Source organism: Halictus rubicundus, unplaced genomic scaffold (assembly GCF_050948215.1).
Source record: "Halictus rubicundus isolate RS-2024b unplaced genomic scaffold, iyHalRubi1_principal scaffold0292, whole genome shotgun sequence".
Classification (NCBI taxonomy): domain Eukaryota; kingdom Metazoa; phylum Arthropoda; class Insecta; order Hymenoptera; family Halictidae; genus Halictus; species Halictus rubicundus.
In genome coordinates, this window is record NW_027488833.1 from 83847 (window position 1) to 155935 (window position 72089).

Genomic DNA, 72089 nt, shown 5'->3' on the forward strand with positions numbered 1-72089 from the left:
ATGCACTGCACATAGTTTAAATTTGATCGGTGTTAATGCTGCGAATATAATACCACAAATTCAAACTTTTTTTGGTATTGTCCAATAAACTTATAATTTTTTTGTTGGCTCAGCTGCTCGCTGGAAATTACTGCAAACCGAACTAAAAACCACGTTAAAGGGGTCTTGTGACACGCGATGGTCGTCAAAAGCAAATGCCGTGCATGCAATGAACTGCCAACTGCCAACAATCGTAAACATGCTTAAAAAAATGACAGAGTCTGATCAGAATACAGGGGACAAAATAGTACAAGCTAAGTCTATTTTAAAATCGATACAAACCTTTGAGTTTACAGGTCGACTAAAGTTTTGGGATTCGCTCCTGTCAAAAATCAACCGAATCAACCTAGCATTGCAAGACAAAAACTTCGATATTGCTCGAGCCACAGGAATGATTAAAGGTTTGCTGTCACAATTGACAATATACAGAGAAACTTTCTTCCCAACAATTTTACAATCATCTGCTGTGACAGCTGAAGAATTAGAAGTAACACCAGACTTTCAAGACACTCGAAAACGGAAAAAGAAGATGGTGGCAGGAGAAAAGGCGAAAGATGATTCTCAACATATAAGTGCCCAAACTCAATTTAAAGTAGAACTTACACAAGTTATTGACTCGATGATTACCAAAATTAATACCCGATTCGTCGCTCTGAATGAAGTTGCCGATGATTTCGCATTTCTGAGCGGCCAAGCGATTCTTGCCACCGATGTTACTCAGCTCACCAAAATGGCAGCCGATCTTGCTCTCAAATATCCAAATGACCTGGATCCGTATGAATTTTCATTAGAAATTGAGAGTTTCAAATTAAAAGCCACGACATTAATGAACGACCTCAAGGACAAGAGTATGAACCATTTCCAAGTATTGGAGAAAATATACGAATTATCGCTTGAAAATGTATATCCTAATATAATCACAGCTTTGAGAATATTCTTGTGCATGCCTGTGACGACGGCTACATGCGAACGTTCCTTCAGCAAGCTGAAGCTTATTAAATCGTATCTGCGCTCCTCTTTGGCTCAAGAACATTTGGCGAATATGTCTATTTTGTCAATTGAGAAAGAAATAGCAACCCGCCTCAATTACGATGAAATAATCAACCTATTAGCGGAAGGGAAACGGGGGAAGCTGGCGCGGCTATGTTTGGAAGAAATAAGAAGAAGGGATAGGGTAGGAGGGGTAAGAGATGGGTGGGAGAAGGAGAGGTGGGAGTTCTTTAAGGAGAGGGGATGGTCGGGGGAGGGAATAAATGAAATGATTGAGGAAAAAAGGGAGAGAATGAGTGAGGAAATAATTAAAAAGGAAAAGGAAAGACAAACAAAGGAAAGAAGGAGTAAGATAGAGGAGTCAAGGTCAAACAAGTGGTATGGGATGGTGAAAGTAGAGGGACTGCCGGGGTATCTTAAGAAAGGATGGGGGAAAAGTAGGTGGAAGAGAGTGGCGAGATTTAGGTTAGGATGCGCGATGAGGGGAGAGTGGTATTGGATGAATGAGGAGTAGAAAGCATGCAGAGTGTGCGGATGGGAGAATGAGACGTGGGAGCACGTGTGGGAAGTATGCATGAGAATGGATGAGGAAAAAGGGTGGCAGAAGAGAATGTGGGAGGTGTTGGAAGATGAGCGAGGAGGTGAGGAATGGATGAGAAGGGTGGAAGAGTGGAGAGAGGGGAGAAAGGAAAAGAGAGGAGTGGATGATGAGCGACCGGAAGAGAAGGTCCAAAGGGTAGGGGGGTAAATGTAAGACTATTATTATAAGGTCTTTTGTATTGTAGGAAATAGAGAGATAGATAGATAGATAGATAGATAGATAGATAGATAGATAGAGAGAGAGAGAGAGAGAGAGAGAGAGAGAGAGAGAGAGAGAGAAAGGAGGCACACAGATCTTCTACCTGAGGGCCATGGAAATTGCACATGGTCACCAGGAGGAGAAGACGGTGGATTTTCCCAAAAAGTCGAGTACCTGAGCGGCTATAAACAGACGGCTGGGTGGCAATTACGAGGGGCACAGTGGCCAACGGTTTTTAGCGGCTCAGGTCAAAAAAGGGCAACTGTCGTTTTGGGGAAAAGAAGCGACAGTGTCGAGCGCGAAGTGAAGAGTGTCACATCGAATGAACAGTGAGCTGAGATCATTGTATAGACTGGTTTTTTTCAAGTAAAGTTCCGAATCTCCTGACCACCCATCTTTTCCAAGTATATTTGTCCCCGCCCTACAGTATATAGAATTCTCTCTCTTTCTCTCTATATAGTTCATAAGCATAGTTAAGTTTTGTATAAGCTAGGTTAAATCATAAATATAAGGTCTATTGTATATATACTCTCTCTTTCTCGCTATATAGTATATAAGTCTAGTATAAGCTAAGTATAAGTTAGGTTAAGTTAGGTTAAGATAGGTAAGGATTAAGTTAGGTTAAGTGAAGATGGAAAGACGGAGATAGAAGCAGAAGGTGATGTAAGGAAAAAGAATTTGTAACCCTTAGGGGAGGCAAAAATAAAAGTATATATATACTTAACTGACCCGAAAATTTCAATGATATTAATAAAAAAAATCGATATTAAATTTGTACAAAGAAAATCATGTATCACAAGAAATTAAAAAATTCGTTGCTGAGAAGTAAATTAAATAGATTAAATACTTTCCTTACTTCCTGTGTAAATGAAAATATAATTATGGAAAATAGATACCTAATTTAAATAACATTACAGCCATACACGACTTACAGAGTGTGCCAGCGACAATGACAGTGTGGCCGACCATGGTGCGTGGGAACGTGGAATTTTCGGACGCGGAAATTCCATCCTTCTCAAGTGCGTACCATGGGAGGTCGGGTTGAGGGCCTGGTCATTTAAGTGACGATTGCCAGAACCTCGGCTCGACCGTTACAGTATCTTTAAGGGGGCCGGCAGGGTTTGAAATCCATATGCTTATGCATGGGTCAAAACCTTTTCAAACTATCGCTTCAATATTGCAATGAGCAGTTTAAAAGTGGTCACTTGTGTTTCCTAAAAGTCCAATTTATGTCTGTATAGAGCCCAAATTTCGAATTTCTACCTCATCGCGGAGTAATTAACAATATTCGGCAGAAAATTCGAATTCTGAAGCAAGTATGACGTCACAAGATGGCCGCCGCTGAGAGATTCTCTTAATTTCGCGAGATTTAGTGTTCGTATCGAAAAAAGGGCTCTATACAGACATAGCGAAGACATGTACAAACACGGTGGTATGCATTTTTAATTGATTACTTACTTATTTAAGACGTAAAATGACTAGAAAAAAAGGCACAATTTTGCGGTTCCGGTTACTAGCGCCACGGTCTCTCCGCGGCAAACACTGTACGTTGCGATAGAATACGGTCGATAATGCAGATCGATAGTACAGGTTTACGTATGTACGAAATGTATGCTGCCGAATATTGTTAATTACTCCGCGATGAGGTGGAAATTCGAAATTTGGGCTCTGTACAGACATGTATTGAACCTTTGGGAATGAAAATTGACCATTTATAAACTGCTCATTGCAATATTGAAGCGATAGTTTGAAAAGGTTTCTGACCCTTGCACTTGCCGCTACGCGGCTCGTAACGTCAGGCTTGTTTCGTACGCCTCGCGACCGGCGGCATGCTGCCGAATATTGTTAATTACTCCGCGATGAGGTGGAAATTCGAAATTTGGGCTCTGTACAGACATGTATTGAACCTTTGGGAATGAAAATTGACCATTTATAAACTGCTCATTGCAATATTGAAGCGATAGTTTGAAAAGGTTTCTGACCCTTGCACTTGCCGCTACGCGGCTCGTAACGTCAGGCTTGTTTCGTACGCCTCGCGACCGGCGGCATGCTGCCGAATATTGTTAATTACTCCGCGATGAGGTGGAAATTCGAAATTTGGGCTCTGTACAGACATGTATTGAACCCTTGGGAATGAAAATTGACCATTTATAAACTGCTCATTGCAATATTGAAGCGATAGTTTGAAAAGGTTTCTGACCCTTGCACTTGCCGCTACGCGGCTCGTAACGTCAGGCTTGTTTCGTACGCCTCGCGACCGGCGGCATGCTGCCGAATATTGTTAATTACTCCGCGATGAGGTGGAAATTCGAAATTTGGGCTCTGTACAGACATGTATTGAACCCTTGGGAATGAAAATTGACCATTTATAAACTGCTCATTGCAATATTGAAGCGATAGTTTGAAAAGGTTTCTGACCCTTGCACTTGCCGCTACGCGGCTCGTAACGTCAGGCTTGTTTCGTACGCCTCGCGACCGGCGGCATGCTGCCGAATATTGTTAATTACTCCGCGATGAGGTGGAAATTCGAAATTTGGGCTCTGTACAGACATGTATTGAACCCTTGGGAATGAAAATTGACCATTTATAAACTGCTCTTTGCAATATACCTGAGCCCCACGCTACCCCAGTCTGGGGTGTGCGTACGGTATTTTCCCCCTCTTCCTTACAAAAAGGTATACCTTCTTCGTGTAAATAAGAAGCTATAAACGTTACTTCTATATCATAAATTTTCAATCTTGTACATAAGCATATTCTTCTTCTTTCATTTTATACTTACATACAATGATTATTATTTAAATTAGTATTTTTTATGGAAAGGAATTATTTTTTATGAATTTGAATCTAAATTGATTTATATTGTGGGGAAGGATAAAACGCAAAGCGTTTTTGCCAAAGGACACCCGCGAGTCGCCAAAACAACGGTCGACAGGTGAATGTCCAAGAGAGCGAGTGTGAGAGAGTGAGAGCGTGAGTGAAAGAAAGAAAGAAAGAATCTTAGAAGGAAAATGACCGTGTAGTATGTATGTATGCATGTGTGTGTAACTAGTCCAATATAAATATGCGGTAGGTCGCGGGAGCGCAAGAGTTATTGTCCGAGTTTCGGCGAGTCGAGAGATTTGCGAGAGTGCGGAGTGATAGAGTGATAGAGCGAGAGAGAGAGAGAGAGAGAGAGAGAGAGAGAGAGAGAGCCGTTCGTACGAAACAGACGAGAGAGTGAGAGAACACGTGGGTGAGCGTCAAGAAGAATATTTATACAGGTCCAATAACCGTTACTGCAATACCTGACCGCTTGGCCTCCAACAATTCCTACAGTATTTATTATTTAAATTTCTTATTGATTATTTTTCGTGTAAATAATAATTTAGATTCAAATTCATAAAAAATAATTCCTTTCCATAAAAAAAATTTAAATAATCATTGTTATGTAACTGTAAAATGAAATAAGAAGAATATGCTTATGTACAAGATTGAAAATTTATGACATAGAAGTAACGTTTATTTACATTGTAATTAAACTTATAGGAAAGGAAGGGAAGGGATGCAGGAAAATAAACTCCCCCTGTTTTAAAAAATAATTTTTTTTTATTTCGGATTTGCATAGTAGAAATATTGGTGCACAATATTGAACGGCGACGATTCCTGTGAACCGTCGGCTCCTCCGCGGGCTCCTCCGCGGGCTCCTCCGTGGGCTTCTCCGTCGGCTCCTCTGCGGGCTCCTCCGCGGGCTCCTCCGCGGGCTCCTTCGCGGCCTCCTCCGCGGGCTCCTTCGCGGCCTCCTCCCACGTCGAGCCGCTTCTTTTTCCTTTGGCCACGATTTCTGTGGCGGTATTCTGCCCGCTTTATCAATTTTGCCAGCTTGTTCTGAAAAATAATTTTATTATGTATAATTGTTGACTGTTCATTATTGATTATTCTATAGTGACTTACGTATGAATATTCATCTAATCTCGGGAGCGCTCTCCCTTCCAGCGTTGCGGATTCTGTGGGCGGTGGGCCAGTATGCAGACAAGTTGCCGGCATCGCGATGTGGGAGGCGGTGGGCGGTGTTGTGTCACCGACCCTTATTGGTATCCTGGATACCCGAGGTTTTGGGGCTGTTTGATTCAGCTCCACATGTTCCACCGACAGCCTCTCAAATTTTTCTCTAGTTGGTTCCATTATTCTGGAAAAGAAGAAAAATTATGTTATAAGATTATCGAAGGAGTAAAATGTATATATGTAAAAAAACGTTTTATAGCGTCCAGAAGAAAACTAATATACAAATGAAATAATAGTTGATTTGATTCGTTGGACGCGTGTTATGATGTTGTGTAGAATTTGGAAGTGTGCGAGAACGGTTTTTTCGTGACCGTATCGGATTCGTGAACAAAGATTCTAAGTGACTGCAGGTGTGTAATAATTCGAAAGAATCGGGTACATAATCGTTGGGATGGGTCGGAAATCCACGGGGTGGAGACGTATCGGTGAAGAGCAAAATTGAATCAACACCGTTTTGAACAGCATTCACACCAAAATACTTGAGTGTTTTCGAGAAGCTACAAGGATTATTTTATTAGTCGAAGATGTAGGAAAAGTTACATTTTACAACGTTTTTTTATCTGGGCCTCTATTGAAACTTCAAAAAATGTGTTCCATTAACTCGAACAAATTATATCCATGCTGAAAATGTTATCGATATTTGTCAATTATAAGTCGAATTCGTTAAAAATTGCAATTTTTCCCAAACGTTTATAACTCGTAAACGAAGGAAAAAACCAATATCATAGGTTTCATTGACTAAATTTCCAGCATCGATACAGTTTATTCGAGTCAATGAAACATATTTTTTAAAGTTTCAATATAGGCACAGATAAAAGAATTGTAAAATTCAACTGTAACGATTTCAAATGAAATCACAGTTCAAAATTTTTTTGCACCGAATTATTGCACACCAGCAGTCACTCACAATCCGATACGATGCCGAACAAAACATTCTCGCACACTTCCAAATTCTACACAACACTATAACACTTCACCACGCGTTCAACGAATCAAGTTTATTCGCGTAGTAAATAAAGAAAAAAAAATCGACATTCAAATTGACTGACAAACGTTTCTTCACCTATATTCGCGATAGATAGACTTTCTAATACTTACGTTGTTTTCCCTTCTGAAGTCGAGCTCGGAATGAGCCTTCGGTCCCAGCGTCGAGCACGGGGGATCCACCGATTTTCATGAAAATGCACCGGTCGGTCACGAAAGATCGCACCCCCCCTTCGTCTTTCGAATTTCCCGCGACCGCTGGCCGCGGCACGAAGGTCGAAATTCAAATCATTGCCATATGTTTCAAAGCTTGGGCTTTCTGGTGGACCACCAGGAGGGGGTGCGAAAAAACTGAAAGATGCTGTTTACTGACGAAGAGAGACGCGTTCGGTCGTGAAAAAATCTCCGTCAGTAATTGTTCAAAACGCGATATTTATTTCTCATTTTTTCCTTCTTATTTTTATTCTACTGTATTCCATTCTATTCTATTCTATTTTATTCTATTCTATTCTATTCTATTCTATTCTATTCTATTCTATTCTATTCCACCTCATTATATTATAATAAAATGACAAAAATTGTGACAAAAAACGACGAATGTGCATCATCCGCGTCGCTACGACATGTGAGGGAGAATGCAACAGGAAGGCTTCGTCTTTCCAGCAGAAGATTGAGTGTAAAACGAAAATTGAGGGAAACGTGAGTATAAATTTGTATTATTATGTCTAGCTTGTATTTGGTAATTTTACCACCCACGCAAAAATCTGAAAAAATCGGAACCACTGTTTTTGGTGATTCCCTTCGATACAAGTAAAACGAAGAGTGCATAACTTTCCAACATGTGAAAACATTTTTTAAACATTACTAGAAAAATAGCCGTTTCATTTGTAGTGGACCTTTTACTATAAAGACTGTAGGCCATAAAACATCTGCGTGCCAAATGCGAGTAGGTACGTCCGAAAACATTCATCGCGGTCATTTCGCAGGCAAGAAGGGATTTTTCCTGTTACCTGGTCGTTCTCATATTTTTTTCGCGCGCAGCACAACGTCCAAAGGCCCAAAAGCCGGCCAAGAAAACATTGGAAACCTTTTCAAAAGAAAACCGTGCGCAAGGTTTTTTGAGGTCGCTGGACACGAATATGTTAATTTAACATTTTAATCAGTAATTTAATTTTCATTAATTGATTTTTTTATTTTGGTCGGATGACATGATTTTTCTTTTATGACAGTGTACATTCGAAACCATGTACATGCTGATGCATGGTCACGCAAGCAATTTTAATTAAGTAATAACTTTCAATCGCAAGATTGTCCTCCAAAGTGTACACATTTGACACAATAGGAAGAAACAAGCATTACAGTTCGCAGTATTTGACTGAAGAGAACATAATAAAAATATGATTTCACAATGTTAAAATTAATTTGTAAAGTTGTTCGTTGTGGTTTGAAGAAAATGACATCGCAACTCAAATGAACAATATTCGTAATTTCGAAAAATTGTCCTATGGCCGGCTTTCGGGCATTCTCGCATACTCTGCGCAGTGGCGTGCGATGATTTCCGTACATTATTCCTTTCGTTATTTCCTAACTCGTGGTGATCTGGACTTTGTCAGCCAGGTCTGTTCTGCTCAGGTACACGTGTTTCCATATTTTATGGAACCCAGCCTTATTTGCGCCAATTTGCTTTTCCCCGTCGAGGGACCCGAAATGAGAGAGCACTTGAGAGTGCCATAAACCTCACCCCCCGTACCAGGCCGAGAGGACCGGGCATGATAATTCGTTGGTTTCGTCTCTGGCAGAGTTGGGCAAAATATTTATCTACATAAAAATTTCGAATAACGAATAAAAGATAAAAATATTTGTATTCGTTATTCGAAGGTTCGAATTAAAAAAGTATCTTTATCCGACGAGTATCGAATAAATAATTCTATTCCACGAGAATGTATCCGACGAATAAAGTTACTTTTCTATTCGAAGCGGATTTATTCGAACTTCGAATAATTTTTCCATCTTTTATCTGTATCTTTTATTCGAAGGCTTCGAATAAATGTTCGAACAACTTTTGCCGAGCGCCGAGCATCAAAGACCCAGCGACGACAGACGACATACAATGTAAGCGGATGGAGAATCGCGGACGAATGAAAGTTTAAACTTTTAGATTTTTCAATATATCCTCATAAAATTGTGACGAGCGTATGGAGGGGATTTTCCTGATGAGAATGAGGTCAAATTCGAGTGTAATCGAACAAGTTTCACTGATTCGTAATGTTACGATAAAAATCACAAACAAATGATGCCGTGTTTGGACTCATTTTGATCGTGAAAAGCTCTACAACTCATTCGTATTAACAATATTGTTCTGATTAAAAATATAAAAGCATAAATTGCCAATAATGCACGATTCTCCATCCGCGTATCTTTTATTCGAATCGTTATTGAAATAATTTTTTATCGAAACAATGCCCAACTCTGGTCTCTGGTGCGTGTTGAGCGCCAGTGTCGGATGACAATATGATACCCTTATTTGAAGATCTGTTCGAATAAAGTCTGATTATTTACTACTTATTTATAGAATAGAAAAATATCCGTTATATTCTAGTAATTAACTAGAATGAAATATGTTGTAGTCCATGTAACAGTTGAAGAGGTTTAGCAATAATTTCTTTTTTGCAGCTTGAGAACTATTTTTAGAAATTACAGGCGAAGTTTACAATTTCTGCCTACATTGTCGATGAACGGGCCTCGCTTGCGAATTATTATCTCCGGGACTGTTTCCACTTCAGCTACACTACTTTTTGTTTAATTTAGAAAGGATACGGCTGTTATAAAATAATTTTTTCGACCATGACAAGTAACTTTACAATGTAGGAAACTGTAAACAAATTCCTCTTTTGCGTTTTTTTCCGATGATGAGCCAGTGATTCACATGTTGGAAAAAATATGGTCACATTCCCTGAAGTTTCCCCTTCAAAATGAACCCTTCAGAAGAATGGAGAATTCTGATTGATTACGTATACATGTTAGTTTGTATGTGAATTGAATATGTTCTACAAGAAAGGTGTCATTGCTCAATGAAAACCACGAGAAGGTGGTGATTATTTACTTGACAATTAGGGTTTCATAAAATATACTTCAAAACCAGAATTTCGTGTTGTCGGCTTTGCAGTCTGCGAGGTACTGTCTGCAAAATATATGTCTAAATAAAAACTTCAAATAACGAATGAAAGAAAACAAAAAATTTGATTCGTCATTCGAAGGTCATAACGTCGATTTGGGAGTTCTAGTCTTAGAATTAATGGAAAAAGGGTGACACGTTTTTTGAAATGTCTGTAAAATCAACAATTTGTAAGAGATCGAAAAATCCTTTGAGATTCGGTCACTAAACACTACATAGAAAGAATAAAAGCCGAAACATTACTACATCAGGGATGACCCATAGTTCTCGAGGTAAAAATAGGGTCATTTAGTCGTAAACGAAGTCTGCTGGTATTGCGGAGCGCACCACTCACCTACCTGAAACGGGGACACCCCGCGTCCTTTTCCAGCTCATTGTGAAGTCAATGTTCAATTCTCTATCCTTCTAAAGGGGTCATTACGAAGGGGAAACGTTTTTAGTAGATACTTTTATGGTTTTACTTTTCTGACTTTATAATGTAATGAAGAAAGGGTGATCCGTTTTTAACACGTCTATATCGAGATGTCTCATCACACAAACGTAATAGTAACTTGTTCGAAATCCGGAAAATCACAGGAAATTTATAAAATTTAATATATAATTATTATATAAAAATCGATTGAAAATATAAATACATAACGATAAAACATAATAAAATAAAAAAAAAATGCGTTAGTAGGCAGGATTTGAACGCTGGTCGGCCGGGTGAAAGCTTGGCACGCTACCGTCGCGCCACACCAATTTTTGTAGTGTACATAAAATACGGCGTGACATAGACGATATATATAAATATACATATATATAATAGTATACATATATTATTACATTTATGCGCTTCGTGGCATAAAAAGAGCTGCTTTAAATTTCATTCAAATGAGATTTGAATATAATTTTCTTTCTGCCAGGAAGTAAATGCCGGCACATTTTCAAGAAGTCCTGGTAATATATATAAAATTATTATAATGTTAAGAATAAATTGATTTAATTTAATATACATCAAATGATTTCATTAGCTTTTGCATACACGTGACCGCCATTCGAGTTTCATTCCAGAGATATTAGCGAAAAACTGCAGAGGTAATGTGACAACGAGTCCTGCGTATATCTACGCGCCCGTGGCAATGTATGTGTTAGCATGTGTTGGTCGGCTGAATCGGGCTCACGAGGCAGGAATCAGTTTCACGAAACGCTTGTACATTTACGGTTTTGATGACATGGCAACAGTGAGGCGAAGGATTATATGTGGCAACCATGTCTAGTCGCTAGCTTTCTCTCTCAATTTTCGTTTCTCTCTTCCGCTACTACTCAATCTTCTTACCATCCTCAATCGGCATTTCATATATTCTTTTTTACCGATATGTCGTAGACGCGACATAGTTCCACAAAAAAAATTTTAACCATTCCACAATGAGTTTTCCCTACTGACCGTTCGAGGACCGTTCAAGAATTGGCGTGACAGTCAAGGTCAAATTCCTGCCGGCCCCCTTAAGAGTGAAGTCCCCGGATGCAACGTTTTGGGGGAGGAAACTTTCTCCATGCCCTTGTGGGGGTGGAGAACCTCCCTTTATTTTAACGGTTTTTGGGGACATTACTTAACGCGCCTCAGAAACGAGAACCTCAGAAAGCTTTGGACTCTCGCGGAGAACGATAGCTCCAGAGAGTTAGTCCGAGTATCGCGACGGTTTTGTACACGAGGTTAAGTTATCGTATATTTTGTTCGCGTTTTCTCATTGACTCGAGTTTTCTCGTTTTGTTTTATTGTGTTATTATTTGTTGGTTATTAATTGTTTTTGTTAATAAACTTTATTTTGTTATCCGTTAAATCTTCGTACTCTATAAACGTTTCATTAACCCCTGTCACCTAACACCCTGGCAATACGTCAAGTAATCACGAGATGTGAAGTGTTTCATGATTTGTAAACAACTTGAAACGTTCAAGTATTTCATTATTTTTATTTAGTAGGCAAATTTTGCGCCTGGATTTGAAATCACCGTGATAAAATGTACGGGAAATGATGTATAACATGTCCAGAGAAAAATTTAATCGTGCATCGTATTGGATAAATCACAATTATGTTGAAATATTCAAAGCTTAACATAGATTTCCAAAGTTAAAAAACGTTTGTACCATAATCCCTCTATTTTAAAATAAAATCATCGCTCTACCGCATTTCTATGAAAAGTTCTTTGATTTTTATACAAATCGCGCTGCGCCGATGAAAGGTCGATGCACATCTCACCGGCCAGGCTGGCCGGCTCAAAATTACAACCCTGGTTTTGGTCCTAGCGTTTACTAGCGGCAACCGTGTCAGACTTTGGAACCGAATTTCTTCTCTGGCCTCTCGGCCCTTTCCAGATGGCCTTTCGAGAGCGCGTTGACAGTTCCCTGCTGTGCGTGGCACAAAAAAAAAAATGTTTTTAGGGGCTCCACAGCTCCTTAGGTAATCTATCCGTACCTCTCCTTTACAACACCATGGTAATAGGAAACGTTCCTGGCACTTAGTGAAACAGCATCGCACATCCTTATGCAGGGTGGTCCACGCAATTGTTTCAAGTCATAACTCCGTTATTATTGCATTTACGAAAAAATTATACAGGAGAAAGATAAATGGTTCGAGAGCACTACATCTGTAGGCCTTTAAATTTTTTTTAGATGCTGCAGTGCATGTGCAATTAACAATTGCATCATTTCTTTAAATAGAATAGATTCTTCCTTTCATTCTACGTAAAAAATGAGTAGGGTACCATGGCAAAAAAATTATTAGATCTCGAGATATTTTCAAAAAATGTCTTCATTGAAGAAGATACTCAAACACTTCATAACTACGTTGTAAAGGTAAACACCCTTTCGACATTGTTATCATAACAGAAACCGATTTGTACGAGTGAGCATTTCATAATTCAGTAGCAAGTCACGTATCGTAACTCGAGTACGAAAACTAAGATTTTGAAAAAGTGTAGCTGTATTTCACTAAATACAAGAAAATGTATGACATTTTTTGAAAATATCTCGAGATCTAATAATTTTTCACATTCAACATGTGTTTTTGATTCACAAGAAAAATTACCTGCCTATTTCAAATACGACAGATGTTCCCCTCAAACCCAACAAATGGTAGCTCGAACCTATAGCTCCGAAAGGGAGTACCGTATTATTAATTATTCTGGTAGCTTTTTCCACTCGGCAAGATTTGGGACAGGCAGCAATAATGTAGGTAGAAGGTGTTGAACCGTTCGCCCGTTAGCTCAAGCCCATCAATTTTACGACGGGCAAAGTCAGATGTTGGGGTCGACTGTAAAAATGAGGCTAGCCTAAAAATTAGTTTCTGCGACAAGTTTTAATTACTTAATGATCACCGTCCAACGAATACACGAAGGAAAACACACGGTCAACACGTGCTGGAAGGGACTCCCTCTCGTAGTAAATCATAATATCGCACCTCCTAGTCGGAAAACATAACAATAGATACTATTTTTACTAAGAAATTCCCGTGTGATTAACTCCATGATATTGGACGTAAGCTGTGGGTTATGGCAGTGGGCTAAGATATGAAACTGTTACCGCCCACTACTACACGATTGTAGGGGGTGACAAGACGCCATTTCGTATGGGTTCGAAGTGGTGACATTGTATTGATGCGAAGCTTAGAAGAAGGTTCCACGGCAGGACTGCGGTGACTAATCTAGATACGAATGCGCGGCCGATTGGTTCAGAGTGGAAGAGGCAGGCCTCGTTTCACACGCATTTTCGGCTGAATTCGAAATATTGGCTACAGCGGTCACACATACTGTGTGGCGTGACGGCCTTCGGCCTCAAAACATTGGGCCACCAGCCGCGGCTGAGATGGGGATAGGCATACCTACGATAGACTCGGTTTGTTTAGGTACCCTCCCCCGGCGCTGCTCTGTATTGAGCGGTTTATGACAGATTATTACTATTGAGCTGGAAGTCGGCACAGTCGGACAACATCTGTTTACCGTAAAGTAATTTGTAGACCCCGACCTCTTCGACGAATGTAAAAATGCTACACCCGAGCAATTAAAAGGCCCGAGCAAGGCCAGGTTGTACCTATTCCTACAGCGACCCTCGGCTCTTACCCGAAAATAATATTTCGGATCGCGCTTTTTACCCCCACGCAAAGGACAATTCCGAGGTTTCTTCATGACAGAAGTTCGCCGCAGGAGACACAGCTAGTTTCGACTGCAGAGCAGGACACGTCAAAACACGGTTTGAGTATGCAGGACGAAAGATTAATAGAGTGTGTGAGGTGTAGAGAGTTTCTCTATAATTTAAAACACCCGAGGTACATGGATACTACATACAAGAACATCGCATGGAGGGAGATAGGAGAGGAATTAAATCAACCAGGTCAGTATTCTCAGCATTTTAATAACAATTTTATTTATACCCCTTATTCATACTATTATCTATACATCTTTAGTGAGCTGTGAATGGATCTCAAATGTTTTATTAGTATTTTTAAAATTGTTGATGAACGTTGTTGAACAAAATCGATCCGAAACTGTGCTTCAAAAGGTACTCCGTTGTCAGTAAAACAATGATAGAAGGGTAATTAATAAATATTTCTGTTTGCAGCTAACACGTGCAAAAGCAGGTGGTTTAATATCCGGGACTCGTTCCGGAGGTATCGCTCCCGCAGCAACGCGACGCGGAGCGGACAGGCGGCAGACACCCCGCCGCTAAAAAAGCAAAAATACGGGCATTTATTGGAGTTCCTAACTCCATATTTTCAAGAAAGAGAGATGATGTCGAGTCTTCGGGCGGGGGTCGAGGCGGGCAGCAGCAGCCAGTCAACGGAGGACACGCCCCATTGTGCTGTCGCCATGAATTCGGACGGAGAAGAAGAGATGGAGCCTCCGCGGAAGAAACGGAGGCAGCAGGCGGATTTTTCGGACATTGCTCAATCGATGGACGAGTTGAACGTGGTACTTAAGAACCTACTTCAACAGCCGCCACAATGTGATATGGACTTGTTTTTAAAAAGCATGGCGATAACACTAAATAAGTTAGGCGATAAATCAAAAATTATAGCGAAAAAGAAAATTTTGAAAATAGTGATGGCTTTGGAGGAAAAGCGATTAGAGTCTAAAGTTTTAATGCGTTAGAATAGTTATTTCCGTTATTTTTCGTTTAGTTATAAATGTTCAATGTAAATATAGTTATAATAAATGTTAATATTAATGCCAAAAAACTGTAAAATCACTTACCTAATAACGCTCAAATTCCTTAACAAAGTATTCCCCATCTATTACCACGAGGGACTCTGAAATGTTCTAGTTAACAGCTTTTGAAATAAATAATGACGAATTGTTTCACCGCACAGATTGTCAGATGATATTCTTTCTTTTTCGTTAGCGTGGTAATAAATTGTTATTTCGTTTGTTACAACGTTCAAATTCCTTAACAAGATCTATTACCACGAGGAACTCAGAAAAGTTCTGGTTGATAGTTTTTTAAATAAATACAGCATGTTCATTCTGTCTTCGTACTGCCACGCTACGAGCCGGCCGACTAGCCTGCGAACATTCTCGTCGAGAATGCTAGCCGGCTAGCCGGCCGGCTCTAGCATTGGGCAGCGAACCCCTGGGGTTCTGGTAGCAGAGGACACGCTGTGCCTTTGTTCCGAGCCTCTCAAACCCTCTCTAATAGCTGTCCCGGACCCCAAAATGCTTATAAACGGGGAGAAAACGGCCGGTCGGCCTGCCGGTGAGATGTACATCGACCTTAACGCGGTACCGTTTAACGTGCCCCGTGAAACAAAAATACACGAATATTAAAAATTACATTTCATTTACTACACGTGTACACGTGTTTTTAGATTTTAGATATACGTGCAATAGGGATCTCTGCCCTTGGTCGTCACGTTCGTTCTTTCGAACGTTGCTCTCGCGTCGCGATTTGCTTTTGTCATGGAGTCGCGCTTGGCATTTGTTTTCTTGTTGCGTTGAGCCGCTTCGCCGAGAACGTCGAATCAATTTCTAGCAAGCATTCGCGCGTATAGTATCGAAAAGCTTGTTAGAGTTTTCAAGGTACAAATAGTAAACCTACGCAATATCGTACGTTGTATTAGGATAGTAAGTACAGTGTAGGATAGTTAGGATACTATATTGTTCTGTGATATAGTGTATTATTACTAGTGTTATTACTATACTTAGTACACTTAGTAATTAATCATGAATGCAAGTGGAATAAGTGCGTTCGATATAGGAGGCAGCTCATTCAGGAGTGAAGAAGAAGCGGCGCAGCAACTCTTAGCGACACCTTCTACACTTCCCATTATTTTGAAGTCAAGATACTACCGTATATTGCCTGCAAGATGCAGTGGAACCAGCGCGACTGCACGCTGCGTTTTATGCATCGCTGAGCACGAAATTAAAGGCCAATGGTCTACCACCTCCAATTTCGTTGCGCACCTGAAAAGGAAGCACCCTGAGGAATATATGGAATATACAGAGGAGGTGGCAAGAATCAAACGGAGAAATATTAACACCAATGCTGCAAGGATTCAAGAAAGATTCGAAATGGACGTGGCGCGACTCGTCATCGATGCGATGATTCCCCTCCGAGTCGTTGAGAATGTGCATTTTAGCATATCTCAACGTGACTAATAAAGTAAAAAATATCAGTCGACGGACAGACTATATGTACTAGTAAAGGACAGAGTAAAAGCAGATCTATCGGCTACACAATTCATATGCACAACTGCGGATATTTGGAGTAGCAGACACCGTAGTTTTCTGGGCGTAACTGCCCATTGGATCACCGAAAGCTATGAGAGAAGATCTGCAGCTTTAGGCTGTCGGCAATTCTGCGGGATTCATTCCTATGATAGATTGAAAAGCTTGCTGCATGTTATACATTGCGAGTATAATCTGGACGCAGAAAAAATTGTCGCAACTGTCACCGACAACGCCAGCAATTTTGTTAAAGCCTTTGCCACATTTGGTATACAACTAAATTGTATTGCGTCAGAGGACAATGATACTCTTCTTCACGGTGAAGCCGAAGAAGAAGACACAGAAATAGAAATAGAAGATGAAGAAGAAGAAGTAGAAAAAGAGGTAGAAGAAGAACAAGAAGTAATTCTTGAAAATGCACTACCTCGGCACATTCGGTGTGCTGTGCACAAGTTGCACATGTGCGTCACAAGCGACCTGGCGCAAACAATAAAAAGTACCGAACAAGTGGCACTATTGCACACAGAGGTCATGCAAAAGTGCAATCTCTTATGGAAAAGTTGCAATCGACCGAAGTCGTCAGAAATATTTAAGAATGTAACGGGCCACATGCTGAAAAGGCCGGGGGACACCCGATGGAACTCCCTGTACGATGCTCTACAACGGATTGTAGAGTTAAGGCCAAAAATGGTCAAAATTGGCAAAGCTTTATGGATAAAAAAAATATTAACAGAAACTGATATTGTATACATCGAAGAGCATTTGAAATGCACTGCACCTATTGCACAAGCAATCGACATATTGCAAGGTGATACAAATATATTCTATGGAACGCTTGTGCCTTGCTTATTCTCCCAGGGCATGGAGACTGGCTAAGGTGATCCCGGTTCACAAACCTGGAAAACCTTCTACCGATCCCACTGGCTATCGGCCGATTAGTTTGTTACCTATCCCGGGTAAACTTCTTGAGAGAACAATATTCAATCTCATTTTGGATCATGTCAAAATGAACAATATCATAATAAATCAACAGTTTGGCTTTCGTCAAAAACACTCTACCTTACACCAGGTAGGACGGATATCTCAATACGTAGCCCATGCGCTAAATGTCAAAAGAGAAGTTGCTATGGTTCTATTACACCTGTCCAAAGCATTTGATACCGTCTGGCACAGAGCCATCCTATTCAAACTTCATGGGATGGCCCTACCCCACTCCATACTACGGTTGCTAAACTCATATTTGCTCGAGCGCACGTGCTACGTATGCCTAAACTCCCACAAATACGCGTCAAACTCCCGTCATATACAAGTGTCAGACTGGAGTACCACAGGGCTCCATACTAGGTCCACTATTGTTCATTTTGTACATTAACGATATCCCCTCCATGTCCCTGTGTGAAAAGGCATTATATGCCGATGACACAGCGATTTACTCCACCTCCACGAGAAAGGGTCGACCGACCCTCTTCCGTAGAATGCAAAGGTACCTCGACTGTGTAATTCAAAATTTCAAAGACTGGAAATTAGTGCCAAATCCCTCTAAATCCGAAGCCATCCTTTTCTCTAAGGCTTTGCGATCTAGCACCGACAGCTTCAAGACTAAAAATCAATTCATGATTAACGGCGAACCAGTGAAATGGGCGAGCCAGGTGAAATACCTGGGGGTTATCCTTCACGACAAACTTCTATGGTCACCGGCACTGAAGGACCGAACAAACAAAACTTTACGCGCTTTTGCTGTACTGAAATCTTTCATTGCTCCATCCTCGCACTTGCCGCTAAAGCTTCGCTTAACTACTTACCTGATGTGTCTCCGACCCGTGCTCACATATGGGGCTCATATTTGGTATTATGCCACTCCAATATCCACCCGGATCTGTCCACAGCGGACCCAGTCCAAAATCTTAAAATTCATCCTCAATAAGGATATTCGTTTTCCCACAAATCAACTTCACCAACTTGTAGGAGTTTGTTACATATATATACATTAATGTTGGTGACGATCGATCGTCGGCAGTCAGCTGGGACGATCTGACATTCATCCGTTTGTCTCGTCTGCTCGTTTCACTGGTAACCGGTTGTCATTACAAGCCGACGATCGATTTGTTTATAACAACCTGATGTTTGAGCGCGAACAGCGTAACACCAGAATTTGTAAAACCGTCAAACAATAAAGATCTTCTTCCTACAAATCTCAGAAGTGGGATACGAAAGATTTTGTGATAGTGCGTGAAATTTCGTAAATTTTGTTCGCGACTATTGAATTTCGGAGAGTTTGGTATCGTATCTTTGGTGTGAGAGGTGATTTAGTGGCGGTTGTGATCGTGAACTTTTGGACTTTCGTTTGATATCGATTCTGTGCGCTTTGAAAATTGGTGACTCGCGATGTCAGAAAATAGGAGGAATTTGACCAATCTAACCATCGTTGAGCTCAAGGAACTTCTCAGATCCAGGGATATGATGGTCTCAGGCTCGAAAGCCGAATTAGTTGCCCGCTTGATCGAGGCTGACCCGAACATCGAAAACGCTATTCAAGAGAATTACGAGACAGATACAAATACGTCTCTCAGGGAAAGAGAGATAGAGATTCTTCGCCAGGAACGCGATTTTTATCTACGCGAATTGGACTTATTAAGACGAGAGAGAGAGAATTAACCACACCGACGCGTTCTACGGGGAGTAGCGTTACCGTCAGGCCTACGACAAGCATCAGAACAATCGCTGATTTACTATGTGAATTTTCGGGCGCGGAAAATACGTTCAAAATTTGGAGACAACATGTAGAGCGACTCAGAACGATGTACAGCCTGGACGATTGTGCAACAGTAACCATAATTACGTTGCGCCTACGAGGGAAAGCTTTGAAATGGTTCCATTCTAAACCAAGCCTGTTAGAATTGTCCGCATCACTCTTGCTGGAATGAGAGGGATCAGTCGATTGTCAAAGCGGGCTTTTATTCAATTCCGGGATCTGACGAAAAGTATCTGTTTAACATTGACACCAATGTGAAGGAGATCGGAGATGATATCTCTAAAGGTTTCAAGTTCGTAGGTGACGGTGATTATGCTATACTTCCTGAAACGCGGTTACGCGTGAAAGTGAGTGATTTCTTTGATGGAAAATTGACTGGCTTTACGATGCGTAGGACAGAGTCCGCGCTTCGCATGAACATAGTTAGTGCTCTAAAAGGTGACAAAGTTGTTCGACTATGTAGTGTTCTAACGTTTGATATGGCTGAGGAGCATGTGACGTTTGGTGGACTCACCTTCAACAGGCGAATACGACCTCCCATGGCCAGGAAAGACGAGCGAAGTCAGAAGAAAGAGGAACGACTGGTTGCTGTCGCTCCCAAAGTGAATGTGGAACAAAAGAATTTGTAAAACCGTCAAACAATAAAGATCTTCTTCCTACAAATCACATATATATATTACATATATATACATTAATGTTGGTGACGATCGATCGTCGGCAGTCAGCTGGGACGATCTGACATTCATCCGTTTGTCTCGTCTGCTCGTTTCACTGTTAACCGGTTGTCATTACAAGCCGACGATCGATTTGTTTATAACAACCTGATGTTTGAGCGTGAACAGCGTAACACCAGAATTTGTAAAACCGTCAAACAATAAAGATCTTCTTCCTACAAACTAGCGTCTATTCCGCTAATTAAAAACTTCATTAACAAAATGTTAGATAATTATAATGTTTCCGATCACGAAAACCCGTTAGTCAAATTAACGGGTGAATACTCTGTAGACAAGATCCCTTATAAAATTAAGGTAACATTTCCGCTTGCTTTCTAACCCCACCTAAGCCTATTCTAGCTTAATGCTTTTATTCAATTATGCTCCCTCCCTTCCTAACGGGTGCTTCACAGAAGGGTCATCCTAACCATCCTATTATATCTGATCGGATGCACTCCCCACTTCCCCGGGCTTGTTCCCACAAGCCCCCCCGGAACCAAGGGAAAAAATTCTCTTACATAGCTCTTTGGAGCAATACTACATGGCTCTTGCCACGGATGTTTCATCCTTCCCCTGCAACAATCTCAGGTTTTTGCAACTTTCCTGAGTTATAATCATGTAGCTTTGGCTCTCTCACATCCATAGGTAACTCCAATTAAACTAAATTAGCCGATAAGGAGGCAAAGGCCTTCAGGTGCGGCTCATATAGGCATAGAAGCGACTCACCCGGCGAGCCTTCGGCTCGCCGGATAGAGACCCTCTCCCTTCACTGTCCTAACTCCTTCTAATATAATAAAAAAAAAAGTGCAACTCCTGTCCTCTCCTGGGCTGCTGGGCGTCCGATAGCATTGCTTCGTACTCTCCCGTCCTGTAGGCGGTCGTGGTCTTACCTCGTCCTCTCCTACAGGTGCAGCAGGAGTGCCTGCTCCGCGGTAATCTACCGATATTTATATGGACTCGTTGCTATCTTTATCAATAACGCGTTACTAGGGGTCTAGAAGGTTCCAGACCCCGCGGTTCCCCTTGAACCGCCGGCCGCGCTGCCTCGGCGCAATTCTTCTGTTACATCGGGGGGGTGACGACGGGTCTTGACGCTTTATTGTTTCCTCGTCGCGTTACAACTTCAGTTTTCTTGTTCATAAAAAAAATGTCATGCTCAATGACCATTATTTAAACTTATTTAACACTAGATTGCCGGATGAAAAAGAACAAGGTATTATATGGTAATGAGGGTGATCAGATACTTATCTTCATGATTCTATTAAAAACCAACATATGTTTAAAAAAAATTATTTAATTATATATATATAGATAAGTTAAAATTATAAAAATAAATAAAAACTGTTAACAAATGAGTAAAAATCATTTATACACCCTGCACCAATTATTTATTTATACAAGTATAAATTATAAAAATAAATAAAAATTATTTATTCAAGCAAGTAGAAATTATTTATACACCCTGCACCAATTATTTATATATACAAGTATAAATTATAAAAATAAATAAAAATTATTAATACAAACAGGTAGAAATTATTTATACACCCTGTACCAATTATTTATATATTTAAGTTAAAATTATACAAATAAGTAGAAATTATTTATACACCCTGTACAAATTATAATAAAAATTTAATTTATCATGTTATTTGACGACCAATTATTGTTTCAAACATTACTGACAAATAAAGTGAATTAATTTATTAATAACATTTACTTAGTTAAATATGGTATGAGGTATAATTAAATATCGACAATATTTCACAAGATATTGACAATATTTCGTACGTTACCGTGATAAATAAGCGATTTCGTTGCATTTTAAATAAATTTGTTTAACTTTAAAAAATAAGATATTTATAGTAGGTTATAAGCTTCCTGTTCCACGAAGTCCAAAGTTTTTAAACCGTTTATTTGTACACACATTTATATATTACGGCTTGACAACGTCGCTCGGTCTTTTATCCGAACTTCGAATACAATTTCGAATAAAAGATACATTTGATTTTCATTTATTCCTCATGCTCGTCTCGAATAAAAAATCGAATAAATCATCTTCCCTACATCGAGTATTCGAATAAATCTCAAGGCCACGCAGAAAATCGTACGTCGAAAATCAAAGATACATTCTGAGTTGCGAGTATCTGACGAAATTCACCGTCGAATAAATGGTGGCGCTGCCTCGAACTCTCGAATAAAAGTCAGATACTTTGCAACTCATTAGCAGTATCTTCGAATAAATTCTCTCAAATAAATTCTCGCCGCTAGAGGCGTCGAATACGCATAGCCGTTACTTCGCGATTCGGATGACCCACGGTCGACAAATGAAAATCGAAAGAAAAGAAAGAAAGAAAATCGAGAGAAACGAGTTCGAATAAAAGATAGATTTCATTTATTTGTATTCGAAATTTTAAAATAATTGTTTGCCCAACTCTGCCCCTTAGGCATCGAAGCTATGATTCTGTAAAAGGTTATTTCTCGATTCTGTATTTTGGTTCTAGTTTCGGTTATATTTCGATTCTGTTATTTTGTTCGGCCATATATCAGAATATACAATGTATACAAGCAAATGAATGATCGACGATCGACAATCGTATTTATGTAAATAACTGTTTAATTAATAAATAATAATAAATAATTATTGAAATAAGACAGTTTTGTTCCGTTATAAGGCGACGGTGTTCCTTGTGATGTGTAGAAAATCGCTATCCCCTCCCGCCGCTTAGTGTCGCAACATGAGGGTATGTCATATTTTATCGTTTTCCAACGAAAGATACAGTCTTCCTTCCACGAGTGATAAAATTTTATCCCCACTACTTTGGAGGAATTTCGATTATACTTACTTATTTAAGAAGCAACGAATGTTTAAAACGCAAACAAGGACAGCGTGTGGAAAGAAGGAGACGCACAGAGTCGTAGTAGTCGACATATGTACAAAACTTTCTTTTTTCTTTTTCTTTCTTCTAGAAATTTTAATAACATATTTGAAAGATTTTCTGATCAAAATGAGTCTAAACACGGCATAATTTGGAATTTTTTACTTGTGTACTAATTCATAGTAGCTCCTCTTTGATCTTTATCTCAGGGTTTTCATCGCTCAGCTGTCTCAGTGGTCGACTTCGTGTTCTTCAGTACTGATGAAATACATGTATGATGGATTCTTGAAAAGAAGCAGAGAAGACACAAATTTCCTATTCACGAAACGAACATTGGTGCCGTTTCTCGAGATAGAATATATCAAAACATCTTTACGGACGATATTTTTCCGATACCGTTTACTGCCAGAAGGAGAAGGACAACTTTATGATCTTGCGCTACCTCTCCACTCTTGCTGACTCTCCATCTTGCTCCTCTCTCGACTCACTCGAGAACAAAGTCAAGCCAAATACAAGATGTACATATGCAGCAGAATAAGAGGACATGTTACACTTGTACCACTGCTCGGCCGACCACTTTACAGTTAGCCGCTACATTCGATCCTCTCGCAAAGTCAAGCCGCATAGGTAGTGTGATCCGAGAAACGGCAGAAGCCGTTCTGATCCATTTCCGTTTCTCCAACAAAACTGTATTATGTTTTTGTAAGTTTTGTTTATCAAGTAAAATGTTTCCATGGCCTCCAAATGTAATTGTAGAGAGCATGCTAATAATGCCCGTTCGTGTTCAAGCTGAACACGCTGTTATCGAGTATACATTTCCACTTGCTCCAACATCTTTCTTCTTGATATCTTGCTGTACTGGTCTCCGGAATTCGTTAACTTCTCTCTAATCTTCATCTTAACTTCTCTGTAATCTTCATCTTCGTTTTCATTTTCGTTGCTATCGATAAAGTATCAGCGTCATGTTCTTTATCTTCGTAGTTCCTTACAGTTGTTTTGTGACAACAGTAAAACTGTGCATTACAGGTTGATCAATTAGTAATGCACCAGGTTCCATTAAACCATCAATTCAATGAATGTGATGAGGCTTCCACTATTCCACAAGTGGTCAATGTAAACATAATGTTTTAAAGGTCTAGTGAATGACCTACACCGCCGACAGCGGTCAAAATTCGCTACCACTCTATCCCGACAGTGATCACTGTTAGCATCCGAATTCCCTTCGACAATTCCAAGAGTAATCAATGAACAAGACACTGTAATTTCTTTCTAGATTTATCATATTTTTATAGCTGGAAGGACGCCAAGCTCGATAGAGTTTTAATGATATTTACTTCTATCATAGTGTGCTATGGTCATTCATTAAATAAGTATACATGATCAAACTTATGCTGTGATTACACTCATTTTAATCAATCCCTCTTTGTGGTCACCGCGCTATCCTTCTCTATCGTCGGCAAACTTCAAATAACGTAGTAAATACCTACGACCTACACAATCATTGATACAGTTTTCTTTCGAAATAAGACGACGATGCTTTCTCGCACCAAGAAAATGTTCATCCCCTCTCTTTCTTTTGAAATTGTCCCCTCGACACCGCTTGGTGCCAGAACGAGAGAGTATGTCATAGTCTATCCTTTTTGCAACGGAAGATATGACTGTTCGGCCGACCACTTTGTAGTGTGCCGCCACATTCAAGCCATTCTCCTTACTCACTCGCGGTCCGCTCAGGAACAAAGCGAAACGAAATAGGTACCGTTATTCATAATAGGTCGAAAGTCGTACCGAGCCATCGACTTATAGCAAAAGAAAACTGTACTCCAGAACCCGGAGGTTTTATCACTTTCGGAGGGAATACTGTATTGCTACTCGGCTGACAACTTTATGGTCTGCAACTACCTCTCTCTCTCTCCTCTCTCATTCTCCGTGTTCACTCTCGGGCGACTCCATAACAAAGTCAAGTCGCATAGGTACCCTAATCTGAAATACGGCGAAAGCCGATCCCGAACCTTCGTCTTTTATCGGAACAAAACTATAAATAGACGAGTTTTCACATTTGTGTTCACGATGTTGACATCTACGTTCTGTCACAGAACCGAATTATAAACGAAACTGGAAAAAAATAGAACAGTTATAGGATCGATATAATATTGGTACTTAAGAACCATAACCGTAACCGACATAAGCCAGAGAACCGTCCTCATAACAGATAGTATTGAAACTTCGCACACTTATAGATCTTGTTCTCCTGTTCACGAATATACACCATTCTAGGGGCAGAAGTTTCATCGCAATCGGTGACCCGAAGGGTCGGCCTCTCCTTGTGATGCGCAATTGTGTCGACTGTCTAAATGATGACTATATCCGACTGTCAATGGATTCCCCCACCGCCCATAAACAAAAAGAAAGGTTATAGACTTTTTGACAGTGATATTGAAATTAATGTAATGTAACTATTACAACGATCAATTTTTCATTTTCAACAGCTAGGTAATGCTAGATAATGCTGCGTGTGTAGTGACACTCCTTAGTTCTCCATTAATAATCCATTATTTTTTCGCTAGATGGCTACAGCCGGCTATAGTGATATACGTATATCTCGTAAATTCAAAAGGAGCTTGAACATTCGAAAAGAAGCTTGATATTTGGCTGTCACACGAATTGACGCAAAGAAACATGATCGATCGAATTTCCATCCGCAAAACATTGGCCAAACGGAACGAAATCGACCCATTCCTTAAACGGATGGTGACTGGCGATGAGAAATGGGTCACATACGATAATATTGTGCGAAAACGATCGTTGTCAAAGCGCAGTGGTGCGGCTCAAACGGTGGCCAAACGAGGACTAACGGCCAAATGCTGTGCATTTGGTGGAACTAATTTCTATTAAGAGACAAGTTACTAGACCGAAAACAAAGCAACTTTTGCTGATGAACCCGAATCTAATAGAAAGGAAGGGGTACTGGTCGCTGGTAATGGGACTGGCGGAGTTCGCAGCAGCTTTGGTGAATGCGGCGTTCGCCAATGGGTTATGGCAGCTTGGGGACGTGTAGTGAACTCTGTCTGGATTCCTAATGACGGCGCTCCATCCCATGGCGATATGGACCATCGCTGGGATCAATTACGACAGGTTAATGCACAATTTACTTTTCAATCATGTTTAATCCTCTTTTTTGAATCAAATCAAAAAACAATTTCCTCTTAGGACTTGATGCTCGTCAGAATTCTGCAGCATCATGTGATTTTTGTCCAGGTACACTGCGGTCACAGACCCACTGAAGTATAATATGTTACTCGGGTGTCTTGCCGTCGCGTAAAGCTTTGGCCGGCAGGGCTGTGGACCGTGATGATTCTACTGTGTACACTGCCGTTCGGGGAGGGAGGGGGGGGGGGTCATCCCATTTTACAGGTACGCTTTCTTCATTATTCATTACATTTTCTGTTAGCAATTTTGTGTACTATGCTCTGAATTTCTGTGGACCCTGAAATGAATTGTACTGTAAACAGTAAGATTACATTGAAAGTAAAAGAATGTTGTTATCAATATTCTTTACACTCATTGTAGTGTGTAGGAATGAGGCTTTTAACATTCAGTCCAGTTATAGTGTAGACAATTAGATTTCATAAATCCATTCGCCATCAACATTCAACATATTTCCGGACGCTACGATGTGGTCGCGAATGCCTTGTCCAGAACTGCAACGGTGGATAAGGGTATTGATTTCGATGAGTTAGCGATTCGATACTAGGGCTGTTACTTTGCTTCGAAGGTCGAAGATTTCGAAGCTTCGAAGCTTCGATTGCAGAAAATTCGAAGGTGATGAAAATCGAAGGATCGACACTTCGAAACTTCGAACCTTCGATTCGTTTCGAGTTAACGGATAAAAGGAATAAATTTTCATAATTTGTTTCTATATTCACCATCTGAATTATTTCAATAATTTATTGTTAAGATAATATATTTATTATTTGAATTATCATTTCGATAGTTCACTGATAAAATAATTGTTTAAATAAATAAATTTTTACAATTTGTTTCTATATTCATTATTTGAATTGTTATTTCAATTATTTATTGTTAAAATAACTTATTAAATAAATAAATTTTCACAATATGTTTCTGTATTCATTATTTGAATTATTTCAATAATTTATTGTTCAAATAACTGTTTAGACAATGTACACGTATTTACATAATTAATATAGGAATACATTTCTATAGAGTATAAAAATTTATAATCTACGGAAATTTTTATAATCTATAGAAATGTGTTTCTATATTCATTATGTAAATACTTGTACATTCTTTAAATAATTATTTTAACAATGAAATATTGAAATAATTCACATAATGTATGTAGAAACAAAATTTGAAAATTTATTCATTTAAACCATTATTTTAACAATAAATAATTGAAATAACAATTCAAATAATGAATATAGAAACAAATTGTAACAATTTATTTATTTAAACAATTATTTCATCAGTGAACTATCGAAATTATAATTCAAATAATAAATATATTATCTTAACAATAAATTATTGAAATAATTCAGATGGTGAATATAGAAACAAATTATGAAAATTTATTCCTTTTATCCGTTAACTGGAAACGAATCGAAGGTCCGAAGTTTCGAAGTGTCGAAGTTTCGAAGGTTCGAAGGTGCGATGGTTCGAACCTTCGCACCTTCGAACCTTCGATTTTCATCACCTTCGAAGGTCCCTTCGTTCCTTCGAATCCTTCGAAGCTTCGAAGTGACGAAGCTTCGGAAAAGTAACAGCCCTATTCGATACCAGACAAGTTGACTCAGAGTTGCAGACGCATAAGGGTCTCTTCAAACTTGCCGGAGGCGACGTTAGTATGAATACTACCGCGTTTTCCTACTTCATTTTTGCCGGGACCGTCGCTGGCAACCTGAGAAGGAGCTCGAGATGCTCGCAACAAAAGCTAAGACTCGCACACAGCGGGGGTTCGCTACCTAACTCCCGAACAGTTTACTCCCCTCTACACCCCGGGGATGCCCATGCATCCGCTGAGAGCTGGGCAAGCCGTTGGGCATCCGTTTTCGGCCGCCTGACACAGACTCGCCTGGCACCGGCGGCCGCCACCTGGCACAGACCGCGTGGCATCGGCCGCCGGTGCCACGACAGCATCCGCACACAATCCATGTTCGAAGTAGAGAAAAGAATATTGTTCATCTAAGTTGTAATGTTAAGAAGTAGTGGTTCAAACTATAATCTAATTTAACGATGGAACGATGAAAATCAGCTTCACAAATCAATTTTAGCATTGTTAAATTATATCTTATATCTTATAAGTGATTATAAGCCAAAACTCCGGAGAACAAATTTAAAATGATTAGAATTCATTGGTTGCAAGGTGTGTACGAAAGGTGGTGGGAATAGTGGAAAATTGGAAAAGTGGAAGTATACGTACAACATTTGGTTCGCAAGCATCTACGGTTATAAATCTGAGTACGCTAACGGTGTACAAGGTTCAGCATATGCTGCTTTTAGCTGGCTTAAAAATTACGAAAGTGGTAGGTACATTCGGAAGGATTTTTTATTTATGACGTCAATGGTCGGTACGTCGTCAATGGGAATTGTTATACCTGGCCTTGGTCGCACGCTTGTCGCGTCGTTCGTAAGGTCTTACGACGCAATAAAAACCAAAAAAGAAACCATTTTAATTTCGCCATTTTTTAAGTGCCACCATTTTTGGGGGTCTATCGTTAGGTCCGCCAATGCCCATATCAGCCGCGCCCGTAGTCCTAGTGTTTTGGCTTCGACGTCACACGCTACATAGTATGTGTGGCCGCTGTAGCCAATATGTCGACTGTAGCCGAAAATACGTGTGAAACGAGGCCTGTCCCTTGCACTCTGATCCAATCAGCCGCGCATTCGTACCTATGCTCTGTCCAACGAGACCGAGACAGTGAAGCACCCAGCGTGCGTCCTTTGCTAATTATCTTGTAAGGGTAACTTCAACTCTGTCGCACTCGAGTTTGTATGTTTACGTCTACTGTCTCGTCTCGTTGGACAAGATATAGATACGCCATCGCATTCCTGCCAGGGAACCTTGCATCTAATCATTTTTAGATCATTATGGACAAGAATTTAGAAGTTTCCACATACATTTTTTCGTGTCGTAAGACAAAGCGATGCAATTTATGTGGAATTAATTCTTCTTATTCTACAAATTATCATGTAATTGAGTCATTCCACGCGATATCAAACACTTTTGGGAGTATTGTTTCGGATTTCCTCCACTGTCACTTGGACCACAACATATTTCAATATCATCAAAATTCGAGACATGGTCCCTTCCTAATGTGAATACTTCCTTAAAAAGAGACAACTATTCTCGTTTTAACAATATACACTAACGAGCAAAACTGAGTCTACACCATTTGAAGCAACATAACTTTTTAAAAATTAGATGAAATGACTTGAATTTTATTGAGAAGTTAGAAGGATTAGTTTATTAGACGAGGTGTAAAAAATTGTTGAAAAAAGTTTGAATTGATCGGAATCGCAAAAGAAATAGTAAAAGTTGGTTTTTTCAGCTTTTTTATCTGAGCCTGTATTGAAAATTTAAAAAATGTGTTTGATTCGCACGAATAAATTATATCCATGCTGAAAATTTCACCAATATTGGTTAATTCGTTTACGAGTCATAAACGATTAAAAGTGAGATTTTAAGTCGAAAATCGTGAAAAACGGCAATTTTTCCACTTTTAATCGTTTATAACTCGTAAACGAATTAACCAATATCGGAGAAATTTTCAGCATGGGTATAATTTATTCAAGCGAATCAAACACATTTTTTAAATTTTCAACACAGGCTCAGATAAAAAAGCTGAAAAAACCAACTTTTACTATTTCTTTTGCGATTCCGACCAATTCAAACTTTTTTCAACAATTTTTTACACCTCGTCTTATGGTAACCGTGTAGCCGTATGTTGTATGAGCGAGTGTGAGAGTGTGAGGGAGAAAGACCAGAGTAGGCATCGCGACAGACAGGTGTCGCATAATAGTCATTAGCGACACCTAACCAAATTGCGCACGCTTTACATCGGCATTCTGTGCGAGTGGGAGAGATTGCTGCGAACCTTTGTAGTGTACGGATGTTCCTTAATAAAGTTGTTGAGAGCACCACAGTCTAATAAACTAATCCTTCTAACTTCTCAATAAGATTCAAGTCATTTCATCTAATTTTTAAAAAGTTATGTTGCTTCAAATGGTGTAGACTCAGTTTTGCTCGTTAGTGTATGTGTAATTTAGGTTAATATATAAGGATGTGTCATGCTGTTTCACGAAGAGGCAGGAACGATTCCTATCTCCATAATGTTGTGGAAGAGAGATACCGATAGTTTACCCAAGGAGCTGTAGAGCCCCGAAAACCTTTTTTTTTTTTTGGTGCCACGCACAGCAGGGAACTGTCAACGCGCTCTCGAAAGGCCATCTGTTAATGATCAGTCGCTTGCTCAGCCGCCTGGCAACGGCGGACGGTGGGATTGGTCCTACGCCGGAACGACGGCGGCAGAATTTCGGTTAACATGGGATTAGTCCTAGAGACCGGCGACAGAATCGTCCGGTCCCGGTAAGTATGAATAGGCCCCCGGCCGGACGGCTCAAAATTACAACCCTGGTTTTGGTCCTAGCGTTTACTAGCGGCAACCGTGTCAGACTTTGGAACCGAATTTCTTCTCTGGCCTCTCGGCCCTTTCCAGATGGCCTTTCGAGAGCGCGTTGACAGTTCCCTGCTGTGCGTGGCACAAAAAAAATGTTTTTAGGGGCTCAACAGCTCCTTAGGTAAACTATCCGTATCTCTCCTTTACAACACCATGGAAATAGGAAACGTTCCTGGCACTTGGTGAAACAGCATCGCACATACTTATATGTATTTTATCATACGTAAATTATACATATAAAATTCTTCTTAAATAATTTATCATGTTATACGCAAATGTAATTTCTTAATGAAAATATATTAGAAACATCTTTGTTCTGGAAATTCTCCCACCGGTTATAAAGTGTAAAAAATTTTTTAAAATATGTTCGTATTCTACGATTCTTCCTGTTTGAAATTCCGTTTTTTAATTCGCGGAGCATCAAAAATTGCAAATATTGGGTACTTGAAACTGTTATATTATCCCGATCAAAATGAGTCCAAACACGACATCATTTGGACTGTCTTTAATGAGATTGTAATTTTTATCGTAACATTACGTATCAGTGAAACTTGTTCGATTACACTCTAATTTGACCTCATTTTCATCAGGAAAATCCCCTCTATTCGCTCGTCACAATTTTATGAGGGTATATTGAAAAATCTAAAAGTTTAAACTTTCATTGGTGCGCGATTCTCCATCCGCTTACATTGTATGCCGTCTGTCATCGCTGGGTCTTTGAAGCTCCGCGCTCGGCAAAAGTTATTCGAAGATTTATTCGAAGCCTTTGAATAAAAGATACAGATAAAAGATGAAAAAATTATTCGAAGTTCGAATAAATCCGCTTCGAATAAAAAAAATTATCTTTATTCGTCTGATAAATTCTCGTCGAATAAAATTATTTATTCGATACTCGTCGAATAACGAATAAAAATTTTTTTATTTTTTATTCGTTATTCGAAATTTTTATTTAGATAAATATTTTGCCCAACTCTGCGTGAATTCGGCGGAACGCGTCGAATAGTCGAGCTGGCAGCTCACGCGGACAGAATAGATGTACGCTTGTGTGTAGCGCGTGCGTAGTATAACCAACGTAAGGCCTCGTACAGACCTGAACATTTCGACGAACATTGCGCCGAACAGCCCGCCGAACAACGACCGAAACACAGAATCGCGCCGTTCGGTTCGCCGAAATGAATGTCGATTTTGCGTTTCGTTCGCTGTTCGGCGCAATGTTCGTCGAAATGTTCAGGTCTGTACGCGCCTTAAGGAGACGTTCTGTTGCGTTCGTCGTTTATTTTCTCACTACAAACGTGAAAGAAAATAATCCAACTACGTTCTCAGTCAGTAGTGAAATAGATTGACATCTTGCAAAAAAGCTCAACTACATAATTATTGATTAATTAATTCTTAACTCTATCGAATTTAACAACTAATATTAATTAATATTTTGGATGATTCTTTAAAGCTAAAGTTTATGTTTTTTACATGAAATATACATGAAAATATATAGTAAATTTCAATTTAGTTTCTTTTTCAAGTTCAGTTACAAAATACATTCAAAATGGTTGCGTATTAATAGTGTTAAAAAATTGTAGATCAAAACAAAGCGAATCGAGTAGTGTTAGTGATGCGATGACAGCGGTTTGCGTGTAACGTCGAACCGATCGAAAAATCGAAAGTTTGGTATATAGATAGCGGTGCCACGAGGCACATGTGCAATGACGAGAAAGATTTTGTGACGCTTAACGATAAAGAACAAATGCGTGTATACACGGCCGCGAAACATTTTTAAAATTCGGTAGGAGCGGGCGATATCAATTTAAACGCTAAATTGAACGAACGTACGAGAAAGTCTATTCAATTAAAGGATGCATTATGTGTTCCGGGGCTGCGTAATAATCTTTTATCGGTATCGAGGGTTACTGACCACGGTTACATGGTCACATTCGATAAAAATCGTGCAACGATCAATCGTAGAGATGGTTCAACGGTTCTCACGGCCATGAAACACGATCAGCTGTACGTAATAAACAAGAGCAATGAATAGGCGTCGTTAGTTAATGAAAACCGCGGAAAAGATATCTATAAATGGCATCAGAGATACGGGAATTTAAATGTTAGCGATTTAAGAAAAATTAAAAACGGAGAAATGGTACACGGATTGAGCTTTGCGTCGAATGCGTATGAAATTAATTGTGAAATATGCGCGAAATCTAAAATTCAAAATCAACCGTTCAAACCATCAACAAATCGCGAAAAAGAAATTTTAGGACTGATTCATTCAGATATCTGCGGTCCAATGAAAACACAATCGCTAGGCGGCGCGAAATATTTTGCAACTTTTATAGACGACTGTACCAGATATACGGAAACAGTCATGATTAGAAACAGGTCTGATATTTTGCAAGCTTTCAGAGACTACAAACAGAAGGTGGAAAACAGACGCGACGAAAAATAAAGAAACTGCGTACGGACAACGTAAGAGAATATGTATCAAAGGACTTCGATGGATTTCTCAAGGAGGAGGGAAACATACATCAATTGAGTACGGAATATACACGTCAGCAGAACGGGGTGGCGGAACGAGCGAACCGTACGTTAGTTGAAATGGCTAGGTGTATGATGTTGCAGGCAAACCTCCCAGAATCTTTGTGGGCGGAAGCGGTGAATGCCGCAACTTACTTGAGGAATAGGAGCGCAACAAAATGCCTGGATGGTATTACGCCGATAGAAGCGTGGTCACAACGGAAACCATACGTTGGATTTTTTCGAACATTCGGAAGTAAGGTAATTGCTTTAAATAAAGGTCGTAGAACAGGAAAATTTCAAGCAAAAGGCGACGACTACGTATTGGTAGGTTATTCGAATGTGAGCAAAGCGTATAGATTGTGGAAACCCGGTACCAAAGTAGTAATTAAGGCTCGTGATGTAAAATTCTTTGAAAACATAGAGTTCCCACAAATATCGACGAGGGGGGCGTGCTTCTTGCCTGAATCCGCTCCTGATACACCAAAAGAAAGGCAAGAGAACGATGTTCAAAACATCGATCAAAACGATGACGAGAGTGAATCACAAATTGAAGATTCAAATAATCAAATGTGCCGAGGACCAGGTCGTCCAAAAATTGAAAGATCCGGCAAGCCTGGCAGACCACGGAAAACTTATCAGGTAAAGAATACGCAACGCTCCGATCCTAAAAATATATCTGATATTTTAACACAAGATGACAATGAGGCATGACCGACCGCCTGGTACAACACCCTGCAAGAAAACAACACTTGGACCCTTGTACCAAGACCGATTCACAAGAAAGTATTGACGAACCGGTGGGTGTTTAGGACGAAGAAAAATCAGGATGGTCAAGTTGAGCAATATAAAGCACGGTTAGTTGCCGGAGGTCACACGCAGGAATACGGAGTCGATTACGTCGAGGTTTTTGCACCCGTAGCGAGATACGAGATAATTCGTACATTACTGGCTGTGCATCAGTAAACGAAGAAATGCATATGCACCAAATGGACGTAACATCGGCCTATATACAAGGTGAACTACACGATGATGTCTACATGGAACAGCCCAAAATGTTTGTCGAGTCCAGACACGAAGAAAGTGTGTGCAAATTGCTCAAGCCACTATATGGACTAAAGCAATCAGGGCGAGAATGGTATAAAAAGTTGGATAATTACATTCAAAATATCGGAGGTAAGCGCACGGCTGCAGATCCATGCGTATATGTCATAGGCAAGAATGAAGACAGAGTTATTATGGTAGTATATGTAGACGATTTAATCTTGGCATCAAAGAAACTCGAAAAGATTAATATAATTAAATCAAAAATGAAATCTGCGTTCAAAATAGTGGATCTTGGTCAAATCCATAATATTCTTGGAGTGAACGTGCAACGAGAAGGATCAACCGGAAGAATACGCCTTTCACAAAAGAAATATATTAAAGACTTGATAGAAAAATTCAACATGGAACACGCGAAAAGTGTATCAGCCCCGATTGAATCAAACCTGAAGATTACGAAGGATATGTGTCCAACAACGGAATATGAAAAACGCGAAATGGAAAGTCAACCGTATAGGGAACTGGTCGGTGGTTTAATTTATCTGGCTAATGCTACACGGCCAGACATAGCATTCGCGGCAAATACATTGAGTCGTTTCTGTTGCAACCCGGGTAAACAACATTGGTTAATTGCAAAGCGAATTTTGAGGTATTTAAAGTTTACGTCTCATTACAGTTTAAATTACGAGAAAAATAAAGAAAGCCTTAGGGGTTATACAGACTCTGACTGGGGAGGAGATTGTGATGACCGTATATCTTGTTCGGGTTGTGTTATGATGTTAGCGGGAAGTCCGATTAGCTGCAAGTCAAAAAGACAAAATTCGGTTGCCTTATCCACTATGGAGGAAGCTGAGTATGTCGCACTTTCAGAAACCTCACGAGAAATTATTTATTTAGACGATTGTTAAGCCATATGGGTTTTGAAAAATATGTAAAATCTCCTATTACTGTATTTTGCGACAATCAAAGCGCAATAGAATTATCAAAGAATGCTAAGTTTCATAAGCGCAGCAAGCATATTGATATAAATTATCATTTCACTCGGGAACTAGTAGAAAAAGGGGATATTATTATTAAGTATTTGCAAACGGATCGCATGCCTTTTTTCGTGGGGAAAATGACTTTACGCATACCCCGACTCCCTTGGGGAAGCCGGGGTTATGTGGGACTACCCCTGGGGAAGATTCCTCAGAAGGCTACCCACTAAAAAACCCACGCCCACCTAAGCTAAAGGGGAGGTGCTTGGATCACGCGAGTACTCAACAGGACACCTCCCAGCTATCATCCTACCCCGGGGGAGTGGTTAACATCCCCCACTGCCTACGCTACAAGACCCCGGACGGAGGGACCCGCCCGGTGTCAACGGATCGCATGCCTGCTGATATATTAACGAAGTCGTTGAGTACAAAATGCAAACACGAACAATGTATAAGAATGTTAAATTTAAGTTAAATTGTATTTGTGTTTGGCAACGGCGGATCCAGGGGGGTGGTCATGGGGGTCATGACCACCCCCTGAGCTGGTTCCAGGACTTTGGTGGACCACTAATTGAACATAATGATTTTATTTATATATTTTGTCACCATACAGATTTTATGTAATTACATAAAAAAAAAAAAAAAAAAATATGAAACCCGGTCGCCTAGGACCGCACCACGGCCGGCGGACCGGTGAGATAAAAAGACGATCGGAGTTTGTAATAAACAAAAGAAGGTGGCCCTGTGCCGGCGACCCGCGACGGTCAACGGGCGACAGTCAGTCTTTATAGCGTGGCTGAAAGCGAAAGACGTGTTCGGTTAATTTTTAGTTATTCCTACACCTTTATAAGTATTCTTAAAAATTGTAGCTGCAAATTCATTAATTTCAAGAAATGGTAAGTAATCAGTTTCTGTAAAACTACCTATATTATTATGTTTTTATGTACTTATAACTCATATGTTTACAAAAGTTTGTTGTCTGATGTGGGGTGTGAAATTTGCATGGTTTTGCTTTGTTTGTGAGGTAATGCGCCTGCGCCACCAGCCTGTACTATAGCGAATATATATTTAATATGTATTTGCAACAGTCTGTTGTCTGTTGTGGGGTGTGAAATTTGCATGGATTTGCTTGCAGGGTGATTCTAAGGGAAAAGGAGATGGTAGTGGTGGATTGAAACATTCATTAAAAAAAATAGATTCATTTTTCCCAAAGAAACCAAGGCTTGAGATTGCTTACTCGAAAAATTCACCTACAACAACTACAGATGAAAATAATTGTATTGCCGATGCTTCTGCTTCTACAGCTACATTGCCTACATTAACCATAGATGAAGAAAAAACATGCTCTCCTGTTACTAACGATATTCAGCCTACAATATGTACATCGACTTCTGATTCTGATCAGATAAAGACTTCACTTTCTCAACCAAAGTTTGCTTCAGATATTGCTTGTTATATAGGGGAAAATATAAATGATTCAACTAAAGCTATGTTGCTTGAAAAGCATTGGCAGCCTCCCCCTAATTATACTTTTCCGCATTGTGTTGTTAATAAAAAAGGAAAACAAACAAAAAAATATGCTCAGAAGTCTCACCTTGACAAGTTTCACTGGCTTGTTTTGTCGCATAAAGACCAGGGTCTTTACTGCAAGTACTGTGCTTTGTTTGTCGTAGCTCCTGGAGGTGGTGTACAGACAAAAACACCTTTATGTCGACTCGTAAAAGAACCATTAAAAGCTTTCGGTAATTTGCTAGGTGAAAATGGTCTTCTGCTAACACACCAGCGAAACAAATACCACGAATTAGCTGTCCAAGCAGGGAAGAACTTTTTATTGAGTTTTCATAAACCGGAAATTAACATAATGAACCAAGTAAATAGTCAAAGACTGAAACAAATAAATGAAAATAGAGAACGTTTGCGACCAATCGTAAAAACTATAATATTTTGTGGCCATCAAAATATATCGTTACGTGGCCATCGCGACGATGGTAAATTGCTGAACTATGACAGCGTAGTAGCCGATGAAGGGAATTTTAGAGCCCTTTTAAAATTCCGTATTGATTCTGGCGATATTGCATTGCAGCAACATTTAGAATCTTCAAAATCCAACGCCACGTACATCAGCAAGACTGTACAAAATGAGTTGATAGATGTTTGCGCAGAAATCATCCAGGAAAACATTTTACAGAATGTGCGGGAAGCTAAATATTTTTCAATTTTGTTCGATGAAACAACAGATATATCACATATCTCACAGCTGAGCCTATCATTCCGATATTTGCATGATGGCGTTATTAAGGAACATTTTGTGACTTTTTGTGATACCTACGATGTTCTTAGACGTGAAGACAACAATTCAGGTGACATAGAGCCTCGATTGACAGGTGTAGCTTTGGCGAAAATCGTTGAAAATCTGTGTACCAAATTTAACTTAGATTTATCTTGGTGTGTGGGTATTGGAACTGACAGCTGCTCGGTTATGGCATCAGATACAAAAGGTGCAGTGCAAGAATTGATGAAAATAGCCATTCATGCTAAACGTTGCCCGTGCAACAACCATGTGCTCAATAACTCATTGGCAAGATCATCCAAAGTAGTTTCCTGTCGCAATACATCTGGCACAATGAGAAAAGTTGTGGCATTTGCCAATGCATCCGCTAAGAGGCATGAAATTTTTAAAATAGAACTCGGAGCTGCCATGCAAGGTATTTGTGAGACACGTTGGGTAGAGAGGCATGATGGGCATCTTCAATTTCAAGGAGACAACTTAGTCAAAATTTGTAGCGCTTTGGAGAAGATTTCTGCTTGGCAAGACAATAAAACTGCCAATGATGCGCATTGCTTGCTGCAAACATTGCGCAGTTCTGACTTTATTATATCCTCCATCTGTTTAAGTGATGTATTAGGTGGGTACTTCCCTAAATTATTTTATTTCTTATTGTTTGGCAAATGAACTTATACGAGTATACTAAACCTACTTTAAAATTATGTTGTTGTTTTGTTAATATTTTATGCTACGAGTACATACCGTTTATATTAAGTTATAAATTCTTAGTTTATGCACTACAGTCACAGTCACTTACTTTTTATTTTTCAGGTACTACTGTATCTTTAAGCAGAATACTGCAATCGAACTCAATTGATTTAAAAAAAGCTACGGACGCTATTAATGATACTTTAAGTGTTTTACAAAATAAAAGAGAAAATGTGGACGTAATCTACCGACAGCTTTTTGAAGAGGCTAAAGAAGTAGCTGAGCAGCTAGATGTAGAAATTAAATGCCCCAGAATAGTATCAAAACAAATACATAGGGCCAATAACCAACCTGCTCAATCTGCTGAAGAGTATTTCCGCAGAGCTATATACATCCCTCTTCTAGATTCAATAATAAGTGATCTCCAGGACCGCCTGTCTCCTGATGTACTTAATTTGTTTCAGCTAAGCGTTTTCATGCCAAAAAGCGAATGTAGTAATGAAGACATTGAAACTGTGAAACAACTAGCTACCGACTATACATTATTACTAGATAACACTCCATTTTCTGTCATTGTAAATGAATATCGGCTGTGGATGGTGAAGTGGCAGGCGTGGCAGCGGAGCCAGGACATACCGCAGTCGATTTCTGATCTTATTTTAAATTGTGACATCGATATGTATCCTAATATAAGAAAATTTTTATGTATTATGGCTACACTACCTGTCAGTGTAGCGACAGCAGAAAGGTCTTTCTCTACGTTGCGCAGAATTAAATCGTGGCTAAGATCTTCAATGGTTGAAGATCGCCTAACCGGACTGGCACTTCTCCACATTCATAAAAACGTACCCATTGACGTAAATGACGTAATAACGCGTTTCGGGAGAAGACGTAAAAGAAAAATTGATTTTGTTATTTAAATATATGTATTTTGTCTGTTTCTATTTTGTTTGTTGGAAACCCTTGTCGTACCACCTCTTCACTTTTGCGGAGTTTTGCGTCATACCCCTCGACATACCTCTAGCTGTTATGACAAATCATTCACCACGGTTATGGAATATAAATAGGCTGCCTCATTCCGTGCGTGATAGTGCTTCTCTGAATGTCTTCAAGAGAAGATGGCAATATGTACGTGTATATGTACAAGTTATTATGTGTTAAGTTTTTCAAGTGTACAATAAAGAATAAATATTTTTAAGTACAGTACTTACGTACATTAATAAAATACCTACTTTTTACTTGTATCTATTGTTATCAAAATTAAATTATAAGTTCTTGACTTGACCACGACTATGTGACCCCCCCCTGGCGCCAAAGCTGGATCCGCCCTTGGTGTTTGGAAGCAATGTAAGATGACACATGTCGATAGGAGGGGTGTAAGAAGATGTAAGACAATCAGTACTATACATGGGCTCTGTATTATCGACATGTACCTATGTGTAGTTGCTGGGTGCGTGCGTGTCGCGTAATTGTAACGGTTCTTTTGTTCCTTTGTTCAGATTAATGTAGTCTCCTTCACGCTGTCGTGTGATACACATGTAATATGTATACTTAAACATTAATATAGTTAATCAAAGTGTGATAATAATACAATTGTTTTATTATCCCGAATCTCCTGTCAGATTTCGATGTAAGAATTAATTAATAATTAATTAACTATCAATTACTAATCTTTAAGCCAATCTTGAGTGACCATAATGATACACCACTTTGGGTTCAACACAACCGCTGTTAGAAAACAGCAGTCTGAAGCTAAAAAACAGACGACCCACTATTCCACCATCACTGGGTCAGGTTACCGAGCTACCGACATTGGGAATCAATGTTGTGGGAGCCGGCATCCGCGTTGCACAAACTTGCACAAAATATGTGTATATTTTTGAGAAGCTGTACTACGATCATAAGCTGGTATGGATCCTCCCGGATATACACACAATGGCAATACAATGAATTCCATAACGATATGCATCAGCAAGCAAAGACATACTTGAGTGATACCAACGTCGACTACGCATAGCGACGGCCCTGGCGAGTCGTGAAAAGGCTGCAATGACTATTTTTTTAATCTTCTCGTATACTAAGGGAACCAAATACTTTTCATGAATGGTTTCTTTACCAGAAATGTCTGTAGAATGCATTCCTGTATAGTAAATTCCTGCTAGATAAAGGATTTTTCCCATAAATACAAAAATAGAGCGTACAAAGTACCCGCGTCGGCACATTTTCAAACTTTAACAACCATTTAATTGGCTATATGGATATGTAGAGGAGAGTCTCCTCTATCTCTGGACTCAAACTTGAACTTTCTCGCGTGTTTGGTTTTTGCGTAACACATTATTTTCAATCAAAATCGTACATTTTTACAAAAACCAATATTTTTCGAAAACGTTGCGTGATGGAGCAATTCTGCTCTCAGATTTGGTTTTAGGATGACAAAGTGTATAAGAATCACCCAACAGGTATTGCAAAACAATTTTGGTGTTGGACAGTGTAATTAACACTAAACGAATTCCATATAATGTTGAAATTACAACCACTATCCAATGGTTCATTTTTTACGATATCGTAAAAATTACATTGAATAAATTTAGTTTAAAATAATGTGGTGTGAAATAACTGATAAACTCTTTTTTTTTTTAATTTTGACATAGACCACTTTCATAATTATGGGCACATATTTTCGTTTTATCTACGTTTTTTTTCTCGCCGAAATGTTCCAGTATTTCCACTCGCGGCAATTCTATACTCATGTCAGGTCCGAACTCACAGTCAAATTTAAAGCATCGAGATATTTGAAGGAATCATTTTGGCAATCGATACATATAGTATAGAAACAACTTATAGTGATCATGAATAGATTACTTCTGCGAATTTGATTGCAAAGTGAATGAACATTGACCACTTCGACTCGATAATTTCATAGGGTGGATAATAAAAATGCCCTTGTAAATTTTAACCAAAAAGAACCCTCCCCCGACCTAAAGAACAAATTCGGTCATTCAAAATAGGCAGAATTCGCAATGGTGACTCTGACAGTTTTTTGCAAATATCTCGGAAAATAAAGAGACCCCTAGTAGCAGAAAATATTGTATTGTTACGTTCCGAACAATTATTATTAGTTTCTAAAACCATTTTGGTTTTGTCCGTCGGTAGCACTGTGGTTGATAATTCTTGTAATTGTGGGATTTCCCAAATTGATCACAGTGTGGCCTTTGACGTTGTATAGCATTCTAGATTATTCCGCGTTAAATGTATTTATGTAACGAATACCCTTCTTGGAATCAACGCCGTTCGAAAATATTTAATCTTAACCGAAGCGAAGCGTTTTCCTATAAATAGTTAGTTAGGACAAAGGGAGAGGTACGAGCCCCGCTCGTCACCTTGTTAGTATTAAGCGACCTCGTCAGTCGGACCATAACATAAGGCGAATATACCAACGGTCGAGGAGAGGCTGGCTTGCGTGGTGTAGAATATGGGAACGTAAGGGTGTTCGGTAATTCATTGCAATTGTGGGATCACCCTAACCGGACACACCAAACGTTCGACTCAGGTATGTTGAGCGTTCAAGGATCTCTTTGTTTACACGGGCTCCACCGATCGACGACCGTTGGCGTAGCGTACGAAGGAAAGAGAGGAGTGCGTAACGCGCGTAATTGGGCCGTCGGACTGAGACCCAAATTTAATTGGCTAGGTGCGTAGAGAGGGGAGCTAGCCGAAACGCGACGAGGAACGCTCGTTCTTCGATGTACAAGCGCGAGGTGCGTATCGTCGAATCCGTGAGTTCCGTATTAGGCAGAGTTTCGCATCAGGGTTTCCATAACGCCCGGGCGGAAAGTCCTAGTTCTCTCGTTAAGTAGTTGTAGTTCAATTTACCTTGCCGAGCCATGGCGCTCGTAGATTAAGTACAATTTTAGTCTTTTGATCTTAACCTCATTAGTCCCGCGTCAGTCCGATTCGCGTGACAGTGTTCGTTTGGCGTTGGTTATTTTGTATTTTAGCTTTTAGGTGACTGTTCGCCAGCGGATTGTATTTTCACTCTCACTCTCTTTCGACGGTTTTAATCCCTATTATTGTGTAGAGAGTTGTATTTGTTCTTATGTTGAAAGTTCTTATGTTGTATTTTATTCAAGTTGTAATATTGCTGATTGTTCGATTGTTTCTCTTTGTTTTGCGTGAGTATATATATTTATACATGGTTTGTTAACTATTCGAACCCATAGTCTTTATTTAAAGCCTCCTGTTCCTTTAATGCTTCGCTCGTCGGGGGTGCAGTGTTACAGAGGGGTGTAATTCTAAGACGACTAGAGAGATCCCGTGTTCTCGGTTTAGGATTGTGTCCTTCCGAGAGGCCGCGTAGTCGTCACAGTATACACATTCATATAATATTAAAAAGAGATTCAATCTTTTTTTAATATTCGAACATACATACAATATTTATTTTATATTAAGTAAAAAATATTTCTTTTTAAATATTCAGGAAATATGTATTTCATGTTACGAGAAAAATATTTTTTTCTAAATATTAAATAAATCTTTATTTCATATTAGAAGTAGAATATTTTTTCCTAATATACAAATAATATTTATTTAATATCAGGAAAAAAATATTTTTTTCTCATTATAAAACAAATCTTTATTAAATATTAGAAATAGAATATTTTTTCCTAATATACAAATAATATTTGTTTAATATTATGAACAAAATATTTTTTCTCATTATAAAATGAATCTTTATGTAATATTAGAAATAGAATATTTTTTTTAACTATGCAGGAAATATTTTATGTTTATCATGGAAAAATATTTGTTCCCGAATATGATGCGAAGTAAAATGTTTACTTTTAATTTACTTTGAATTCGTGTTTGTCACTTAATCGACATATATTTATATTATAATAACATTAATGCGACAAAGTTATTGCATGAAAAATAATCGTGTAGCTCTTACGTCTTACGCAATGTTATTGAACTGTATGCAAGATTAAAAAGTTCGTAGTAACAGACTACCTATAGCATTTCTGGTACCTATTCGGGATCTTTCTCGACTTTGTCTAAACAAAGTCTGGATATTAGACTTGCGGCGACAGAAAGTATAAACATTTAACTACGGTCAATGTATTTGGGAAAGGCCCTGGCCATGTTGCAGCGAGAAACGCATTCATTCGTTAGCAAACTAGCAATCAGATTGAACGGTCGGTTGCGATAGCCGAGGCACTCGACGCGACGCGACGGTCCCAAAATTATTGGATGTCAGCGGACACCACTTCGAAACCTCCGTGAGCGAGACCATTGACAGAGCAATATACAAACATTTAGTTTTCCAGACTATTTTCCCCATATCTTTCGCACCCAATTCATTATATAATCGAAACACAATTTCATCAAAGCGCATCCCTACTCTGACGACCAAACTGCACCACCCACTCACCAATTAGGAAACTTTTAGTCACCCCATACAGTTTTAAGACAGCCAATAGGAAAATATCAAAGTTAACATTATACACGACACGACACCGAAAATCAGAAGACAAAATTCTCTCATATAGAACACACCTTGAATATCTCGGCTATCTCTTGTGTCTCGACTATCTCTATCGACTTGTACGTACGCGATCAAGTTTTTCAATAAGTTTTTAAATAAGTGTTGTTGTTCGTGCCCCGAGTACGTGTGCTCGAGACCTGCATTTCATCGTTCGCAGAAAAGGTATGTACATTTATGTGTTATGTAATAAATAAATATATATATTTTTTTATATTAAAAAAAAAATTTTTTTTAATTACCTGAAGAGTTGCAATATTAAAGTTTTCAAGAATAGTTTTTCATACACCGTATTTAGTTTTCAGTTACACAAATTTCATAATGGCCGAAAAACGACGTTACAAAAAATATAAATTTATAAAGAATGAACTACGGAAAACTTTCAATCAGAATCAGAGTCTCGATACAGTAAATGAAGAATCAAATAGAATAATCATGCCAACTAATAGTTCACAGACAACTAATGATCTCGCTATATCCGATCTGGATCAACAATTTGATCTTCAAATGATAAATAACAGGAATGACATAAATTACAGTACAAGTGATAACTGCAGTGCTATTAGAAATTTGAAATTAATTACTTTTTTTAAAAAGTGGTCTAGGAAATAAAATTAATCATACTCAATTAAGTAATTTATTAAAGGGTTTAAAGGACATTTTTCCAGAATACAAAATTCCATGCGATTCCCGCACTCTGTTGAAAACTAAACGATCATCAAATATTGTGTCCGTTTTAAGCAAAAAGGAAAATTTAGCGCAATTTACATATTTTGGTATAAAAGAAAATCTATTAAACTTGTTGCAAACTGAAATAGGTATATTTCGTGAAATCAAAGAAACTTTAACAATTCGTTTAATTTTCAACATAGATGGTGTTCCAGTTTCAAAAAATTCGAACAAACAGTTTTGGCCCATTTATGCAAACTGGTATTAAACAATTATATCGTGTCTCCTTTTCCGATAGCCTTATATTATGGTGATGCAAAACCAAATTCCTTAGCTGATTATTTAAATGATTTTACAAATGAATTAAATGATATTTTAAAGCATGGATTATTTTATAATAATATTAATTTTAAAGTTTGCGTTATATGCTTTACATGTGATGCACCTGCGAGAGCGTTTTTAAAAAATATTAAAGGGCATACAAGTCGCAATAGTTGCGAAAGATGCATAGAAGAGGGTACATACTATAAAAAACGAATTATTTACGAAAACCATAATGCCAGTGCTCGGACACATGAAGATTTTAAAAATTTTCGCGACATCAAGCACCATAAAAACAATGAAAAGACACCCTTATTAAATATAAGCACATTAAATATAATAGAAGATTTTGCTTTAGATTATATGCATTTATGCTGTTTGGGAGTAATGAAGAAATTACTTCATCATTGCTGTAAAGTAGAGTTCAGATTACAGCAAAGGAATAAATTATCAAAACGAATGATTTCTGCACCTAGTGAATTTAACCGTAAATCACGATCCATATCGGAATTGCCTAGATATAAAGCTACGGAGTTTCGTTTATTTCTCTTGTATCTAGGACCCATTCTTTTAAAGAAAATTCTTCCAAATATCTTCTATAACCACTTCTTATTACTACATGCAGCTATGAGAATTCTATTACTCAATAAATTACGTGTAGATGTAAAGTGGCTAAACAAAGCTCGAGAAATGCTAATTCAATTTGTCAATGATTCTTCTATTTTGTATGGCAGAGAATTTAGTGTATATAATGTTCACAATTTAGTGCACATTACAGACGATGTCCAAAATTTAAAATATTCTTTAGAGGAACTAAGTTGTTTTCCTTTTGAAAATTACTTAGGGAAGCTAATAAGCGTGTTACGCAGGTGGAATAAACCACTAGCACAGATAATAAAAAGGTTGTCGGAAAATGGAGCACCTACAATTAAAGAAACTAGTAAAAAAATATGTGTAGAATATGATAAAAAGAAAATACAATTCCCTTATTTTAATATAAAAGCTTACGGACTTCGAGACTCTTACGTTTTTGTACGGAATGATTATGTCCTACAGATCCTAGACATATCAACAAATAAAATAGTTGGTAGATTATCCACAAAATTGAAAACTTTTTACAAATACCCTATCAAATCGAAAATAATAGGAATATTTAAATTTGATAATTTCACAGATGAAATTTTATCATGCACTCTGAATGAAATTACACATAAAGCATTTATATATAAATGCCGTTCATACTTTGTAGCATGTGAATTTCTTCATTTATCTTATTAATTATTCATTATTATTATTAGTATTTGATTATTAGTTATATTATTAGTATTATTATTATTAATTATATTTATTACTTCTTTCTGTTATGTCTAAAGTTTTTAATATGTCTTCAAAAAGAAGTATAATGAAAAAGCGAACTGTGATTCTGGACAGTTCCGATTCCGATTCTGAAAGCGATGAAATTCAGCAACCGCAAACAGCAGCGCCAAGTAAGTAGAAAAAATGATGCATATGTTAAATCTTATTGTAAACATAAAAGTATCATAATCAATAAAATATATAATGGTAAATATACTACAAATATATGTTAAATAATAAACGTAACGATACGAATATTATATTTTATGCAATTGTACAGATAAAACTATGAATGATACGTTGACGTCGTTCACTGAAGGACAATTGACACTATTAAATCGTCAATATATAGAATTAAAATACGAAATAAAAAAAATTTCAATAAATTAGAAGGAATTCAAAGCCTATTAAATAACATAGCAGTTAATGCAAATGCGTCTCAAAATATCGTGTGTCATGGCGGAGAGAGGTCTTTCTTAGACCAATTGCCACTGAAATCTGTCCAAGAAGTAACGGATTTTGATACCACAATATCAGAAAGTTCTGAAAAATTTAATTCACTGGTTTGTATTCACATAAATCCAGAATAATAAAATCGTAGTGCTGTATTTTTACAACTAATTATTAGGACAATACCGTTTTCTAATATTTATCAAATAAATAATCGCATATCTTCTTCCAGGTACAATTACTTTATCTAGTCGGCGGCGATACCAATAACAAAATAATATATAATATGATGAACAAACTAATATCAAACCAAGCGGCAACTTTTTATTCAGGACAGAGAAGAAAAAAAAAATTACCTTTTATTAGTTTAAAACTGTATGATGCTGTAACTGGTAAATATACTTATAACTTTTAAGTAGCAACAAGAAGAAGGCAGGCATCTATTACAGACATGGAAATAAAAACCATCCTGTCTCTATTTTTAGCAACAGCTAAATCTAGAATAAAAACTTAATTTTAAATAATTATTTAAAACATATTATATATATATTATAACAAATGTACTTTTATATTATATTATATTTTATTTTATTATTTTATTATTATTTTTTTATACTTTTATATTATATTATTTTTATACTATACTATATTATTTCATTGTTTTTACTACTCATTATATTATGCTGTATTATTTCTTTATATTTTTATAATATATTATGGAAATATATTTTTTTACAATAAAATGTTTTTGTTTATTTAGTAAATATATTCTATGTGTTTCAATGCTTACCTACGATGGAAGTACTTAAGAAAATATATATATCTGTTTGTCGTTACTATACTATTAATAATATGCTTCATTAAAAATAAAGTAGTTAGATTTTTATCTAAACAATATTTTTAACAGAAGTTTATCTCTTCTAATAATTATACGATTTGATACGATTTGACCTTTATACGTCTAAAAAGTAATGAATCTAACAATATAGGTTCCCATGACTCAGTGAGGAAGCACATCATCAATGAAACGGTAAGTCCCGAGTTTGAATCCCGCCAGCTGCATAAAAATTTCTTAAATATAATAAAGGTCCTTTCGAAGACAAAGTGCAATATTCCCTCAAGCAATGCACAGAAAGTAATACATATTCATATTTTCTCATTTTTGTTATAACTTTTTCTTAAATTTGAAAATTTTATTGAATGTTATTTAAATATTAAATTTATATTTTTCAAATATTGGATTCATACTTTTTTAATATTTACCTTATATGTTTTAAATATCTAGTTTATATCCTCTGAATATTTACTTTATATTTTTTAAATATCTCGTTTATATTCTCTGAATATTTAATTTATATTTTTTAAATATCTAGTTGATATCATCTGAATATTTAGCTTATATTTTTTAAACATTCAATTTATATTTCTTGTACATGTATACAATATTCAGATCCAATATTTTTCTCATATGAAAAAATGTGGCTTAAAAAATATTTGAAAAACATAATTATCTAATATTTTTGTGCTACTAGGGACCGCTGTACAGTGCGGACAAACGGCCTGTTTTCGGCACTTCTCGTAGTTTGGTTATTAATGTATATATATAAGGCGCTAAAACTCAAGGAAACGTTAAGAATATATTTCGCAGAAGTCATAAGGGAATATCAATCCCTAAGACCCATATCCTATAAATTCCAAATTCAAGAAAACAAGATCTATTCAAATGAAAGCATTGATAAAGAAATAATGAGAAAATACCTGTGAAATTACTTCTTAACTGTTGAAAATAAAACAGGAGGCCCTGGGGTGACCAAGGAAGCAGTCCATGAGGTAAAGAGCTAACACACATTGCATCCGATGGGGAGCCTCATACTTGAAAACACTGAAAATAAATAATGACATGTATTCAGCGGCAGAAGGTAAAGTTTTCAAGTTACTACATGCGGTAAGGAAAATAAATTATAGGGACAACCCGAGAATAAATGAAGAAAACGTTTGCGGTGCAATTAAAAATTGTCTCTACCTGAAATACTTGCACTTGTGAAAACTTCATTCAACGTTTATGAACTCAATGAATACATATAGTATAGAAACAACTTATAGTGATCATGAATAAATTACTTTTGTGAATTTATTAGCGCGACCGTTGCGAATGGCTGCTCTGAGGTGACTACGTGCCGGAAAGGCAAACACGGGCTAGGTCTGAACAGAAAAACGCGAAGTCCGCGACACGACTTTCAGGGCACAACAACCGAAGAAAAACGATCTTCGCGACACGCTTGTTTGTGACAACGTCCGCCGAAGGGCACAAACACCGTGATATAGCTGCAAAAACAATCGGTGAACATTATCAAATTTGTTTGTATTTAATAAATTACTAAACATTTCGGTATTGTACGAGTAAGTTGCACTATTTTCGTATGTATAACATGAAAAAAATATATATATAGGAGGGCAATATTTTAGGTCGGAAGAAATGTTTCATTTTGGAATTAAAATAGCTTCGAGTGCAAAGGGTTAAACAACATTTTTATATAAAACTTAAAAAGTTACATACCTTCATCGCGTAGATCAGGTTCCTTTCACTGACCCGTACATACATACTTCTTCGACCGCTTAGGAAAGACTAACCCGCAAGTTTCGTTAGCCGGATAACCTGACTACTTTAGTGGGGGGATTTTCGTAGGGGTTTTTGCGCATGCGCATCCGGCGCAGTAATGTATCTATATTGTGGCGAAAGTAGTGGGGTACTATTATTGGCAGGAAAAAACCAGAAGAGTCCAGGACGAGACGACGAAACAAGCGTGTTACGTATTTTTGATAAATTATTATTATCATTTGATTGGCATACATATGTTACACATTCATTTTTCATAATCAAATCATAAATTTTTAAAAAGTCATGCTGTTTCAAATAGTGTGTAATCAGTTTTGCTCCTTACTGTATATTAAATCAAGGGTTAGCCGACTATTTAGATAAATGAAGGTAATTAATGAAAAGTGACACATATTTAATTACAATATAATAAATAATTTAATCACAAATAGATAAATAACAATGATGATGATAACAATAGTAATAGTAAAAATAACAATAAAAATAACAATAACAATAATACACTAATATTAATGATACGTGCACATAATCTCGCAAACAGAAAAAGCAGTCACAATTATTACAATAATTTAACTCTACGCAAAAATACTAATAATTTTTTTTCTTGTCAATGTGGAAAACGTTCTCTCGTTCCTCCGTCGTCTTTGGCGCTATTTCCGGCCGAGGCCGGAATATAATGCTCTAAAATCAATAACAATATAAATGATAAAAGAGATACGAGATTTTGCAGTACAAACTATGGTTTCTTATTGGCTGATAAGAAACACATAAACATACATTTCTAGCGACTTTTGTTAGAGTTGGAAACCGTGTGTCATTTTGTCTCCATCACTCCAATATACATGATTCCGGCGAAATAAGTTTTTCTGTTGTATAGCTTTTCACTTGCTGTTGCAATAGAGTGTTGGAGTCGCCTTCTTGCTGTGCAACATTTTTTAAAAAATTAAAAAGACTTTTGAGGTGGTTGTAATGACGTCGAAGATGATGCTCCTGCAAAGAAATGTTATTAGAAAATCTGACGTACTATATTAAACAAAATCTCGTATAATTTTGTGATTCTTTTACACTCACATATGTTTCCATCTGCAACACTTGCAGGAGAGGGTGGAGAGGGTTTTTCATATTTAATTGGAAATGCATGCAATAATACGATTGCTTCTTCGATCGATTCGTTTGATGGTATCTTTGATGACTAACTAAAAAAAAAGTTGTTACATTTAGGCGTTAAAACGTATTGTTCATTGAGATAATTTCTACTTCATTAAATAATTGCTTATTAACATGTTTTCACCTGTAAAGTATGAGCGAAACATGGATTCAGAGTTAGGCATTATTTAAATAAAAAATTATTTAAATAACGATTCGAATAAAAGATACTTTATCTTTATTCGTTATTCGAAGGTTCGAATAAAAAAAGTATCTTTATTCGACGAGTATCGGATAAATAATTTTTTTCGACGAGAATTTATCCGACGAATAAAGATAATTTTTTTTATTCGAAGCGGATTTATTCGAACTTCGAAAAATTTTTGCATCTTTCATCTGTATCTTTTATTCGAAGGCTTCGAATAAATCTTCGAATAACTTTTGCCGAGCGCCGAGCTTCAAAGACCCAGCGATGACAGACGACATACAATGTAAGCGGATGAAGAATCGCGCACGAATGAAAGTTTAAACTTTTAGATTTTTCAACATATCCTCATAAAATTGTGACGAGCGAATGGAGGGGATTTTCCCGATGAAAATGAGGTCAAATTCGAGTGTAATCGAACAAGTTTCACTGATACGTAATGTTGCGATAAAAATTACAATCTCATTAAAGACAGTCCAAATGATGTAGTGTTTGGACTCATTTTGATCGGGACAAGTTCTACAACTCATTCATCTTAACAATATTGTTCTGATTAAAAACATACAAGCATAAATTGTCAATAATGCTCGATTCTCCATCTGCTTACATTGTAGGCTGTTGGTCGGTCGCTGGTCTTTGAAGTTCGGAGCTCGTAGAGTCGCGAGATATCGGTGTGAAACAACTACCAATCCAATTGCAAAACTTCATTGTTTTTCATGATTTTTTTATGGGACTTGCGCCAACTAATTCGTGGCATTCTTCTGATTAAAATGACACTAAACACGGTACAAATTGGACTGTATTTAGCATTTTTATCCGAAGATTTATTCGAAGCCTTCGACTTTTCCAAACCAAGCCGAAGCCAACTTTTGCCAGCTCGACGAATAAACGGCGACGACGGCCGACGAGGACCGACGAGCGCGGAACGTCGAAGACCCAGCGACTGCCAAACGGCATACAATGTAAGCGGATGGAGAATCGAACAATATTGGCAATTTATGCTTGTATGTTTTTAATCAGAACAATATTGTTAAGACGAATGAGTTGTAGAACTTATCCCGATCAAAATGAGTCCAAACACGATATTATTTGGACTGTCTTTAATGAGATTGTAATTTTTATCGTAACATTACGTACCAATGAAACTTGTTCGATTACACTCGAATTTGACCTCATTTTCATCAGGAAAATCCCCTCCATTCGCTCGTCACCATTTTATGAGGATATGTTGAAAAATCTAAAAGTTAAAACTTTCATTCGTGCGCGATTCTCCATCCGCTTACATTGTATGTCGTCTGTCGTCGCTGCGTCTTTGAAGCTCGGCGCTCGACAAAAGTTATTCGAAGATTTATTCGAAGCCTTCGAATAAAAGATACAGATGAAAGATGAAAAAATTATTCGAAGTTCGAATAAAAAAAAATTATCTTTATTCGTCGGATAAATTCTCGTCGAATAAAATTATTTATCCGATACTCGTCGAATAAAGATACTTTTTTTATTCGAACCTTCGAATAACGAATAAAAATTTTTTTATCTTTTATTCGTTATTCGAAATTTTTATTTAGATAAATATTTTGCCCAACTCTGCATGGAATTCGCTCTCATGTAGGGCTTAATCGTACAGCCTTCACGATATTCGCAGCATTGTCTGTGTTACGAGCCAGGGCTGCGAGCAACGCGAGAGGCCGACGAGGGGGTTATTACTCCTTGAATATGGTTTCTATTATTAGTTAATATTGAAATCTTTGTTGATTTGAATTAGGATTAGTAAGCCTCGTAACTTATATATAATTTAATTGATACAATCCGAGCGGTAAGATTGTATCATGTGGGAACGTTCAATTATTAGATTAGGATATTAGGCAATAATTAAGGGTTGTAGATTACGCGAGTTAACAAACAAGACAATTTATTCTGAATTGGAATAGTTACAAGTGTAATTGTCTGTGTCGCGAGTGAATGTGGTAAGTGTACAATTAGAGAAATTGTTACCTAGTGATGCACGGTGTTGACGCACTGGCAATGCGGGGTCGGAGAGCGATTGTTGAAAGCCAAATAGAATATACACGAACTAACGGATTCTATAAGGTTACGTTTGATTCGAAAGGGACTTTTACCCGATCTCACTAGAACTGACTCTTACGCGTGTAACGCGACGTGACTGCACGATTACTATACCGCGACCGAATCACTTCTGAATCTCTACTGAACCGCTTCTCGACTGAACCAAAGAGGATGAAAATTCATGGGTTTATATACCCTAAAAATGAGAGGGGAATGTATCTGTTTTATTTTACGGTCGCATACTCGTATTTGTCGTTTCTAGTGAGTTTAAGGTTTGCAGCTGGATCTTTTGTTTATAGGGGTAAAACGAAGGGTTAGCCAGGATGTTTCCTATCAAAGACTATCTTGACAAAACATTCCAGAAGGGGATGTTTTGAAGATTTCCATATTAGGAAATCGTACGGTGCTGTTACTGAATCATGCTTCGTGCCAGCTGCGTCTAGCCGGAGTACAATTATTAAACAAGGGGCCTGTTGGGACGCTTTTCGTTCTCAGAAAAAGAGATTAGAACTTCTAATCGAAATGAACGTGGAGAAACGTCTCCATACGTAACAGTCTGTCACAAAATACGTTTGAAATTTATCGTTGTCCAAATTCCACTCTGCCAGCGTGTTTTTTAGAAATTAATTAATGTGTTCGCTGGTGTGCGATTCGGTGACGTTAGATATTTTTAACGTAAAATTTTGGATGTTGAAGGTTCTATCCAAATAATGCACCGTAACGGACAGGTAATTTTCATTAGATCTCGAAATCCACCCATCCGTCGCGTCGTGAAAGCAAAGGATTCCGTCTAAAAAAATTACAAAGATTAGTTACAGATTTAAAAAAAAAGCATATTTGTAGGGATCTTTGGTGCATAGGGAGTTTTCTTTCAAAGACGAAAGTGAAAGCAATAATATTTAATGATATAGAATACACACGTACACACAAACACACACACACACACACACACACACACACACACACACACACACACACACGCGCACGCACGCGCACACACACGCACATTCATACCGATAACATAGACGGGCACTCCTTAAGATCTACAGTTCGTAGGACCCACGAGTCAAGGATCCCACACTCGGCCATCCTGCACGATATCTGTCCCCAGATATGTTTATTTATTCTTCAGTTGATGACATATCCCTAGCCTCATCAATCCATGGTTTCATATATTCTGCCGAAGTCGACGTCTGCTGCGGACCCTCGTGCTCGCCTATTTTATCTATAACGAAACGATCGTTCCTTAGAGCTCTTGTCACACGATACGGACCTAAATATTTGGACGCAAATTTCAAGCCCGGGCCGTATTGGGTTCTCTTTATGGCCACCAATTCGCCTTCTTTGTATTGTCGAGCCTTCTTCCTATGTTTATCGTAGCCACGACGATTCTCACGCTGAACTTTTAAAATACATTCCTTAGCTTGATTTCGCTGCTCTTCTCTGTTGCTTTGGAACATATCAATCCATTCCCTCTCTATCAACCCACGAATATCTGCGTTATTCTTCATTCTTGGGTGTGTCCCAAACAACAATCTAAATGGCGTTGCACCGATGCTTCTATGAGGTGTTGCATTTAAAAATTTCTGAGCAATATCCAAATAGCGATACCACTCATCCGGTTTGGGCGCAGACAACTTTGTTACTATTGATATAAGTGTCCTATTCACACGCTGTACCTGTCCATTAGCTCTTGGCATTCCTGTTGTTATCAGACTGTGTTCTATTGCTTCTGATTTGCAATATTCCCGAAAATCATTCGAAGTGAAAGCAGTGCCACGATCAGAGATAATTTTCCGATTCTTTAAACCGTTTCTTTAAACATTCTACTACTTCGGAGGTAGCTGTAGTTTTTGTGGCATCCACGACCACGAAAATATGCTTGTAACTCTTTCGTGTGGATGGCAGTGGCCCGAGATGATCAATGTGATAGGGGGAGTTCCCCTAAAACCGGACGGCATCTAGAACCGGACAGTAGCGATATCTTTAAGATTTGAAATGCAATGCGATTGTCATTTCACGTGAGCAGTAGTGGGGATAGATCCAAGCACAATCAGGTTTCGACACGTTCCAGTCGCATGTGCATAGCTGGGAATATCAGTCTGTTAGCGCCAATATGTTTCGGGCCCAATCAGGGACGGCTGCCGATGCTTTGAGCGGCGACCTCTGAGAGTCGGCCGATGCTTTGTCCGGCGACCTCTGAGAGTCGGCCGATGCTTTGACCGGCGACCTCTGAGAGTCGGCTGATGCCTTGAGCGGCGACCTCTGAGAGTCGGCCGACGCTTTGAAATAGGTGACAGAGACACCGATCCCTAATTGCCGATTGCCGACGCTACCGTTGACGCGACGTCATCGGTGACGTGTCGGATGAAGAAACAATCGAGATGATTTCGGGGCGGATCTGGCCACGGAGTGGGGAAGGCAAGCATGCCTTCCGGTAAGAGGACTGTGGGAGACCGCTCAGCACTTACCCCAGAACCGCTGGACGATACGGGTTTCGATAGACCTCTCTGACAAGTCCATTGTTGCGTTTAAGTACAAGCTAGTGTATCATACAAATTATAAAGTGTTACATCTATCAATTTTGGTTAGTAGAAAAACTTGTGAGTGGCATTATTATGTCTTTTGGTAAGTAGTTTTTTTAATTACCTCTGTATTTTGTATATACAGTGCACTGGTTGATACAAAAAATCATTTTTTTTATGGCTTCGGTGTCCCCTATCACCGGACAATACAAATCTGAATTTTACTTATTCATATACGTATTAATAATAATTATTCGGGAAGTAATTATTATTATTTTGTTTTCAGTGGTTAAAAATCACTTAAAAAAATTTTTTTTTGTAAATTAAAGAAAAAATAAATAAATAAATGACCGAGGAGAAAGAAAACAAAAAGAGGATGACAGAACAAATAAAAAATTCGGGAAATAAGCGTAAGACAACCAGAACATTAAAATTACGAGAGTCAAACTTGAAAACCATTTGCGTGGTTTGTTTAGAAAACAATGAAGAAGACTGGATTCAGTGTTTTAGCTGCAAAAAATGGGCACATGAAGCTTGTGCCGATATCCCGAAACTATTTTTAAGCTACTTTCTCAACGTATGTAATGCCCGGTACCAGGGGACACTTTACGAACTGTGCAAATTCTATACCAAACTTCAATCAAAGTTTTAATTAATTGTTAGAATAAAATTATTTCTTTTCTTGGTTTCTACTGATTGATAATGCTGTTAAGTTATAGATAAAATGGTATAGAAGACATGAAATATTTTATTCTTTTATTTATTTAAGAAAAACCTTAAGTGTCCGGTACTAGGGGAACTCCCCCTACACATCTAATGGAATATTCCCTTTGTCAATGGAATGTAAAAATCCTTCTTGTCTCCCATGTTTCCTTTCGGCTAGAATGCACGGAGCACAATTGCGCACCACTTTGTCAACTTTTCATTTTAAGTCTGTGAACCAATAATCTTTTCTAATTAGAGTCTCTGTTTTTGAACTCCCGTAATGGCCGTTCTCGTGTACGCGTCGAATAATTTGCGATTGCATAGTACGCGGCACTATTAGTTTCACGTCACTCTCAATTTCCTTAAACAAAAGTCCATTCCGCACTACGAACCCACTTAATTGTTTTTCATTCACTGCTTCGAAAATCGGTTTCAAACTCTCAACGTCACACTGCGCTTTACGAATTCTGACAATTATGCTATCCTCGCATTCGTTCATTAACATACACTCCGGTAACGGATTTCGGCTTAACGCATCTACGTGTCTTAAACTATTTCCCGCACGATGTTCTATTTTATAATTAAATTCCTCTAATAAAAGAGCCCACCTCGCAACTCGAACACATAAATCTCTCTTAACAAAATTAAACTTTTAACAATTAAAATTTTAACAAAATTAAACTTTTTTCGAGTTTTGTAATACCTGTTGGGTGATTCTTATACACTTTGTCATCCTAAAACCGAATCTGAAAGTAGAATTGCTCCATCACGCAACGTTTTCGAAAAATTTTGGTTTTTGTAAAAATGCCCGATTTTGATTGAAAATAATGTGTTACGCAAAAACCAAACACGCGAGAAAGTTCAAGTTTGAGTCAAGAGATAGAGGAGACTCTCCTCTACATATCCATATAGCCAATTAAATGGTTGTTAAAGTTTGAAAATGTGCCGACGCGGGTACTTTGTACGCTCTATTTTTGTATTTATGGGAAAAATCCTTTATCTAGCAGGAATTTACTATACAGGAATGCATTCTACAGACATTTCTGGTAAAGAAACCATTCACGAAAAGTATCTGGTTCCCTTAATGTACGAGAAGGTTCAGAAAATGTTAATTGACAGCGTGTGCGCGACGCGTTCGCGCCAGACGGTCATTGCAGCCTTTTCTCGACTCGTCAGGGCCGTCGCTATGCGTAGTCGACGTTGGTACCACTCAAGTATGTCTTTGCTTACTATGCTTAATTAAATACATTTTTTTTTGTCTTTTTGGGTGCCAATCATTACAAAAGATTATAAAAATACGAGTTATAGTCACATTTCATTGTGGAAATGCTTAATAAAGAAAATTGAATACAAAAACTTACCTATTTCTGATGTAAACAAATTAAAAAGGTTTCCGCCTTGCTTGACGCTTGTTCCTGGTATCCCGATTTTCAATAATAAGTGTCCAACAGTAATCAGCAAGCATCGCACATATGTCTCTTCCATTGTAACGTTTTTCCATTGTTGAAATATCTTGATGAAAGATTAATGCTGGAATTGTATTCCTTGGTTTGATTTTAAAATAATTTCGTCATAAATATAACAAAAACAGTCCGGCTGATTTATACACTTCCGCGACATTTTATCGATTTAATATGGAGCAATCTATGTCTTAATTATGTACTTAAATCGATAAAAATAGTCCCATTTACATCGTGTTTGGACTTATTTTAATCGGAAGAATCTCGAATGTCCATTGGTATTACAATTATAAAAATAAGACAACAATTACTCAAAATAAAACGGGGGCAGAGAGATGCATATAAGGGAAGTTACAAAGAAAGTAAGAATAGCAATGGCGCAGATATGGGGAATTGGACAAAGAAGGTTCAAAAATAATTTTGAGAGAAGAATGAGAATATTTAGAAGCATAGTGAAAAGCATCTTACTGTACGCGTCAGAAATCTGGGGATGGATGGAAGCAGAGAAAGTAGAGAAAATACAGGAGAAATATATAAGGTGGATGTGGCGGCCCGCGCAAAGAGGACGCCGACCACCGACAAATACACATTGTAAACGCGGCGGCGACCCTCCTCGGAAAGCCGCAAAGAAACACGTGAAGATCGGCTCCGGGGGCGGTCGCCATCTGTTAGGCAATTGATTGACCCGAGGGAGAGGTGGTCAGTCAAAGGTATGCGATCGACACTCGCTCGCGAACGTCGGTATAGGACGGTTGATGGTCCACCGACGAATAAAGACGTATACCCGCGAATACGGCCTCAGTCTTTTCACCCGACTCCCACAGTGGACCAGAGTTGGGCAAAATATTTATCTAAATAAAAATTTCGAATAACGAATAAAAGATAAAAATATTTTTATTCGTTATTCGAAGGTTCGAATAAAAAAAGTATCTTTATCCGACGAGTATCGGATAAATACTTTTATCCGACGAGAATTTATCCGACGAATAAAGATAATTTTTTTTATTCGAAGCGGATTTATTCGAACTTCGAATAATTTTTTCATCTTTTATCTGTATCTTTTATTCGAAGGCTTCGAATAAATCTTCGAATAACTTTTGCCGAGCGCCGAGCATCAAAGACCCAGCGACGACAGACGACATACAATGTAAGCGGATGGAGAATCGCGCACGAATGAAAGTTTAAACTTCTAGATTTTTCAATATATCCTCATAAAATTGTGATGAGCGAATGGAGGGGATTTTCCTGATGAAAATGAGGTCAAATTCGAGTGTAATCGAACAAGTTTCACTGATACGTAATGTTACGATAAAAATTACAATCTCATTAAAGACAGTCCAAATGATGTCGTGTTTAGACTCATTTCGATCGGAACAAGCTCTACAACTCGTTCGTCTTAACAATATTGTTCTGATTAAAAACCTACAAGCATAAATTGCCAATAATGCACGATTCTCCGTCTGCTTACATTGTAGGCTGTTGGTCGGTCGCTGGTCTTTGAAGTTCGGTGCTCGCGGAGTCCCGAGATATCGGTGTGAAACAACTACCAATCCAATTGCAAAACATCATTGTTTTTCATGATATTTTTATGGGACTTGCGCCAACTAATTCGTGGCAATCTTCTGATTAAAATGACACTAAACACGGTACAAATTGGACTGTATTTAGCATTTTTATCCGTAGATTTATTCGAAGGCTTCGAATAAATCTTCGGATAACTTTTGCCAGCTCGACGAATAAACGGCGACGACGGCCGACGAGGACCGACGAGCGTCGAACGTCGAAGACCCAGACCCCTACTTGAAGCGCTCGGAAATAGCGTTATGGAATTATACGCGCTTGAGTCCTTTGCTTATTCGTGAAGAAATAAAATGTACTTTAAATTAAATGTTCAAAATGTCCACCACGGGCTTGTAAACATTTATTTACTCGAAACATCAAAGTTGTTCTAACATTTTTTAACATTTCGGGAGTCACTGAAGCGCAAGCGTCACGTATTCTTTGTTTCATATCCTCTTTTGTCGTCGGTGGTTCAAACATAACTTTGTCCTTTACATATCCCCATAAGAAAAAATCTAATGGTGTTAGATCGGGGGATCGAGGAGGCCATTGACGAGGTCCCCCACGACTTATCCATTTGTTCCCAAATTTTTCGTTCAAAAATTGCCTGGTGATGATTGCAAAATGTGGAGGAGCGCCGTCTTGTTGGAACCACATTTCTTTTCTAACGTGCAGTGGCACATCTTCCAAAAGCGCAGGCAAATGATTTGCTGCAGTGATTTGCTGCAATGATAACTTGCAGATGTTACAGTTTCTTGAAAAAATAAGGTCCAATCACAAAATCTCCTATTAGGCCACACCAAACATTTAAAGACCATCGATGTTGAAAGGGAACACATCGCATCCAATTTGGGTTTTCCACGGCCCAATAATGCAGATTATGTCTATTTACATGCCCTGAATTCATAAAAGTGGCCTCATCGGAAAAAAGTATTTTGCACAAAAAGTCATTTTTCACAACACCCTGCAGCCACTCACAAAATCTTACGCGGTGATCGTAATCTGCTATCGAAAGCTCTTGTGATAAAACCATGTGATATGGATGATACTTTTGCCGTTTCAAAATTCGTTGAATTGATGAACGACTAATATTTGATGTTTGTGCAAGTGTACGTTGACTAATATGAGGATTTAATGTAATTGCAGCAAGAATACTGGCACTATTATTTTCATTAGTGACAGCTTTAGGTTTATTGCGAGTTTTTTTTACACAATTCACCCTGCTCGCGAAGCCGCTTTTCTAAATTATGAAATGTTGCATGACATTTTTTGATCCCATAACGTTCAAAAAACACCTAACGTTAATAACATATTCACTTCTGTGTCAAAAGTAGCCATAATCACAATGTTACTGCTTGAATAACAGCTCTAAACTGAAAACGTTTTCATAGATAAGTGAGTCAAACTCAAGAATTGTAAATATTATTGTTTGTGTTTCTTCATGAATAAGCAAAGGACTCAAGCGCGTATAATTCCATAACGCTATTTCCGAGCGCTTCAAGTACCTACAACTCGAAACTTCAAACTGTTATATCTCATCATGGAAGTATCTGACAAAAAAATGTTTCAGACAAAATTCACTTGTTTTTTCCGGTAGAATCTAAATATGTAACATTTTATAGGGGGTTCCATTTAAAATTATAGAGGTACCTCCCCTCCGCCGTTAAAAGGGAAGGGAGGCCACTTCACGTTTATGTAGTCAGAAAGGCCCTTCAGTTCCATGCAATTTAAGACTAAGAACTTTAAAATCGATGGCATAACTTTCGAGATATTGAGCTGTTCAGAGTTATGTGGGCCACCCTGTATATAGCAGCCCGTCGAAACAGAGTTAGAGCTTCTTCTTGCATATTTCAGTGCAGAAGGTTACATCGTTGTACCTTAAACTCGCCACCGTGTATAAACTTAAACAAAACTCTTCTCGATTTTATTATAAACTGTTCTACTCGATTTCCAAACCCGGAATCCAACATTTTGGTGTCAGAAGTGGGATGATCTGACGTTCATCGATCTCGTCGAACTCCTGGTTGAAGAAACATCCAGCACGAAGCGTGAACGACAACATTAGTTGTGAATCGGATCAACGAATACGCAAATCGCTAAGAAGAGAAAACACATTTAAGAAGACATCTACGGTGAGTGTTGTAAGGATTACTCTCATAACTTGATTAGGTCTTCCTATATATTTTTTTTCTTTTTCCTCTTTCCTTTTTCCTAAAAATCTTAAATATTCCTTTATAATTATGGCAAATGCACACCAAGCAGACACTCTCTCTCCAGAATACTCGTTAAGTTTTTTAATCAAATTAATAACAGATACATTTGACGGTAACAGGTATAAGTTGCGTAGTTTCATAAAACAAGTTGATGCCGTTTTTGAATTAGCCAAGCCAGATCAAGTTCATCCATTGTTGTTATACGTAAAAAGTAAAATTACGGGAAAAGCACGCGAACAAATAGCTGTTCACTGTAATTTAACTACTTGGGATGAAATTTCTGAATTATTGATAACGTTATACCAAGACCAGAAATCGCTTGATCAGTTATTAGAAGATCTACATAGCATGAAACAAGAACCTTACGAAAATGTATCACAGTTTTATCAGAGACTAGAAGATTTAAATTCCAAAATATTAGGTACGATCCATAGTACAGAGCGCAATCAAGAAACATTAAGCGGACGGTTACTTATGATTAACGATATTACTTTGAATCGATTTATTCTCCATACTCACCCCGCGATTTCGCAGATGCTAAGGTACAGAGAATTCAAAAATATGAACAATGCTTTTACTGCCGCCATTGCCGAAGAGAAAGCCTTACGGTTAACATATAAAGAAAATTCTCACGAATGCAGAATTTGTGGTCGTACAAACCATAATACGAGTAGTTGTTTCAAGAATAGCTCTAATATTCACACAAACAGTTACAATAACGTTAGACCTTCCAATTTTAATCAAATTCGCAACACAAACCCACAAGTACAATCAGTTGGACAGTGTCGTTATTGTAAAAATTTCGGTCATGTCATAGAAGAATGTAGAAAACGTCAGAATAGACAAACACAATATAGAAGTCCTTTTAATCAAACTCGAGAGCATTACAATTCATATAATTCACATGAACAACAAAACTCCTTCAATCGAAACCAACGGTACCCAAATTCTTCCAATCACAACCAACGATATCCAAATTCTCCCAATCATAATCGACAGTACCCAAATTCTTCTAATCACAACCAACGGTATCCAAATTCTCCCAATCATAATCAACACTACCAAAATTCTTTTCGTCCATACCGAGAACAAAACAATACGAGAACCGTAAATTTCCATCAACAGGATTTTCAGGATGTTTCCCAGCTTCCGAATCTTCCAAATATGTTTAGAACAAGCAACTGTAGACTTCAACAACCTGAGCATGTGATCATTTCCGAATCATTATTAGCCTCTAATGATTTAACTTATGTTCTGTTTCAATCTAACAATTCTAATTCCAATGATAAAGTTTTAAAATTTCTTATTGACACGGGTGCTTCAGTTTCATTAATTAAGGCAAGTAGCATATTACATCCTACAATAAAAAACAACACGCCTGTAATATTAAATGGAGTTTCGCCGAATACACCTGTTCGAAAACTGGCGCGCGCGAACAACACGCGGCGCGCAGGACTCGCGCGACCACACCAATCACGCGACGCACATCGCCGGGCACCAGCCACTCAGCGACACTCGGAAATTGCGCGACACGCGAACACTCGCATGATTGGTCGTGGCCCGCTCGCGAACGCTCGGGAAAGATCGCGAACGCTCACCCGGAAGCGACAACACGCGACGAAACATCCAGAAACATCGCGGGTATAAAAGAGGGAGAGAGCGACCGCGACACCTCTCCTTTTCTTTCTATCGCGCACGTGCAAGCATCAGCTGATTTCGTTACTTCATTCTTTATTCGTTCTTCTTACATCTTTATTGCGACAAACTCTTGTATTTTTCGGAGGACAAATACAGTTATTTATTGTAAATCTGGCAATCACATTCTTTCCAACTCCTGCAATCACTCCCGTTATCATTCACTCCATCTCATTTCATACTTCCATTCAAACTCCCACACTCTCGGCAAAATCAAGTCGAGAGCATCGCACAACACCAATTACAACTTTAGGTGAAACCGAAATCGATCTTGAAATTCATTCTAGAACAATCACTACAAAATTCCAAGTTTTAAATGCGCTTACTAATATACCGTTCGATGGATTATTAGGAGACGACTTCCTCCAATCCCAAAAAGCAAAAATCGATTATTCCACATTCACTATTTCGCTAAAATCTTTTCCGTTCCAAATTCCGCTGCTTCGTAATACACCACAACGACCCATTTCTACAATTAGAGTCAATCCACGTTCAGAAACAGTTGTCCCTATTACGTTATTAAACCCTTACAACGTTAAAGAAGGTGTAGTGTGGTCCCGACAACTTAATTCTGACAACACATTGTTAATTCCAAATACTATTGTTCAAGTCAACAATCAAAATCGAGCAATTCTTACAATTGTCAATACTTCAATCAAAGTTGAAACAATTCCAATTCCCGAATTGTATGTCGAACCTCTTCCAATTCAATCACATGTATACAGTTTAGCCCCAAATCAAACAAATAATAATGTCACGGAAAGATTACGCACATTAAATCAAAATCTTAGACTTGACCATTTAAATGGAGAAGAACGAAATGCGATCTCTCAAATTTGCAAGGAATTTAATTATATATTTCATCTACCGACTGATTTACTAACTCGAACAACAGCTACTACCCATACGAGATTCCAATTCATGCCAAACATTATAGACATCCTCAAATTCATAAAACCGAGGTTGAAAAGCAGATTGAGAGTATGCTTCAGCAAGGTATTATAAAACCTTCGACTCGCCCTTGGTACAGCCCCCTCTGGGTGGTCCCAAAGAAACCAGACGCCTCAGGAAAACGTAAATGGCGTATTGTAATCGACTATCGGAAACTTAATGAAAAAACAATAGGAGATGCATACCCACTTCCGAATATCGAAGATATTTTAGATCAATTAGGTTATGCGCTATATTTCACCACTCTTGATCTTGCAAGCGGATTCCATCAAATCCCTTTGAACCCTAATCATGCTTGCAAAACTGCTTTTTCCACTCCCAACGGATACTACGAGTTCACGCGTATGCCATTTGGCCTTAAAAATGCACCTTCATCATTTCAACGAATGATGAATAGCGTTTTATCGGGTTTGACAAACAAGCAATGTTTCGTTTATTTAGACGATGTCGTTTTATACGGATCTACTTTAGAAGACCATAACAAGAAATTATTGAACGTATTTTCGAGGTTACGCGAAAATAATCTTAAGTTACAACCCGACAAATGCGAATTCTTAAAGAGTTCGTGTGAATATTTAGGACATATTATATCCGATAAAGGAATAGAACCTAATCCCAAAAAAGTAGGTTGCATTCAACGCGCAGCAAGACCTAGGAACCAAAAAGAAATTAAAATGTTTTTAGGTTTAGTAGGGTATTATAGGAAATTTATTAAAGATTTTTCTACGATCACAAAACCTTTGACGCGCTTATTAAAGAAGGATGCAACTTTCGTTTGGACCGACGAACATGAACAAGCACACGTTATTTTAAAAAAGAAATTAATGGATAAACCCATTCTCCAATACCTGAATTTTTCGGAACAATTTATTTTAACCACTGATGCTTCTAATGTAGGTATTGGTGGGGTACTTTCACAAAAGAAAAATGATGCGGATCTACCCATTGCATATTATTCTCGGACGCTTAATAAATCAGAACAAAATTATTCAACAATCGAAAAAGAACTCTTAGCAATAGTTAACTCTATAGAACATTTTAGACCTTATTTATACGGCCGTGAATTCATAATTTACACCGATCATCGTCCGTTACAATGGCTAGTGAATTGTCGTAATCCTTCCTCAAAATTAATTAGATGGCGACTAAGACTCGAGGAATATCAGTATCAAATTAAATTCAAACCAGGTAGAGTCAATTCAAATGCGGACGGACTATCTAGATTGCCAACGGAACCACAATGTCAAGTCAACGTAACAGTTAAAAACGTCAGGTCTTATGATGACTTTCTACAATTTGAAAGTAATAATCAAGAAATAGTGGCACTTGAGAAAACTAATTCACCGTTAAGAAAACTAAAAACTCCAATTCTATTGTTTTGATCCCAAAATTTAAATAAAGACAATCCATACACGAAATATGTTTCAAACAAATTTAATATTCACGAAATCACTCCCAATACCAATAATAATTGTAAGTTGAGTAATGAAAATCAAATTATTTATATATTAGTTCCCACACATGTATATTTCGAAAAAATAGAATTTCAAAATTTGTTCGAGTGTCTAATAAATGTTAGATGCCACATTAAAGACAACAATTTTATCGTGGTTCCTCCAGAAAAAAACATAACATAAGTTTAATGCAACTATCAAAAATGTTAAAGTTCGTATTTACTAAAAACGAGATTAGAATTTATGATAATAATAAAATAGAACCCCAAGGTCAAGAACAAATCACAGAAATATTAAAAGAAAATCATGATAGTAAACTTTCGGGACATTATGGATTTAATAAGACATATTCTAAAATCAAGGAACGTTATTATTGGAATTCGATGAAGGAAGACATTAGAAAATACGTAAGAACTTGTCCATCGTGTCAAATTAACAAAACTAATTTTAAACCCGTAAAACAGCCTATGGAAATCACTTCCACATCCGAACAACCCTTTGAAAGACTAGCTTTAGATATTGTAGGACCATTACCCTTAAGTGAAAATGGCAATAAATTTATCTTAACGATGCAAGACGACTTAACAAAGTATAGTTTCGCAAAAGCAATACCTAATCACGAAGCCATAACGATCGCGAAGACTCTGACAGAAACCATTACATCCTTCGGCATACCCAAAACTATATTAACAGATCAAGGCGCGGATTTCATGTCTCAATTAATAAAAGACCTAACCAAATTATTTAAAACAAAACACTTGTCAACTACTCCGTATCACCCTCAAACCAATGGAGCACTCGAACGATCTCATTTAACTTTAAAAGATTACCTTAAACATTATGTAAAACCAAATCAAACAGACTGCGACGATTACCGATTACCGATTACCGATTGCCGATTACCTTTGCCTTTGCCTTTACCTTTTGCCATGTTCAGCTATAACACGTCATTTCATAAAACAACTAACTACACACCATACGAACTACTGTTTGGGTTTAAAGCATATTTGCCATCATCTATCGTCCAAGAACCCAAATTCCATTATACCTATGACGACTATATTAAATCCTTGCAATACAAATTAAATACATCATTCAAAACAGCACGAGAAAATATAATCAATTCAAAAAAAGAGAAGTAAAACTTACTATGATAAAAAGGCTAACCCACAAGAATTTAATCCGGGCGATCTAATATGTATTTATAATAAACAAGGAAAGGCCAATCTATCAAAGAAACTGTGTCCAAACTTTAAAGGACCACACAAGATTATAAGAACATTTTCTGATAAAACAGTAGAAATTGAAATAGGCACACGCAAAAAACGATATCATACCAACTTATTGAAACATTTTGTTTCAGATGCGGACCCTTAACAATTTAATCATCTTCCTCCTCCTTTTTCCTTACGTAGTATGCTATATTTATAACAATACTCCTCATAACCTATCGAGTGGAATATTTTATAACAATTTGGGCGAAGCAAAGATCGATAAGGCTACATTAACGCTACTTACAAGGGAACATATTCAGATGCGAAAATCCGATTTTGATGAAACTTATGGGAGCTTCTAGTTCTTTGAAAAATATTTCACACGTATTTTTTTTATCGGCAGACATCCACTTTGAAGGGGTGAAAACAGCCCTCAAAGTTGGGGTTCAAAACCACATTTTTTGAGATATCTCGGAAACCAGAGATCGAAAAAATTTGAATTTTTTCTTAAATTGTGTGTTTTTCAATGGGAAATGTAGTCGCGCAAGAAAATTTTAACAAAAGTTTTTTGTTTAAACAATATATTAAAATTTTGATTTTTTTTGCAGTTTCTTTTATTTATTGTTAGTTCATTTTAATGTAAACTTGGGTGTGTGATCTTTGATCCAAAATAGGGGATACATGTTTCAGGATTTTCTTTTTTTTTGCCATTTAACAATAATTATGCATAATGGAAGATAGTCTTGCACCTGGCGTGCGTAGGAAGGAATTCTGGCTTGTTTCATCGAAATATAAGCATTTAGTATAAACGTGTATAGTATTTTAAAAAATACCATTGGGTTATGTGTCGTTTATTGTTTTATTAGTAGCTAAAGAAGGTGGCGCAGGTAGCAGCGTGACGCGATGCTAATTACCGCGGCGGAGTAAGGGTACCGACTTTTATAGCCAATTCGCGTGTGAATTTCTGCAGTCGTTGGGCCTTCGGTCAAAATATACCTGCAGCCTTTTTAAACTGTGAATCCTCGAAGTTGGAGTTTCCCTCGTCGTTTATGGTAGCTCTGAAAAGACCTGGTGGCAAATGCCTCACATCAGTTTTACCTCGGTTATATATAGCATTTCAGAAGAACACGAATATTTTCAAACATTTCTATTGGTTGTTAGGGTGAGAGAGTGGGAAACGTAAGGTGTCTTAAGAATGTATAAATATGGGCACTTTGCTACGTGTGGTATTAGTCTTTCTGCATTACGGTTTGTAAAGCAACGTGGATATTAAGAAGTTAAGGCTACTTCTTTCGGATTTTTAAAACAGTGCGACATAAAACAAATAATTTCTGACGATAATCAAAAAAACATCCGATAATTATATTAATTTTACTTTTGCTGAATGATTATTTTTCTTGTTAGATTCGTTATTATAAACATGAAGGTCAATCCGACGAACGTTATAAACATTTTTATGGATACATATAACAGTAATAATAACGAGGGAACACCCACGAATGGGAAGGAAATTGAACTGGCACACATTATTATAGATCTGATTGATAGGTACAGAGAAGCAGGGTACATGAATTTCGAAACGCAACAACAATTGATATTCGATGACCTAACAGACGAACCGACTTCATTTAATGTTCCCGAAGACGAAGAAGATTTGGAATCAGCGTCAACATCGAAACCGTCGTCTTCAAGTTCTCCGCACGAGAGTCCAGAAGAAATGGAATATGTAGACATTGATTTAGAATATAAGAAGAAAGCTGTAGATTATTGGAAGAGTGGAAGAAAAAGAACACTAAACTTCCAAACTGTAAAAAACCAATACAAGAAATTGAAGAGACAATCAGATTTATACAGATGGGAAGAACAAATTAATAAAGGCTACACTTGAAAAATTTATTGTAGCAAGAAATAATAAAATTTTGGTACACCACATAAATTTGAGACGGTGGGCAATGATCGAAAATTCATCAATAAATTTAGCAGGATTTCAGGCATCGTCCTGTTGGTTGTGGAAGTTTAAAGAGAACTATAATATAGTATCAAGAAAAACGACGAAACTCGTTACCCGCCATCATAGTAACCATTTAACAGATTTGACCGCAGCAGCAGACGATTTTGTGTGTCATGTGAAAGGGTATTTTGAAAATTATGGCGCAAGCAATATTTTCAATAGTGATCAAAGTGGGTTCCAGTTGGAATTGCACTCTGGTCGAACACTTTCACACAAAGGTGAAAAAGAAACGGTGCTCTTGTCCAATCCATATCGTTAACAACTCACAGCTACACTATCCAGCCCACAATTTCAGCTGATGGACAGTTGCTATCGCCATTGTATATTGTTTTGAAAGGAGTCAAAGGGCAGTTAGGACCTCGTGTACGAAGAAGTGTGTTCACGGCACCTAATGTCCATATTGAAGCTTCCACATGGGGTAAACCAACGAAAGAATTATTTAGAACGTGGTTGACTGAAGTATTTCACGCTGCTACCTGCGCCACCTTCTTTAGCTACTAATAAAACAATAAACGACACATAACCCAATGGTATTTTTTAAAATACTATACACGTTTATACTAAATGCTTATATTTCGATGAAACAAGCCAGAATTCCTTCCTACGCACGCCAGGTGCAAGACTATCTTCCATTATGCATAATTATTGTTAAATGGCAAAAAAAAAAGAAAATCCTGAAACATGTATCCCCTATTTTGGATCAAAGATCACACACCCAAGTTTACATTAAAATGAACTAACAATAAATAAAAGAAACTGCAAAAAAAATCAAAATTTTAATATATTGTTTAAACAAAAAACTTTTGTTAAAATTTTCTTGCGCGACTACATTTCCCATTGAAAAACACACAATTTAAGAAAAAATTCAAATTTTTTCGATCTCTGGTTTCCGAGATATCTCAAAAAATGTGGTTTTGAACCCCAACTTTGAGGGCTGTTTTCACCCCTTCAAAGTGGATGTCTGCCGATAAAAAAAATACGTGTGAAATATTTTTCAAAGAACTAGAAGCTCCCATAAGTTTCATCAAAATCGGATTTTCGCATCTGAATATGTTCCCTTGTTAGTTACGTAAATTTCACACATTTAAATGAAGCATTTGAAAAGGCAAGGCATCATTTTCTTCAATCACAAGATCTCTGTACATTGGTATCAAAAGAATCGTCAAAAACTAGTTACGCGAACTTTCACTGTGAACAAACATTAAAAATAATAGAAGATCAATTATCTGATATCACTGCGAAAGATGAAATGCTACACCATATAGTGGGCCAAAAATCACAATTTCGTAAACGTCGCGGACTTATTAATGGCGTATCATACGCTCTTGATTGGTTGTTCGGTACTCCAGATGCTGACGACGCACAATATTACACCGATAGTATCAACACTCTATTAAATGATAACAGACAGACACAAACTCTTCTAAAAACTCAAATACAGGTGATTTCTAGCACAATAAGAAATTTTAATAACTCGGTGGTTTCCTTAAAACGTAATGAAAATCAATTAAATAGCAACATTGAATTAATTAACAAGTTATCAATAGAAACAAATCACATCCTAGATGAGTTAAAGCTACAAAACGCTATTACGCAGCATATAACGGCATTGTCTTTGTTTATCACTAGAATACTCGCAAGAATACCGAAAGATTGTCGAACGAGAACCTTCCAGGCTGAAGTGGAAACCTGGAAATATATAAAAAATAATCAATGGATCTACATACTACAACAACCCACTACTGTTACACTCCTGTGTGACAACAATCCCAACCACATGGAGGATATAGTACTACACCAAACTGGAATACTTCAATTGGAACCGTCCTGTAAAGGATACACGGATTTCTTCGTGTTGGAAACAACCAGCAGCTCAAGTCGGAACATATCACACTATGTACCAAAACTTGACATCACTACCGATGATTGCTGTCTCCTCAAACGAAGATTCAACAAGACGGTCCCGATCCAATTAACTCCGGTCAAATTAACGAACATAGACTTGACCGAATTAAGATATGCCAACAAAAAGCTAAGCGACTTTGATAAAATAGTAACGGACCAATTGAATAAACCATTTATAGTGCAACATACCAAATGGTACACTATTGGATTATCGGTTATCGGAGCGATAATATTTTTAATGGTCTGCATGAACTGTTGCCGTTGAATCGGTTGTTTAAATTTGTTGAAACGCGTATTTTGCTTTACAAAAAATCCGCGTAATGGCGATACCATTCCTCCGATGATAAAAAACTTTGTAAATTTTTTGGTCTCTTATGATCGAAATCGAGACGTCGCCCGTATAATATACACCGTTCCAGAAGAACCACAGGGAGACGCCCAATCAGCACGAACCCGAGGAAGAACCCCATCACGTAGGAGCACTACACCGTTGTAAATTGTATATAGTCATTTGCGTTAATTTATTTATATCCAATAAGCCATACATTTTTTTTTCTTTTTCTACTTCTCACTATTCTATCTTATACATATATTCTAGACCTCTCGAATAATTCCATATTTATACTTTACTAGCTGGTTCACATATATCATTTTTACTCCTCTAGCTACTGCGAAATATCTCATATGTTGATCTTAGCAAGTAAGCACCTATGTATATCGATCTAATAACCCTTTACTTATGTACACTTTTAGTTCTAACAAATTCATTCAAATATTGTAATCATTTTATAATTACGTTACTCAATTGTATTTCATTATATATTCATTTCGTATTATGTTTTATTATTAGTTCCGCGATTTAATTCTAAGACATTGCGTTCATCCTATTGAAGACTCCTTTTCTCATCGTCTTCAATTTTAATGGGGGGAGGTGTTGTATACCCGATAACCCTAGGCTCTAGTTAAACACCAACGCATCATGATAATCATGCCATAGACACGTCAGCCAAAACCCTTGAATCATCAGAACCAAACAGCCCCTTAGACTTTGTCTCTTCCACGTCATCCTTTCCACAACAAGCCTTTTCTACTCCCTTCCACATTTTCCTCTCAAAAGCTACATATATATAGCAGCCCGTCGAAACAGAGTTAGAGCTTCTTCTTGCATATTTCAGTGCAGAAGGTTACATCGTTGTACCTTAAACTCGCCACCGTGTATACACTTAAATAAAACTCTTCTCGATTTTATTATAAACTGTTGTACTCGATTTCCAAACCCGGAATCCAACAGCCGCACACTGTGCTGGAGAAATTTCGTGACATTTTACAATAATTCTTGAACCATAAAAGATATCGGGATGAAATTCACACTAAAATTCATTAAAACATTATGCCTATACACTGATAATTATTGTAATAAATATATCTTTTTGGTATAATGTTTTAATTAATTGTTTCAAATTTATTGTTCCAAAATAATATGGTAAATGGTTAACTTGTTACTTATGTAGTACTTTCCCAGAAAATTTAAATCACCGATGTCTTTGATTATAAATTTCTTCGTATTTCTTGAAATATTTATAATCTGAAGACTAAATGTCAAGAAATACGAAGAAATTTATAACCAAAGACATCGATGATATAAATTTTCTGGAAACGTACTACATAAGTAAAGAGTTAACCATTTACCATATTATTTTAGGACAATAAAATTTCAACAATAACAAACAAGAACAAAATAAAAAAAAATACAAACAT

The 72089-nt window shown here is 37.7% G+C and overlaps 2 protein-coding genes across 2 annotated transcripts in view; both read left to right on the forward strand.

The window, feature by feature from the left end:
• LOC143364134 (uncharacterized) overlaps positions 1-1212 on the forward strand; it is a 3009-nt gene extending 1797 nt beyond the window's left edge. The window contains exons 5-7 of the mRNA XM_076804631.1: positions 1-29; positions 114-1092; positions 1152-1212. The exon at positions 1-29 is cut by the window's left edge and continues 265 nt beyond it. Coding sequence (XP_076660746.1) covers positions 1-29; positions 114-1092; positions 1152-1212 — 1069 coding nt within the window. The remainder of the gene's footprint in view (positions 30-113; positions 1093-1151) is intronic.
• A 33038-nt stretch (positions 1213-34250) lies between these two features.
• LOC143364139 (uncharacterized) lies at positions 34251-39593 on the forward strand. The gene is made up of 7 exons (XM_076804637.1): positions 34251-34945; positions 34997-35173; positions 35218-35371; positions 35805-35856; positions 36167-36193; positions 36386-38203; positions 38395-39593. The coding sequence occupies exons 1-7, from the start codon at positions 34251-34253 to the stop codon at positions 39189-39191; spliced, it is 3720 nt and encodes a 1239-aa protein (XP_076660752.1). The 3' UTR covers positions 39192-39593.
• Positions 39594-72089: the final 32496 nt, after the last annotated feature.

Bases quoted from the DNA above. Each gene is read 5' to 3' on its own strand.
- LOC143364139 (XM_076804637.1), top strand. From the start codon at position 34,251: ATGCATATGCACCAAATGGACGTAACATCGGCCTATATACAAGGTGAA. The intron at 35,372-35,804 runs GTAGAAAAAGGG...CGGCGGATCCAG, and splicing joins ATCATTTCACTCGGGAACTA to GGGGGTGGTCATGGGGGTCA. The intron at 36,194-36,385 runs GTAAGTAATCAG...TATTTGCAACAG, and splicing joins TTCATTAATTTCAAGAAATG to TCTGTTGTCTGTTGTGGGGT.